General features: G+C 33.5%; 5 protein-coding genes and 1 long non-coding RNA gene across 8 annotated transcripts; 4 read left to right on the plus strand and 2 right to left on the minus strand.

Moving 5' to 3' along the window:
* Positions 1-299: 299 nt before the first annotated feature.
* Positions 300-30,830, plus strand: spidey. The gene is made up of 6 exons (XM_065363523.1): positions 300-873; positions 19,758-19,804; positions 20,062-20,137; positions 25,284-25,621; positions 29,910-30,125; positions 30,204-30,830. Exons 1-6 carry the CDS (start codon positions 732-734, stop codon positions 30,321-30,323), a joined length of 939 nt encoding a protein of 312 aa, XP_065219595.1. The 5' UTR covers positions 300-731; the 3' UTR covers positions 30,324-30,830.
* On the minus strand, positions 30,493-32,705 carry LOC135845059 (mitochondrial GTPase 1). The gene is made up of 8 exons (XM_065363522.1): positions 32,392-32,705; positions 32,251-32,315; positions 31,985-32,185; positions 31,767-31,914; positions 31,513-31,671; positions 31,350-31,431; positions 31,170-31,273; positions 30,493-31,090 (listed from the first exon to the last, which is right to left on the minus strand). Exons 1-8 carry the CDS (start codon positions 32,489-32,491, stop codon positions 30,981-30,983), a joined length of 969 nt encoding a protein of 322 aa, XP_065219594.1. The 5' UTR covers positions 32,492-32,705; the 3' UTR covers positions 30,493-30,980.
* A 235-nt stretch (positions 32,706-32,940) lies between these two features.
* Positions 32,941-34,779, plus strand: Galphai (G protein alpha i subunit). Its single transcript, XM_065363521.1, has 6 exons — positions 32,941-33,214; positions 33,286-33,470; positions 33,547-33,833; positions 33,910-34,004; positions 34,084-34,272; positions 34,348-34,779. The coding sequence occupies exons 1-6, from the start codon at positions 33,097-33,099 to the stop codon at positions 34,536-34,538; spliced, it is 1,065 nt and encodes a 354-aa protein (XP_065219593.1). The 5' UTR covers positions 32,941-33,096; the 3' UTR covers positions 34,539-34,779.
* A 495-nt stretch (positions 34,780-35,274) lies between these two features.
* HisCl1 (Histamine-gated chloride channel subunit 1) lies at positions 35,275-50,557 on the plus strand. 3 transcript variants are annotated; one of them, XM_065363518.1, is made up of 10 exons: positions 35,275-35,607; positions 35,684-35,762; positions 41,301-41,960; positions 42,103-42,325; positions 42,409-42,632; positions 49,387-49,469; positions 49,570-49,704; positions 49,775-49,951; positions 50,036-50,238; positions 50,316-50,557. In XM_065363518.1, exons 2-10 carry the CDS (start codon positions 35,695-35,697, stop codon positions 50,496-50,498), a joined length of 1,956 nt encoding a protein of 651 aa, XP_065219590.1. In that variant the 5' UTR covers positions 35,275-35,607; positions 35,684-35,694; the 3' UTR covers positions 50,499-50,557. The 3 variants fall into 3 exon arrangements, with proteins under 3 accessions (XP_065219590.1, XP_065219591.1, XP_065219592.1); XM_065363519.1 differs by lacking the exon at positions 41,301-41,960; XM_065363520.1 differs by lacking the exons at positions 35,684-35,762; positions 41,301-41,960.
* Positions 50,558-53,393: 2,836 nt separating this feature from the next.
* LOC135844295 (uncharacterized) lies at positions 53,394-58,329 on the plus strand. Its single transcript, XR_010558491.1, has 4 exons — positions 53,394-53,597; positions 54,500-54,567; positions 54,716-54,781; positions 58,173-58,329. It is a non-coding gene; the product is annotated as an uncharacterized LOC135844295 (long non-coding RNA).
* A 5,379-nt stretch (positions 58,330-63,708) lies between these two features.
* Positions 63,709-66,286, minus strand: LOC135843094 (uncharacterized). Its single transcript, XM_065360843.1, has 2 exons — positions 66,010-66,286; positions 63,709-65,915 (listed from the first exon to the last, which is right to left on the minus strand). The coding sequence occupies exon 2, from the start codon at positions 65,864-65,866 to the stop codon at positions 63,770-63,772; it is 2,097 nt and encodes a 698-aa protein (XP_065216915.1). The 5' UTR covers positions 65,867-65,915; positions 66,010-66,286; the 3' UTR covers positions 63,709-63,769.
* Positions 66,287-70,602: the final 4,316 nt, after the last annotated feature.

Below are 70,602 nucleotides of genomic sequence, written 5' to 3' on the forward strand. Positions count from 1 at the left end.
AAAAATTAGTCACACACTGGTGTAAAATTCAACTTGTATAAAATTTAATTTTCAGCCTTGCCAAGCCCCAAGTTGCCAATTTCCACCACATATTAGAATAAAAAAATTTTCCAATCCGACCACGTGACTTTGCCACTATTCCTGAAGTGAAAAGCCGCTACTGCGAGCAATTTTGAAACAAGTGCGCCGGCGTAAGGAACCTAGCACGTGTAAGGCAGAAACGTAAGGGGGAGGATGGCAACCGCGAGAGGCGAGACCCGAATCGTGTGGCTAAGCTCGTAAGCTTCGTAACGTACTCGGTAATAACCATCGTAAAGTTAAACTTGCCATTGTCAAGGCTCAATGTACAATCGGTGTGCGTTTATCAGCATGCGCATTTGAAGACCGTCGATAACGTTATAACGTTTGATAACCTAAATTACTACACGGCACGCCGTTGGCTGCGAACTCTACGCGTATTGTTGAAAATCGTTAACGTTCTCGCAGTCATTTCATTTCGCTAGTCATCCGTCATCGGAGTTTTTCTTTCTCATTATCGAACATTGAATATAGTGAATACACTACTGCGAACGAGCTGAGCGGTCACTGACTGCCATTTCTTCGATATACGACGATTGTTGAATTGAATTGTTATTTCGTATTTCCGATTCCGACTTTCTCCCTTTTGTGTAAATTTTAAATCGTATTGTTTTCCATTTCGGACGTCGTCTCTCTTTCGATCGAGTGTAACCATGTTGGATTTCATAAGCACCGTTTGTACCCTCATCGTTTCCGTCCAGGTGCTGAAAATTGTTTACAATTTTCTCTACAATCAAGTCATAGCACCAGCGATCGCCGGTAATCCTGATTTAAAGAAGATGGGAAAATGGGCCGGTAAGTACCTAACCTACCTAACTTATTCGATCGATACTTTTCTATATAAGTAAGCTGTAAATTTTGACTCGAAATTCGCCGGTGGTGAGACCACGTTGCTTGACGTTGATTTCCGGCGCGATAAGTTGTGTTATTTTTTTTCATCGTGTGTTTTTTCGATGACCAATTTCTTCAGCAGATGAAAATTTCATGGTGTTTTATTCGCGAAAAATTCTGCCCATCGAGCCAAGTTGACGATTTTCTGACCAAAACTTTTTTTTTAATTCTAAAAATTTTTAAACGCCCCCAAATAATAAACTCGTTGCATCAAAAAACATCGTTTTTAGTTCACTCAAAATACAAATCTTCGAAAGTTGTCGCTCTGGCTTCGCTTGGACCTGTCCTTATTTTTTTTTCGAAATCAACTTTCTTTTAAAAAAACATCGTTTTTAGGCCTCTCGAAATCGAGTTTTCATCAACTTTCGCTCTTGCTTCGCTCGGGCCAATTTGTTTCGTGTTTTAAAATTTTTAAAAATTCACAATTGGGTGCCCAAAAATTCAAAACAGAAAATGAAGATTTTCATAATTCATCTCAATAATGATATCGGTCGGTAAAATTTGTATTTTATCCCTACGTATATCGGTCGGAAAATTTTCAGTTGAACCCCCTCCCCCTCCCCTCGCCTTTTCAAAAAACCTCTGTACAGTTTAGTTTCGTTCCTTAGAAATGGGGCCAAATTGTATATGTCTGGACCCACATTGGTTTTCGACGGCCATATTATTAATACCCCCCCCCTCAACACCTCTAATTTCGGGGGGGGCGAGTCGCCAGGTAAATGAGGGAATTTTTTCAGATTTTAATCAATATCTTAACACTTGGTGAGCTTGAAAAATGAAACGAAAGGCCTCAGATAAAGGTAATGAAGTAATGATGAAGAATTTTCTATCACACAAGTCGACTTATACTCGTACAATGTACATTCAAAATTCATTTTTTTTGAGGAGTGAGAGGGAGGCAAATCATGTTTGCTCAGGACCCGTTTAGACTCTAGTCTTCCTCTTCTCTCCCTCCCCTCCCCCTCTAAACATGAAATTTCAAACGAGCAGGACTTTTAGCAGTATTTTTCTTCATCAAATTTTCCTATTTTTGTGAAAATAAGGGTGAGGGGGGGAAGGGTCAAAATTTCAAATCGTTCGAGTCAATATTTGAGTACCTACGTAGTTTTTTTTTGTTCCACGAGAACTAGAAAAATGAGAGAAAATGAAAAATATAAAATTCTAAAAAGATGCATAGAAAATTTCAGTTTGATTTTAAAAATTAAAAATATCAGAATTGTAATTTTGGCAAAAATCAGCACTTTTAGTGGCAGAAAATGTTTCCAAATGTTTCATTTTGAGGAAGGGGAGAACGGAATTAATTATTCAAATCTATTTTTTTTTAATTTTCAAAGATAAGGAACTAGAAAAGGTGAGGAAAACTTTAAACAATTTCAAGACGAAGAGAATAAATGGAAAAATTTGAAATTTGATTGAAAAAATCGAGAACCCAAGAGCTCTGTTACAATTTTGAAAAATGGAAACTTTTTTGCAAGAAATTTTTTCAAATGTTTCAGTCTGGGGAAGGGGGGAGTAGAATTTATTCGAGTTGAAATTTTTCCGAGTACTTATTTTAAAAAATTCAAAATTCTGAAACAATAGAATAACAAATGAAAAATTTTGAAAATTTAAAAAAAAACGAAAGAAGCAGAAGTTTAAGCAGTATTTTTCTTCATCAAATTCTCCTATTTTTGTGAAAATGAGGAGAAGTGGGGAGGAGAGGGGGGGTCAAAATTCCAAGTCATTCATGTCAATATTTGTGTAGATTTTAAAAATTTGAAATAGAACAGTCATCTTTTTGTATTTTTTTTCTGCAAAAAAGCAGACTTTTTTTCATGCAATTAGAATTTTTCAATTTTCAAAGAAAACCAGAAAAAATGCGAGAAAAATTCAAAATTTTGGGAAACTGAAGTTCGAAATTTGGCTGGAAAATTTGAAAAAGTAGAATTATTGTAATTTTGACAAAACCAATATTTTCGGTGGTAGGACATGTTTCCAAATGTTTTATTTTTGGGAAGGGGAGAGAAGACTTTATTCGATTCGATTTTCTTTAATTTTAATTTTCAAAGAGAAGGAACTAGAAAAGGTGAGGAAAAATTTAAACAATTTCAAGATGAAGAGAATTCCGGAGTTTTCCATCACTTGGGAAGAAAGCCATTTGCCTCTGCATAGCACTAAAAAATTTTGAATTCATTTCCAAAGGAAATCCCATTTTCCCAGTTTCGTTTCTCATCAATATAGAGGAAGCCACTTGCCTCTGTTTCAGATTGTCTCAATCAAATGAAGCAATTCGAAGGAGAGAGGGAATCATTTTCCAACAAAAAATTCCACAAACTGTTCAAATCAGTATTTCTTTCTATAATCTCCGAGAAAATGAAAAAATTTGCGAATTTTGCAATTAAAAATATCAATTCTTTCAGTTCGAACTTTATTTTTCTGAAATGCAAATCATCTGAATGCTAGAAATACCTCCACTCCTCAATCCTCATATCTTTTCACCTCTCCCTTTCAGATTAACGAGCTCCAATCATCTCGTATTTTTATACCTATTTACAAACTTTGCAACAATTCAGAAAAAGAATTTCATCAGAATTAAAACCGTAACCTCTTATCAAATATTCGTCATTTTCATTATCAAATGACGCGATTTTGCGATTTCAAAAGAGGGAAATCAGGGAGAAAATTTTTTCAACGACATGAGTTTGTTGATTGCATTTATTCAGTATCTAATCAAAAGTATTTTGATGAGCTCCTTGACCAACAAATTTTTGAAATGCTCTCCCCATAAACATTGGTTTCTCTTATGTACAAAAAAAAACGTTTGAAAAATTGTTGCAGAGAGAAAAACGAACCTAAATTTTGTGTAGCATTAATTGGTAGTTGAGCCCGAACACGGACACGTTCACTTATACGTATTTACGAGTAAATGACAAATTAATGACACTTTCTATTTTTAAATTCAATTATTTGAATAAGTACGACACACAAACGGAACTAAAAAAGCAAAAAATAGGCGAGAGTTTTTTTCAAAAATTTACTCGAATTAACCAATAAAAAACTTCTTATCCTCCTTAGGAAACTTTTAGTAACGAAAAAATTTGCCAAGGAAAATTCCACTCCGCAGCTGTAACTTGTTTATCAACCAACTCCAAGCTCAAAAAAAGATAAAAAGCCTTCGAAATAAAAATGTTTTATTACCTACTTGAAAAAAATAGATTCTCGGGTGAAAAAAAAAACGTTTTCGCAAATGTCGTCACGTTTCACTTTCTAAATTTTTATGTGAAAAGAAGCTTTAAAAAATTGAATTTATCTTACAAAACGAGACAATGTATGTACATGTACAATGTACATTGCTTGTACAATGTACATGGAAGGAAAAGGAAACCATATTTTTATCGTAAATGATTTTTCTTTTCAAAATGCATTGTATGTACAAATTTCTAATCGTGTGGTGATTTCGTTTATGACTCTGCTGTTTGACAAGGTCACAGTTTACCCCATAAAAGTGCAACGATAACGCCTGGGATAATTAGGATAAGGCTTGGGGCGAATATACCAAAAAATATGTAACAAGAAGGAAATTTCAGGTAAAAAAACACACTGATGAGGATATCACAAGGTTTTTAAAACAGAGATTCAGAGATCTGGCAATAAACACTGCGCCCCCCCCCCGCTACAAAAAAATTAAATTTTAATAAAAAACACCATTTTAGAGTAGATTAGATTTGATTTTTCGATTCTAGAGAATTTTTACTCGATTAATAATCACTATTTTCCATCAAAAACGTGAATACATTACTCATTCAGAAAGTCGAAATTTTTTCTCTGAAAGTAATAGAAATGTAATTCCTAAATTATCAACTCCCCCCCCCCCCTCTTCTCATCAAATCAAATCTCACCATTCCCAACCAATGAAGCCTTCAATAAGATTTCTAAATTCACAGCGTACATTTTTGAAATTACTTTGAAGACGTGAAAATTAATTATTCAGGCAGCTGGAAATCAAGTTCGAAAACATTGAAAGAGTAAAAATATCAGTTTCTGTTTCGGTTTCCGTATTTTTTTCCTTCAATTTTTCATTAATTTAATATTGAAAAAAAAAACTTGGACCAAAACTCAGTTTCTTAGTTATTATTTCAGTTCCAGTTACTCGTATAGAGTGCCTTCTATGTCTGATGTTGAGACTGTGTAAATTGAAAACCCAAAAACTGAACCGATGAAACTAAAAACTTTTAAAACTAGAAAAAACTGGTCTAGTTTTGCAAAATGCAATCTAAAAAAAAATGACCAAAAAATGTTGATGAAAAAAATTACGATTTTTGCCATTTTGATAAAAAAGCAAAACTTTTTGGAAAATTGTGACCAAAAAAATTGTTTCCCAAAATTTTGGCAAAAAACAAGACCTTTGGAAATTTTGCTCAAGAAACAGTCGCAATTTCGGCCAAAAAGCCAAATTTTTTGCTTAATTAAGTATGATGAAAAAACTAACAATTTTTGAAATTTTGGCAGAAAAAACAAAACTTTTTAAAAATTGTGGACAAAAACAAATTTTTCTCAAAATTTAGGCACAAAGACTTTTGGAAATTATGCTTAAAAACAGGCTATTGCGAATATACAAATTTTTACAGAAATCGGATTTTTCGCAATTTTGGCTGAAAAACGAAAATTTCCGGCTCAATTTTGACGAAAAAACTGATGATTTTTGCAATTTTGAAAACAACGCTTTATAGAAATTGTGACCAAAAAAAAATGTTTCTCAAAATTTAGTCAAAAAACAAGACTTCTGGAAATTTTGATATTTTGGTAACTTTAATAAAAGACTCGAAAACAGCAGATTTACTTGTCATAAAAAAGCAAGACTTTCAGAAACTTTTGACCAAAATGAAAAGCTTTTTCTGAAATTTTGACAAAAAAAATTATACTCTGGAAATTTCGTCCAAAAATTGGTCTCTATTATACCCACAATTTTTGCCAAAATCGGATTTTTTGCAATTTTACCCTAAAAGCGAAATTTTTTGCTTAATTTTGATTAAAAAACTATCGATTTTTGCAATTTTGACAAAAAAGCAAAACTTTTCTGGAAAATTGTAGCCAAACAAAAATATTTTCCTAAAATGTAGACAAAAAACGAAACTTTTGGAAATTTTGTTCAAGAAACAAGCTTCTTCAGCAATTTTGACAAGACCTAGGTATAGGGATTTTTTGGACCATTTTTTACAAAAAAGTAAAAATATTCGCAATTTTGGCTAAAAAGAAGTAAGATATGTATTGTTTGTAATTCTGATTTTATAAAAAGATTCATTTGTCATAAAAAAGCGAGACTTTCAGGTAAAAATTTTGATTAAAAGAAAATCTTTTTCTGCAATTTTGGCATAAAAAACTAGACTCTGCTTATTTTGACTAACAAAAATTGTTCTCTAATTATACAAAAAAAAAAAAATTATTTTTTGCAATTTTGGCCAAAAAGCGAAATTTGTTGCTCAAATTTGATGAAAAAACTAATGATTTTTTGGAAATTGATTGTGACCAAAAAAAATTTTCTCATCTCGAAATTTTGGCAAAAAACGTGACTTATGGAAATTTTGCTCAAACAGGTTTTTTTGGCAACTTTGACAAAACATAATAGGGTCTTTTCAACAATCGTTTACAAAAAAAAGTAGAATTAGTCGCAATTTTGGCCAAAAAATTAAGATATTTTGGTTTCCTGGGATCATATTTTTTCCCCAAAATTATTGATTTTAAATTTCAAAAAATAGCCATAAAGTATTTTTATTTTTAAAAAATGACAATTTATAAATTTTTAAAAATTTGTCAAAAATCCAAAAATGAAACCCTCATTTTGACTGAAGCTCTTCTGCAGCAGATTTTGAAACGTTTCTCTCTCAAAAAATCGTACTTTCTTTGAAATCGAATCAATGCACAATACACCTCAAATTACATAACGAACAATGCTTCATCGTAAATCTAGGTAGGGACCTAAAATAGCCATCCAATATTACACACGTGATTAAACTTATTATTAATTTATATTCGATGTGCTTGTCACCTGTGATCAATTTCTGCCAAATTACGTTTCAAGTATTCAAGTCTTCTTCTACCTATACGATACTTCGACACGTTTCTATAATGAAAGTGATACAATTTTTAAATGATGAAATCCCTCTCTATAAATATACCTACTATTTTATTGTTCATCATAATTCAAACACAATGCATTTCTCAAAATACGAGTAGCTTCGAAAATCACCTAATTTCCACGACGAACGTCCAACGATACAAATGGAATATTTTTTTTCTCACATATAGTCAATAAACCTAGCACTTATATTAAGAATCGTACACTTATACGAGTATTTTTTCAAAAATAATTATCATCTTCGAATTAGTATGCACACGCAGAAAGGTAGGTAGGCTATTGTTATATTACACCTACCTACACCTTACCTATAAGTAGAGCTACGTAGAATTTTTAACGCTCGCTTTGAAAGAAAAAATACCAGTTTTGTAAAGTGCAAGCGAGTTTATAGTGTTTTTTTTTCTTTCTTTCGTCGATAACAAGCGTTATTAATTGCTTTATTTTTCGTTATAAATTTCAACGAGGATAAATCGATGAAAATAATTATAACAAGGTTATTTCAAAGGCGCTCGAGTTTCACTTCAACTTTGATTTTTGACGCCAGTTTATATACGATCTTGTAGGCAGACTGGCAGACCCATTCAGTTTCCCAAACCCACTTGTCATTTTTGAGAAAAAAATTCCCCTTCAAAAATCAAAATTAAATTTTTTTAATTCGAGAAAAAAAATTTCAAACTCGACAAAAATTACTCCAGCTGAAAAAAATAGTCAAATTTTGAAACAAAATTCGTACGTAAAAAAGATCGATTCGCGTACGTAAAAAAAAACCACTCATCATCGAGTCGAGTGCATTAATCTCTGGAACTCGATTCGTCAGCCAAACACACCGCACGACTGCAGGTATTCCATTCATCGTGGTATTAAAACCGGTTCCAACAAATCAGGAAGGCGCATGTAGTGCAAAAAATTGTATCATCGAATTTACACATTCGGTTGGAAATTTGTCAAGGTCACGTAGTAGTAATTTTTCCCTTCTTTAACACGTTGTTGCAAACGTCATTTTTTAACGGAATTCCGATATAATAAAAACTAGTTTTTCTATTATTTATTTTTTCTCTTTCTCTCTGTCTTTCGTTATGTATTATTTTAATCAACCTAGACTCCTCGGTTTTGCTAGAGACTAGACAATGTTTTCCGCGTTATTTTTAACATTGAATTTATTATACTTTATTCTCTTTCTCTCTCCCATATTATTGTGTTCGTGCTTTTACGTACAATTAGCTCGAGCTAGAACTGTCTAAGTGTATAATACGCGGGTTAGAGTTCAAATGCTAAATACGATACGATGACGTAGTATGAAGTTCACACACAAAAATTACAAGCAAGGTGAGCTACTTTCGGCCGCGATCTACTTGTCGTTCTTATAACGTTGTTTTCCGTTTAATGAGACATTATACGCGACATTAGCCCCACACTCCGGTAAATGACAATCGTCAAATGTTTGGAATTTTAGAATACCATTACCTATACCTATACCTACCTATTTGAGTATTTCCGAAGTCTGAACCTGGTATTTGTTTTGATTTGCTAATATTTACTACGAAAATACCATCAACAGAGACAGACTGCACAGCAGTGAATATTGTTGTTAGTAACTTTCTCATTTCCAATTGTGTATGATCAATTAAAGGCGTTATACTAATTGATTACGTAAAGGATACGATACAGCTATCGAGTAATAGGGCGATGATGGATAAATTTAGATATCCTTAATCGAAAATATTCGCCAAAATTATACTTAAAACCTATTTTTATTTTTAATTACATGTTTTAAATGGGCGTTGTAAGTATGAAAACAGATTTCCAGGAAACTAAAATTCTATCGATTTGGAGCTCGAGCTCGAATCCTCCTATTTAGTTTATTTTTAAGAGTATCATGCGTCAGAGATACTAAGCTAATAGCCCGAGGTATTGAAATTCAGTCTGTACATTACGAATGGGGAAAATTCGTGGTTTCCTGGATAGGTTAGGTACTTTTTCTAGTGGGATGGAATGGAACCTCTGAACAGCAAATAAGTGACCATCTGTGGGATTGGGTAGGATTGACAATGATGATGTAGAATAGAATTCTTCAGAACACGAAGTCATTCTGTATTTCCCAAGATGGTTTCGTTCGGTGAATCACTTCGTACCATCTTTCCTTCTTTATTTTCACGGAAGACCTTTTTTTTCATTTTTTAAAAATCCTTATCTCTTTTACAAATAAAATAATTATAATCATACAGTGAATTTTTCGAACATTGAACTTCAAGATCTGCTTCAAATTACCGAACTCAATACAAACCAGTTCATCTACATATAAACAGAGGAGAGGAGGGATATTTGGAATATTCCTACATTAGGGACCATTTTACCAGAGAACCATTTTCTTCAAATTCTGTTCACTTTTCAGACCAATTTTTCAAAGTTTTCGAAATATCTTTGCATATTATTTAGATGAAAAAAAAAGCTCAGGGAGAGGGGGTGAGATTGCATAATTACATCATTGTTTAGACCCAACAGACCATTTTAACCCCCCCCCCCTTCTCCATCTGTTCGAGGAAAAACATCAAAAAAGTGAAAAGGAGTATTTAGTAGAAATGAATGAATATTCGATAGCTTTCGATTTTTGAAAGAACAGAAGAATTTCAACAAATTTTTGAAAGATACAGATCTACAGCATCAAAAAAAAAAACCTGAAAATTGGATTCAAGAATTTGAAAAACGCGAAGAAAATGATTATAAAAATTGAAACAATCTTGAAAATTAAAAAAATACAGTAAAAATTGAAAATTAGAAAATGAAAAAAATGACATTTTATTTTGTTGTCAGGGCATTTTTATAGCTCTGAAAAAATTGTTTTAAAAAGTGAAAACACGAAAAAAAAGAGGACCGACTTTTCTTTAAATAAAAATCTTTTACAAACAAATTGATTCACTTTTTTTGAAACATTTTGTACAGTAATTATTGATCTGTTTAAGTAGAATCGAATCGAATCATTTACGAACGATGTGCGATTAAATAAATTGATTGATTTCTTGGGGAGTCGATCGCAAACGGATCAATTACCTCATACCTGTAATTATAAACACCCCAAAAAAATTAATTTACGATTGATTCGGTTTTTGTGAAACTATTGCACAGAAATTGATCTCTTTTCAAGCGAAGTGAATCAAATCGAATCGAATCAAATGATTCATAATTCACAACCAATTGGCGATTGAACAAACTGACGGATTTATAAGTGAATCATTCGCGAACGAGTTGATCAATAGTTACTGAATCATTCGCGAACGAATCAATTCATTTACTCAATTTTTGATGAATCATTCGTGAACGGATCGATTCGTATAAGTGACTCGTTCGCGAACGAATCGGTTCATTTACTCAATTTTTGGTGAATCATTCACGAACGAATTGATTAATTTACTCAATTTTCGATGAATCATTCGCGAACGAATCGATTCGTTCAATTGACTTGTTCGCGAACGAATCGATTCATTTACTCAATTTTTAGTGAATCATTCGCGAACGAATTGAATCATTTTTTGTGAATCATTCGCGAACGAATTCATTCGTATAAGTGACTCGTTCGCGAACAAATTGATTCATTTACTCAATTTTTGATGAATCATTTGCGAACGAATCGATTCATTTACTCAATTTTTAGTGAATCATTCGCGAACGAATTGAATCATTTTTTGTGAATCATTCGCAAACGAATTCATTCGTATAAGTGACTCGTTCGCGAACGAATTGATTCATTTACTCAATTTTTGATGAATCATTTGCGAACGAATCGATTCATTTACTCAATTTTTAGTGAATCATTCGCGAACGAATTGAATCATTTTTTGTGAATCATTCGCGAACGAATTCATTCGTATAAGTGACTCGTTCGCGAACGAATTGATTCATTTACTCAATTTTCGATTAAGCATTCGCGAACGAATCGATTCGTATAAGTGACTCGTTCGCGAACAAATCGATACATTTACTCAATTTTTGATCAATCATTCACAAACGAATTGAATCATTTTTTGTAAATCACTCGCGAACGAATCGATTCGTATAAGCGACTCGTTCGCGAACGAATCGATTCATTTACTCAATTTTTGATGAGTCATTCCTCGAACGAATTGAAAAATTTTTAGTGACTCGTTCGCGAACGAATCGATTCGTTTAATTGACTTGTTCGCGAGCGAATCGATTCATTTACTCAATTATTTGTGAATCATTCACGCACGAATTGAATCATTTTTTGTGAATCATTCGCGAACGAATTCATTCGTATTAGGGACTCATTCGCGAACGAATTGATTCGTAAATTAAAGAATTGATCGATTCGTTGGCGAATGGTTCTTTCAAAAAATTGATCAATTTGTTCATGAATGATTCACCAAAAATTATTGAGGGTCGTATTAGTTCTTTGTATGAATCGTGCAATCCTAGAGAGATTTTAAGTTTCATCGAAATCGGTTCAGCCGTTTTCTAGGTAATGAGTTTTAAAAAATGTTGAAAAAAAAATTTGTCGCTCGATAAACTTGGAAGCTTTGAGCTTTTGGAACATCATGATGATGATGATGATGGCGAAAACACGAAAAAAATTATAAAAACAATAAGTAAAGATGTTGAAAAAAATGAAACAAACCACTTTATCCATAAACAGTGGAGAGAGAGGGGATCGTTGTAATATTCGTACTTCGAGGACCATTTTACCAGAGAATCGTTTTCCTCAAGGTTCAAATTCTGTTCACTTTTCAGACCAATTTGTCAAAGTTCTCGAAATATCTTTGCATATTCTTTAGATGAAAAAAAGCAGTGGGGGGAGTGGGGGTGAGATTACATAATTACATCAGTGTTTAGGACCAGGAGGCAATTTTAACCCCCTTCCTCTCCTAAAAATTGAAAAACACAAAATGATCCAAAAAATGAAATTTTTGTTGTCAGGACAATATTTTTATAGCACTGAAAAAATTGTTTTAAAAAATAAAAACACGAAAAAAATTATAAAAACAACGTTTTCTAAAACGGTCTACAAAAGAAGGGGCCTGTGATGAAAGGAACTCCCTTTTTTTTTACTTCTCAAAATACTAATTTTCGAGAGCTTTTGCCCTCGCTGTTTTCTTTTTCAAAATTGAAATTTCTAAAAAAAAATATCACTCAACTTTTAAAGTGAAAAAGTGAACTTCTCGCATAAAAGTATCGTTTTCATGCCTTGTTTTCTTTTCTTTTTCAAAATTAACATCCTAAAAAAAAAAACTTTCAAATTCCGAAATTTCAAAAGCTAAAAAATAAACTCCTTGCGAAAAAAGCATCGTTTTTAGTGCTCTCAAAATACAAATTTTCAAAAATTTTCGTCCTCGCTTTGCTTGGGTCTGTTTCGCCCTTTTTTTTCCAAAATCAACTTCCTAAATTAGTCCTTTCAAAATACAAATTTTTAGATTCTGGTTTTAAAATTAAAAAATTCATATTTGTGCTTTTAAAAATCCAAAGCACAAAATGAAAATAAATTGGCAAAATTGGAATATTTTTCCCTCCCTAACTCGGTAAGTTTTCAGTAAAGCCCTCTACCCCTATCTCTCACAGAAACTTTTCTTTACAGTTTCGTTCCCAGAAATGGGGTCGAATTATATTTGCTCCGAGGCCTCATTGGCTCTTGACGACCCTACATAGCTCCTGGTTCCGCCGTTTAAGGCAAAAAATACAAAAACATTGCTCTAATCATTCGAAAAAAATGTGGAAAATTTCTTGTTTGGAATTGAATAGATTTAAACACTTTTCTAAAATTTAAAAAACAATTGAGAAAATTAAAGCAAATTAACAACAAAAAAAAAAATTTCAGAATTGGAGAAAAAAATTTGAAAAAGTATAAAACAAAATTTTCAGAAAAAAAAACTCAACAAATCGTGCTAAAATAAGTATGTTATCATTTTGAATTTTGATATTTTGTTACGATAAAAATGCCAAATAAAATTTGTCAATCCTTTCGAAATCGAAATTTCAGTTCAATTAACCTCTCACTTACATAAACGAGATCAAGTTAAACAACCATAAAACCAGAATTTTCGAAGAAAAAAAAACACCACGTGTACCTATATTCTTCATTATTCATTACCCAAGTTTCAGTTTCAAAGAAAATCTGCCTGCCACTCGGCGTGGAATCGAATTTAATTAATTAACAGTTACTAAATCAACTCGGTCGAATTTTTCTCATTAATGTAAGTTTATAAACTTGATTTTCCATACAGCTCTGGCTCTCGAATCTACCTACGTATCAAGGTAGCGAACCAGCTACACACACACATTTGAAAGAAATCAAACAACAGGTTTATTAAAAAAAAAAGCACCAAGTTACGTATGGTACGAGTATATTCGGTTATTAAAAATTATAGTGCATCGAATGGTTTTATTACAAAGTTTGGATTATAAAATACGAGTAAAAATTTCCTATGGCTTAATTTGGTGGTAAGCATCAAAATACGATTTTTTTTTAGCCAATAATGACCTTCGTTTATAATTTTTTTTCGCTCGAATTATGAAACTAGGATTATAATACACGAACACAATTAAACCTATTCGCAGGATGTGAAAAAATTAACATGTTTTTTACCAATACGAACCAACCCAGCTAATTATCTAGCATGTTGTAGATATATGTATAGGTGTATTTGAAATTCGTTACTAGGAAAAAATTTGAGCAAAAAATGACTTTAATAATAATTTACATGTGAAGTGATGTGAGTTATTTTGGAAAAGATTGACGTAAAGATAGCAGGTAGGTAGGTAATAGATACGTGGAAGTTACTACAGTCAGCTATAGGTAGGTATATAGTTGTACGAGAACCTACGACTCAAAAAAGGGAATTAGATAATAGTGTAAAAATGACCACGCGGAAATTTCTGCCACATGGTTTCAAAATGATGAATTTTCTTGATAAAACATGTCTTTCACGTGTTAACATCGTACGTGAATTTAAACCGTTATGAACGACCTTCTATGTGGAGTCCAAATCTAACATATTTATTTCAACAGTCAGCTCGACCACTGTTGACATGAGCAAAACCCCAAAAATGAAAACCAAATCCTCATAGCTAAGCATTGAATAATATATACGACACAGGTAGTTGAAATGAAAAATAATAAACCTACGCGACAATATCATACTTATCATTATCAATAAATGAATCATACTCTACAAGTTCACCGAGAGCCAAACAGGTAGACAAAAAAATGAGCGGAAACCGCCAAAGCTGATTAATACTCTAGGTTTTATGGGTATATGTGTAGTAGATGTTGATACATAAAAGTCTGGAAAATTTCTCTCCGTTTTTAATTTTACCCAAGGTGCACACTTTATTTTTTCGTGTGGTTGATATATGTACCTACTACCTACCTACGTTTATTATTGAAATTCCTCCAGTTGTATTGGATAGGTTTAGGTACGTAGGTATCTGGTTTATTTGTTTACCATTTTTAAGTTGTGTTGTTATAAGTATATACGAGGTACCACGACATCCTCATTGTAAACAAAAATCATGGTTGAGATTTTCTCACAATGGAAAAAATCTTTTTCGAGAATGAGTATGTGAACCTACAGTTATATGTACCTAAAGTACTGGGTGGAAATTTTATGGAGAACGTGTAATTAAACTTATTACGTGTGCGAACTGGGAACTGTTCTTTTAGACGTGTATACGAAGGAGGTAGAGGTCCTTATAAGTTGCCCACATGAAATTACAAGTAGATATAATAATTCAGGTATATAGGTATGTTAATCTGAAATGCCATCTTTCTATTATTCTTGAAAATTATTTGCTTTCCTGATACGTAAATACGTTCAGTGATCTTATTTTCGAAATTTTCGCGAGGTCAATGAATTTTTTCCACAAAGTTTTCTCAAGTGTTTTTCTCAAAGTTACTCCGAGACCAGATTTCCACAGAAAAAAAATAATAATCACTGATGAACAAACTTTTTAATTTTTTTCATTCTTTTTGAAAAAACTTTGTCAATACGTATTGAAAAAAAGTTATCAATTTTTTGACATTTTCAACAAAACGAAATACCAAAAAATTCAAAATTATAACCTATTCGTGGTAACTAACTGATTTTTTTTGTTGAAAAAATCACTACTTTTATCATTACCTGTTTTCAACCAAATTTTTAGAAAACTCTTCACTCGACCTAAACCTCCCCCCCCCCCTCCAACACAGAAATGAAAAAATAACAAAATCAAATTTTTCACAGGAGAATTTTCAAGAAAATTGAAATAGGAAACAAATTTGTATCGCGCAAAGTATTTCTTAATTGAGGGGTTCCATGGAAAAGGGGCCTTGGTCAATTATTTTTTGTTTTTTTTTTTAATTTTTACAATTCTGAATGTATTTGAATTTTTTTTTTTTTTATTAATTCCACCATACTCACAATCAGTAATATTAAAGTGATCAGCTTCCATGAAAAAAAAAAAAAAAAAAAAACGAATTGGAAAATGTTTGCTTACCAATAGAAAAAACTTGTCAAGTCCATTTTTGAACTTGTAAAAATTGGAGAAAAAATTGACGAAGGCCCCTTTTCCATGAAGCCCCCCAATTTTAATCAATTTTTTCAATAATTTGACGGTTTTTGTTACGAGTTTAAATTTTTTCACTACCTTTCGGACCACATTTACTACTTTTTCATTACTCTCACTAACCCATTTTAAAAATCACCACTTTTTCACTACTTTCACTACCTGTTAGATACCCTGCATTTTGAAGGGGAAAAAACGACGCTCAAGTTAATTTGGACGGTTTTTAGACCACTTTTTAGGAAATCTGAGGGTCATATCCATGTCAACTCGACCAAAAAAAGGCGATTTTGAAAGTCATGTCTTTCGATTTCGCTCAAATTTTTTTTACAATATCTACCCACTCAGTAAGTAAGAAAGCCGAAATCAGTTTGGTTCCAGCCCCCTCAGGGGGTGGGTGGGGGGGGCTTCCATTATTTTCACATTGTCTCGAGGTACTCAACTTCAGCAGCCCATTCCTCCACAACTATGATACTTTGATCAAAACTGATTTCACAGTTCGAAAGGGCATTGAATTTTGAACTTTTCAAGTATTTTGAAATTTTCAAAATTTGAAAGTTCAAATTTCAAAATGGCGCTGTAAGTGGGAGCTACCATTTAAAATTTTGAAAAAATTTTCATAGATGTACATTTTGATACTTTTTCGAAATATTTAGGTTTCGAGATGGAACTCTTGACGGAGGGGGAGCACCCCCACCCCCAATTTTGGGTGAAACTTTCAAAAAAAAAATCTGGGGCATGTGATATATCGAATTGTATGTTTTCGGCGACGCTGAACACGAATATGACGTCAGATTTTTGATAGGACCCCATCCACGGCCCCCAGCACCTCCTCAAAGGGGGTAAAAGTTCAAAAAAGCAATGAAATAGTAAGTTTTTGGTGACGCTGAACACGAATATGACGTCAGATTTGTGATTGGACCCGTCCACGGCCCCCAGCACCTCTCCAAAAGGGGTGACCCCCCCCAAAATGGTTACATTCGTATGACACATGGAATAGTAGGTTTTCGATATCGCTGAACACGAATATTGCCTTAGTTTTTCGAATCCACCTCACCCATGGCCTCCAGAACCTCCCCCAATGGGTAAAAGTCCAAAAAAATTGTTTGGGGCCGTGGATGGGGTCCAATCACAAATCTGACGTCATATTCGTGTTCAGCGTCACCAAAAACATACTATTCCATGTGTCACACGAACAAAACGCTTTTTTGAACTTTTACCCCCTTTGAGGAGGTGCTGGGGGCCGTGGATGGGGTCCTATCCAAAATCTGACGTCGTATTCGTGTTCAGCGTCGCCGAAAACATAGAATTCGATATATCACATGCCCCACATTTTCTTTTGAAAGTTTCACCCAAAATTGGTGTTGGGGGTGCTCCCCCTCCGTCAAGAGTTCCATCTCGAAACCTAAATATTTCGAAAAAGTATCAAAATGTACATCTATGGAAATTTTTTCAAAATTTTAAATGGTAGCTCCCACTTACAGCGCCATTCTGAAATTTGAACTTTCAAATTGAAAGTTCAACTTTCATGTTTTGAAAATTTCAAAATACTTGAAAAGTTCAAAATTCAATGCCCTTTCGAACTGTGAAATCAGTTTTGATCAAAGTATCATAGTTGTGGAGGAATGGGCTGCTGAAGTTGAGTACCTCGAGACAATGTGAAAATAATGGAAGCACCTCCACCCGCTTCCTGAGGGGGCTGGGACCAAACTGATTGCGGCTTTCTTACTTACTGGGTGGGTAGATATTGTGAAAAAAATTTGAGCGAAATCGAAGGACATGACTCAAAAACGTTGGTTGAGTTGACATGGAATGCCCCTGCAATTTCCGAAATATACCCTAAGGCTTCAGAACAGCCTGAAACCACCTCCAATCAACTCAGCGTATTAAAAATTGGGTACTTAGTAAATTTCATTTTGACATCATAATTGGGTAATTTTCAAAAATCTGCAAGGGTGCTCCAAAACTACCACTCGAAATGATTCGAAACCGTTTCTGATCGATTTGGAAGGTCGAAAACGAGGCACACGTCAAATTTCAGCTTTCTTGGTCTATTTGGTAAAATTTTAATTTTTTCCCCCCATGTTGAACCCAAGTTTGATTCTTCAAAAATCCATTAAAAATAAAAATCGTTTGTGAACTCAAAAATTTAATCTATACTGTTTCCAAATTCGTATTCGAAAAATCATATCACCTCGATTCAAACCGCCGATGGACAATTATTATTTTAGCTAATTTTCAAATTCCGTAATTTTAGAATTTTTTTTTTTTTGATTTGCCATTGAAAATAAAAGTTTACAGGTCTAGAAGTGACTTTTTTTTCATAAGGATTATAAAATTACTTAGGTACTTATTCTCGTACGCGAGTTCATATTCTAGTAACATTTTAGGAAGGAAATTTGTACTCACCTGAAACAAAGAAAAATTATGGTGGATTAGTTAGTTATAAAATTATTGAGCAATCAACAATATTTACGTACAATAATAATGGTCGAAAGCCAAAGTAAAAATTCTGACGATTTCCATATTTAATAAAGAGCCAGAAATGAATATTCACAAAGAAAATATCATAAAAATTGCGTAAAATTTATTGTGAAAATCACTCAAAAGTATCAAATTGATGGACCTCAGAAAACGACCAAAATCTGAGAAAATGTCTCATTTTTAGGTTTGCACAGACTGCTTAGGTCATAGAAAAATATCGAGAATTAATCGGAAATTCTTAAAATTGAATGGTGATTTGGCAAAACTGCAGAAAGTGTTATGAAATTTTTCAAATTAACCCCCTCCCCATCCTTCCCAAACAATTGAAAATCATCACAATTTGATCATGGTATCTATCGGATTTTTTTTTTCGAAAAAATCACTACCTACTTTATTCATTTGGTACCTTTTTTCAACCAAATTTTCAGAAAGCTCTCTACTCGACACCCCCCCCCCCCCACCCTCACCAACATACAAAACATGAACAAAGTGAAAATTTTCAAAAAAATTGAAATTGGTAATGCATTTTTTCATTTTTTTTACTACCTTTTTGACTAAATTCACTACGTTTTCATTACTTTCACTACTTTTTAGATACCCTGCTACTTTAGCATGATTTGTTGAATTTTTTCCCCTTCATTTTCCAATGTTTTTATTTCACCTTGTAATAAATTATAAACAGTAAACACCCTAAAAAAATTTCCTGATAGGTATACCTACCTAAACTCACATTTTTCGTTTTATTCTTTTTCAATTCTCAAAAAAGTACCTAACTCTGTACAAAAAAGGCAAATTTTCAAAAATTTACTGCTAGGGGCCTTCTGCATCTTTTTTTCAACATTTTCCCGCCAAAATGCATGGTTTAGGGAGTACTTTGAAAGCCCCCCCCCCGAAAAAAATCACCATTTCCAATGCACAGTTTGGTAATGAAAAAAAAAGGGTTGCTAAACATTTTAATTAACCAAAGCATCTGTTTAAAAAAGAAAAATTTATGAAACGAGAGAGCCTTCTTGGGCGAATCAAAATAAGCAGAAAATTTTAAACGTCTTTAAATTACCGCCCTCCCCCCATCCCTTTTCTGGAAACTGCATCGAACCATGAAACGTAATTTTCACAAATCAAGTGTCTACTTTAATATTTTGAGAAATAGCTGCATATTGCAAGAACCGTTTTCCAAAATTGAAATTTTGATTTATTACTTAGTCGAGATTTTTTTCATAAGTTTTTCCTTCAAATTTTCAAGGTGATACGAACCGGCGTTTAAGACATACTGAATAGTTGTACGGAAAAATTACGAAAAGCTGCGAGAAAATCAGAAATTGACGAAATTTGTTGTTTTTACGATCCAACGAATTATAATTGCTCGTTAAAAATTTTTACAGGCTTTTGTAAGCATGCATTTTACAACGGAAAAAAATGGTTTATTTGATATAATTTTCCAATAGCTCACGTCCTACATAATTATACCTACTCGTCTCCTAAGTAAATTTTGTGTAATAACGTGAGCAAAAAGATCAACAATTTTATTTCAGTTATTGAAATTTTATTATACCCTACCTTAAGTTACCTATACAATGTGCCAGTAATAATTATCAAAGCAATGTTTATACGTAACATTATTAATAATGATTTTTTTTTTCAGTAATCACTGGTGCCACTGATGGTGTTGGAAAAGCTTACGCCGAAGCTGTAAGTATTCGAATCATTTTTTTAATGTGTAAAGACTATGAAAGTGTGCAATGAGCATACTTAATGATGAATTCATTAATTTTACACCATTTTTAAAAAAATACTTAATTGCAGTAAAATGCAAATAAAAATATGCAGAACTAAAAAATAAAAAAAAAAATACTTAATCATAATCAAAATACTCGTAAAAGACTTGCCCGTGTGATTTTAGCAAAAATTAATTTCAACGTATTTTTTTTTTCTATGTCGCTGTTTAGTTAGCTCAGAAAGGAATGGACATTGTGCTGATTAGCAGATCCGTAGAAAAATTGGAAAATGTGGCGTTAGAATTACGTAAGTATGATTTTCACCGATTATATACACTTCGAGCAATTTGGCAACGTGTAGAAAAGTATATACTCGTAATATTTTCCATTCCCATTGTCTTCACATAATACCTACCTAGACTTAAAGATAGAAGAACAGAAACACCTATTCAGAAATTTTCTTCTTCCAATATAAAACCTATTAGGCATTTTCATTCCTACTCCCACGACACTCGATATGATTGAAAATATAAACTCAAAAACACCACAAAAATCAGATAACATCGATTGGTATTCATTCCCTTGTAAAATTTGCAACTCTTATACCGCAGCAAATTAATACTTATCTCTTCATACCTACATATTTGGCGTATGCGTCTAAAATTACACGTGTTCTCAACGTTTAAATACCCCAATGCAGCGAATAGTAATGTTTTCACGTTTCAAGTTAAATTGAAAAGTCAACAATAATCTATTACGAGGTTGAAATTGCTTCATCAGTTTTATGCAAATAAAAGCTGTATACTTATTGTGTGTATTGAAAAATAATGCTGTTAATTTGGCAACATTACGACTTAAAAAAACTTCGGCAGTTTAGTCTTCAAATAGCGTAAACTGTTAACTCGACTCGTTTTACCAATTTTTTTTTCTTTTTCAATTCATTGTGTGTGGAATGTGGATTAGTTATTTCCTCTTTACTGCGTTAGTTAGATTTACGTTTGTAGGTAGAGAAGTATACGTACAACGTACACAATATACAACATTACTTCTATTGTATTCACGTCGAATCACTCTTTGGGATGTGGATCATAAAAAATAATAAACGATTTTATACGTGAATAGATCGACGTATGTTTCGAAGAAAGACCAATACGAAAAGCTGCAAATTAAATTTAGATAGGTGCAGGTTTGAACAAAACACCTTGACCATGAAAACAAAAATACCTACTCAAATTTTATTCCATCGTAAAGCTTGAGACTTTTATTGTTTTACAATTTTTCACAAGTCTGTTCGAGTTGGGTGTACAAAAATGAATAAGATTTATTTATATTTTTTTTATTACCAATGATGTTGATTGACATTGAACGGGTTTAATGAATTCGGAAGTGATACGTACTACTCGTATTCTTGCGAATACACCATCTAGATGTGATTTCCTTTTCCATATCTAGTTTACCTATCTTGCGATAGTTATTAGATTGCTATACAATTTTACCCTTAAAAGGGAAAAGCTCTTGAATCGAGGCATTGGTATCTTGATACTTCAACACGACAACCAACACAATTTAGGTACCCTCTTTCTTCAAAAATAAATTTCTAAAATATAAATTGAGAATATTTCTCGCTCAAAATTTCTCAAATTTTTTAATCACCGATATCTGGGGGGGGGGGGATATGCTGTGTTTGTGACGTACGTACTATGTTTAAATTCTAAACCAACACGTAAAATGAAAAAAAAAAAGAAAGCAAATTTCAAATCAAAACTCAAAAAAATCACCGAAAACACATCTAAGTATCAAAAAATCAGAAACTAAAAATTATTGAAAAGCTCCAAAACTGAAGTTTCAAGGTGAAATCTCAACTGTTGATAACGACCGAGCTCAAAAGTAGATCACTTCTTGAAAATTTGAAAAAAAATTGCTCAGTAAGTCTGTTTTTCAACTCTATTGTCAACAAACTAATTTTTAAAATGGGACCTCAACACTTCAACACCCCGAGAAAACACAAAAGCATCCAATCATAATGAATTAATGAACATCCAACAAAACAAAAAAAAAACGTTCGAGGATTTAAAAGTTTTTCAAAGTGTTGAAGATCAATCTAATTAATTAAAACAAAAATTGATTTGTTTGGCTAGTATCCTGTTTTTGACCCATCACATCGGAAAGTGAGCTTTTCAAACCATTCTGAAGCTTCAGATAAATTTTTGAATCATTCAGTTTTCAAAAAATTCCATTAAAAGAGCTCTACCCCCCCCCCCTCATTCAATAGATTCAGAAGCAAATTTCCAGAATCTTCAATCGTGTTTTAAAATTTTCGTTTGTCTCCAAATTCAAATTTAAAAAAATAAATAAATACATAAATAAAATCAAAATCACTGAACGAATTCATGAACACAGCAGTTTTAGTTTTTTGGCATTAAAATTTCATTTTGGTTATTTTTTTATAAATTGATTTTTCAAAAACTGAAAACCCCAAAAATTGGCAGAAAGAAAATCTCTACAAAAGTTTGAAGCTTTCAACAATTGATTTGGAAGGCCAAGAATCGATATAATCTCAATTGGATCAAATTTTGAATTTTCAAAAATTTGCCTAATAAATTTGAAAAATGAAAATTCAGTATTAGAAAATTATTATTTTCATCCTTGGGACCGTATTAACTTGTTTAAAAGTCGGATGATGACCCTGAATTTTAGATTGATCCCTCGACGAAGTTATGAAGAGTATCGAAAAATGTCACAAAATTTCATTCAACCCCCCCCCCCTCCTACCCACCTCCCTCGTGTTTTAAAGGTGTACTCGTATTTGAAAAAAAAAAATTGATAACTTTGAAATTTTTCCAACAATATAATTAATTACTAAAATTGGAACCTTCTCAATAGAACTTGAACATTATAAATCCTGATTCAAGAAATCCCTCCTCCCCTCCTCAAGGTTCTGAAAAGAAGCATAATTCTGAATTTTGACAAAAATTGGAGACACCTTGAGTGGAGAAAGACTACCCAGAAAAATTTTGAGCTTACTTGCTATAGAGAAGGCTGAGCCAGAAGATCTCAAAGTGGGGTGCTTTTTTGAAGAAAAAAAAAAGATTTTTCCCACTTTTGGGTTCTAATTTTCATTGTTCTTGACGCCTTCAAACTCCAGTCGAAAATATTTCTCGAGTAATTCTCATCTCAACAGTTGAAAAGCCGTCAATACTTACCAACTTGCTCATCTTTTCATAAGACAGGGTGTTTACCAAATCCAAAAAACAAAATTTCGCACGATAAATCACTTTTTTTTTGGTAGAAAAAGATGGAAGTGCAAAAATCTTTCTAACACAGTTTTTCTTCATTGATTATTTTTTTTTCATTTTAAAATCCTTTCGGAATTTCGTACATTTTTGACAGTTTTTCGTACTTTTGTAAATCTTTCTCCAATTTCGCACTTTTTTTCTTTCGTAAATTTGTAGTTTTTTCGGCCAGTAAGTAGACACCCTGAAAGAAAAGGGGGAGACTGGATTTGAATTTTGATTCAATTTCTATACCTGAACTTTCGTAACTCTCTTTTCTCTCCATTTTCAAATTCGAATAAGAACTTTAAAATTTCAACTTCCAAAAAAAAACTTTTCAAAACCCTAAACTTAGAAAAAATTTGTAAAGCGACAGTGATTTTATTTTTTAAAGACTTCTCTTCATCTATACTCAGTAAAGCCCCAAAACATTAGGATGAGAACCCAACTCGACGTAATTTTGAGACTCCTATCAAGCCATTTTGTCCTTTGCAAGTTCAAGCAATTTGATATTTTGGTACAAATTCGCAATAAATCAAAACCTAAATTTTTCATTCTTCTTTAAATCGTCTTCCGCATCCCAATTTTATCTCATAATTTGAATCCTTTCTTTACAAAATAGGTATCTCAACTCGTAGAAAAATTTTAAAATCGAACAAAGTTAAATTTAAAGACCATGCAAAAAATCATCAACATCCAAAATTTCAGTTTTTGAAGCGCATTTTTCGATTTTTTGGGGAATCTTTGAAAATAAAAAAGTTATGGGCCGAAAATATGACAAAAATCAAAATTTTACTTAACTGACCTAAGAAGCTGAAATTTGGTACTGTATATGCCCTATTTTCAGCCTCCCGAATTGATTGCGAATGGTTTTGAACCGTTTTGGGGAGTTTTGGAGCCTCCAAAAGCAGAGTTTTGAATGTTGGATACCTAAAATTGACTTCATACCTCAATTATTACAACATTCTGAGTGGACTGAAGATGGTTTCAAGTCGTTCTCCAATCATATTTTGGCAAATAATTTCTAAAACTCATCGCTGGAAAAATAATACAGTTTCGAACCGACAGACACCAATTTTGGAAAAATGGTGTTTAGGTCAGGCGCTGAACGTGTCAATGTTAATTTTGGCAATTTTATGGCACTTTTTGAAAATCTGAAATTTTTAAAATATGGCTAGAGGCTCTAGAACGGCTTAAAAACCCTCCTCCAATCGACTCAACATGCTGTAATTGTCGTAAAAAATAAATTTAAATTTTCAAAAATGTACTGGAGGCTCCGGAAGTGTTCAAAATGGTTTGAAATCGTTTACATTCCATTCGTATGGGTCATAAATAGGGTACATACCTACTAAATTTCAGTTTTCTACTTCAAATTGATAAAATTTATCATTTTTTTTTACATTTCTTTTATGGTTCTTCAAAGTTCAATTTTCAAAGTCGCCGAAAATCGAAAAATGATTTTAGCACTTGAAATTTTGGCTAATGATTTATTTTTGCACGTTCTTTCAATTTAGCTTGATCCTATCTTCTTTTTTATAATTTTCATGTAGAGCGTCGAGCTAATCCGAAATTAATAATATCTTCTTACCTACTTATACTGGAAGTCTTCTGCAGTCTCTCATCTGGATACTAAACCATTATGTTCATAACACAAAGGACCTGAAACATATTAAAAACAAATATTTATTTTAAAAAAATATTATGCTAAAATTTAATGAATCACCTGCTGTAAGCTTTCAATGAAAATTGTACGAAAATTTTCCATGGAAATTTATTCTAAAGAGAATGGTATTTCATCAAATCATAATTGATAATTTTTCCCATCTGTTCTTGAACTCGAAATTTGACGTCTCAAGTCATTAAATAATATTAAACATTCAACTCATTAACGTTTCCTTTATACCTACCTATTCTCAAAATTTCGAATAAATCACAGTTTTCCAAATACTTTCACCCAAATTCTAAAACTATAGGTACTTTCGTTTGTCTTCAATAATTTCTCTACCTATATAACTTCGCCAGAAATTCAAAATATCATTTTTTCTCTCAAAAAAGTTGCAATCCTCCTCATCCTCTCCTTCATGGACAACCCCTTGAAACCAAACACATCAAATCAGCCTCCAGAAATCACTACCTTTGTAATTTCACCTTGACTGATGCAATTTTTACAATTTTTTACAGAAGAAAAATACAAAGTCGAAACGAAAATCATCGAAGCCGATTTCTCCGAAGGCAATAAAATCTACTCGAATATCGAAAAAGAACTCTACGGATTAGATATCGGCGTCCTGGTCAACAACGTAGGAGTCAGTTACCCATACCCAGATTACTTTTTGGAACTCAAAGGCAAAGAGAAAATATACTACGATATCATCCAGTGCAATATCGTCTCTGTACTCGCAATGTGCCAAATCGTGATGCCTGGTATGGTCGAGAGGAAGAAAGGCGTCGTTATAAATATATCTTCGGCTACTGCATTGTTCCCGAGTCCACTTTTGGCTGTATATGGATCATCGAAAGTAAGCTTAAGCACCTATTCTACTATACGTAGCTCTACCGAAATAATAATACCTATCGAGTGTTCGATTGTATGTTGTATTGTGTTGCTACCTCTCATCACTCGCACTTTCGTTTTCACTGACTGACACGATTCGGAAAATTTTCTTCGTCTTCGAATACCTACCTACCTACCTAAAAACTAACAACGCTTTAACGTGTCGAAGGACACGGATCGCGATAGACGAAAATTACCATAAAGTGTTCTATACTATTTTATGGCCCGGCGTCGCTGAAAAAGACATGGCTTGATAGATACCAAATCAGTCATGGGATTTGTACAACGCAACGTGTATTGTGTATCTAATTTGTAAACAAAACAATTCGATCATTTTTACACAATTGGCAGCTCGGTTTGGATTCGCTGTTTGGGTAATATCGCGATAATAGTGTACTATTAAACGAGATCATTAAGGTTCGTTTAATTAGTTAGGTAGGTATGGACAAATATAATCAAACTCGTCGATTTTTCGAAACCTTCCACGAGGTTTGAAATTTTCCAGCCTCGATTAAAATACTGACAACGTTAATGAGAAGTAATGCTGGAAACTTTTATACGGAATTTTAGAACTTATCGGCTACCTATTGTACTTTAATGATGGCCAAATGGGTGTTGATGGGATTTTTTAGACGTTCGGATTAATTATGGTGTCGGTTTCTGTGAAGATTTTTTCCCCTAAATGTTTTGATCTGGGTACTCGAAGGTGGAAAACTTGATTCAGGATGAAGAAATGAGGTTTTGAAGTCAAATTAAAAATTTCTCAACACATCTCGAATCACATTGAGTGATTTTTTTTCTCAAAGTTGTGCTCAGAAAGGAACCCCTTGAGCAAAATTTCAGCAGCTTGAATTTGATTTTCCAATTTTTGACGAATTTTTGAAAATTTTAAATTGACTATTTTCGTACTTTTATGCTTTTTTTTTTTTTTTTTTTTTGAAAAATAAATTAGTCTTGAAACTAATGTGTAGGTATCAACTCACTCGAACTGAATTTCAAGACTTTCGGTCATTCTGGAAACTCCAGCGTGATTTTTAATTTCTCCAGAAAGCATGAAAATCAATTTGAGCAGCCCAAAATTGAATTATGGCCTATTCTCAATAAGGAATCGTTTATCCTCATTTGAACCGACCTTCAGCCGGACACCTCGAGCATGTTTTTTGATCAGTATTCTCCAGTTAATTACCTAGATCATCAAAAATATCCTAGTCAAAAAAACGTTCTCGAGATATCCGCTTGGAAATTCGGCCAAATACGGATGAACTCGTTAAATAGGTCGAGAATGAGTCACAACTCGAAATCTATCTGCCTAAACTAATTTCCACCTTTTCTAGACAAATTTTAAAATCCTGGAAAAATCGAAAATCATGCTGGAGGCTCCAGCATGACTCAAAACAGTGAAATTCGGGTTTGAAGGATTGGTTTAAAGAAGAGACCAAGTAATTCGTGCAAATTTCAAGAATTTTACTTTCAAAAAGAGAATTTTTGATTAAGGTGAATTTTTTTCTCAAGTATTTTGCACAAGAGAAAAAAACACACTCGAAGGGTCCGCCTGGAAATTGGGCCTAATGCAGATGAAATCACTAAATAGGTCGAATAAAAGAAACAAAACTATTTTCAGCAATCAAAATTGATTTTCACGTCCTCTGGAGAAATATTAAAATTCTGGAAAAATCGAAAATCATGCTGGAGGCTCCAGAATAATTCAAAATTATAAAATTCAGATTTGAGAAGTTGGTTTCAGACGAGACAAAATCATTCGCGCTAATTTCAAAAAATATTTTTTCCAAAAGAGAATTTCAGATTTTTTGATTTTTTTTTCTCAATGTTCTGGACAGAAAAACACATTTGAGGAGTCCACAACTCAGAAATCGGTCCAAATGTAGACCAACTCGTTAAGTGGGTCCAGAATAAGCCAACGCTAAACTCAGAGTCAATTTACTTACCTTCTGGAAAAAATTAAAAATTCTGGAGAATTTGAAAATCGTGCTGGAGGCTCCAGAATTACTCAAAATAATGAAATTTGAATTTGGGAGATTGGTCATAGATGAGAATAAGATACAACTCAATTTTCAGTAGTCAAAATTAATTTTCACATCTTCTGGAGAAATTTTAAAATTCTGAAAAAATCGAAAATCATGCTGGAGGCTCCAGAATGATTCAAAATTATAAAATTCAGATTTGAGAAGCTGGTATCAGACAAGACAAAATTATTCGTGCTAATTTCAAACATTTTTCTCTCGAACAGAGAATTTCAGATTTTTTGAATTTTTTTCCAACATTTTGGAACAAAACAAATTCCAAGTGTCCACCTGGAAACTGGACCAAATGCAGATGAACTCGTTAAGTGGGTCCAAAATAAGCCACTACTCGATTTTTAGTAACCTAAATTATTTTCACGCCATTCTGGAGAAAATTTAAAATTCTGGTGAAATTGAAAATCGCGCTGGAGGCTCCAGAATGTCTCGAAATGATGAAATTCGGATTTGGGAAGTTGGATTTAGACGAGACTAAGTCATTTGCGTGAATTTAAAAAAATTTTCCTTCGAACAGCGAATTTTTGATTTTTTGAAATTTTTTCCAATATTCTGGATAGAAAAACACACGTCTTGAAGAGTCCACAACTCAGAAATCGGGCCAAATGCACATCAACTCGTTAAGTGAGTCCAGAACAAGACAACGCCAAACTCAGAGTCAATTTCCACACCTTCTGGAAAAATTTAAAATTCTGGAGAATTTGAAAATCGTGCTGGAGGCTCCAGAATTACTCAAAATAATGAAATTTGAATTTGGGAGGTTGGTCTTAGATGAGAATAAGACACAAATCAATTTTCAGTAGTCAAAATCAATTTTCACGTCTTCTGGAGAAATTTTAAAATTCTGGAAAAATTGAAAATCCCGCTGGAGGCTCCAGAATGTCTTGAAATGATGAAATTTGGATTTGGGAAGTTGGATTTAGACGAGACCAACTCAACCAAGTCATCTACGTAAATTGTAAAAATTTTCCTTCAAACGGAGAATTTTTGATTTTTTGAAATTTTTTCCAATATTCTGGACAGAAAAACACGTCTTGAGGAGTCCACAACTCAAAAAATCGGACCAAATGTAGACCAACTCGTTAAGTGGTTCCAGAATAAGCCAAAGCCAAACTCAAGAGTCAATTTCCACACCTTCTGGAAAAAATGTAAAATTCTGAAGAATTTAAAAATCGTGCTGGAGGCTCCAAAATTACTCAAAATAGTGAAATTTGAATTTAGGAGGTTGATTTTAGACAAGACGAAGTCATTCTCGCGAATTTCAAAAATTTTCCTTCGAACAGAGAATTTTTGATAATTTAAAATTTTTTTCAATACTTATTCCGGACAAAAAAACACACCTGAGAGGCCCAACTGGAAATCAGGGCAGACGCAGATAAACTTTTTGAATATGACGAGAGTAAGCATCAACTCGATTTTTAGCTGCCCAAATCAATTTTCACGCCCTCTGGAGAAATTTTAAAATTCTGGAGAAAACGAAAATCGTGCTGGAGGCTCCAGAATGACTAAAAATAGTTAAATTCGGAATTGAAGGAATCATTTTAGACAAGAAAACGTGATTCTTGCAAATTTCAAAAATTTTCTTACGAACAGAAAATTTTTGATTTTCAAAATTTTTCTCTCTTTCTGGTCAAAAAACGCACTCCAGGTGTCCGCTTGGAAATTCGGCCAAATTTGCATCAATTCCTTAAAATAGACCGAGAATAAGCTTATAACCTGAATTTTAGCTGCCAAAATTGATTTTCACACCTTCCGGAGAAATCTAAAATTGCGCTGGAGGCTCCAGTAAAAGAGGAAATGGTGAAATTCGGTTTTTGGGAGTTGATAATTGTTTCCAAAAACAAATTTCCGTTATTTTTACTGAACAAGATACAAATATTTTTGAAAAAGGCATCAATTGCCGAAAATAGACAATTTTTAATTTTCAAAAATTCTCCAAAAAATCAATTTGGACAGTTGAAGTTTGGCTTATGAAGGTTTTAGACTATGCTCTTTCCAAAATTCGGAGTCTCTTTCAAATCAGATGCCAACATCTCGAAAGCTTCCCTCGTCAGATTCAATTTATGAATCAGGCGTTCTCAAAGTTCTACATACATAAAAATTATGCCTAGGTATCTTTATATGAACACATCTCTACATTGAGAACCCCTTGAACTCTTTCCAGCCCAACTCACCCATCTGAAACAGACCCGAATACTCAAAAAAATCATTTTACAGATGTTCGTATCGAAATTCTCCGAAGACTTGGCCACCGAATACGGTAAACGTGGAATCATCGTACAATGCATCTTACCCGGATACGTCGCCACAAAAATGAGTAAAATCAAGAAACCATCGTTGTTCAGCCCTAGCCCAAAAACTTTCGTAGAATCCGCCTTGAAAACTGTCGGCATCGAATCTCACACCGTTGGATACTGGCCTCACAACATCATGGTAAATTCTACAATCCATTTTTCCTAGATCACTAACTCGAACAAGAATGATTTTAACCTTTTATTTTCATCATTTCAGCCCGGTATATTGGCATCTTTATATAGCTTCTCCTCTAAGCTCGTATCGTGGACTGTGATGAACCAAATGTTGCAAATTCGTACCAAGGCTCTCAAACACAGCAAGAAATCATCGGACTAAGTTTTCGATACAACATCAGCGTCGGGCAGAGATTTATTATACACGAACATGCATTTTCTCTCTTTTTTTTCTTCTTATACTTATACGTGTACTAAATACATTCAACGAACGCGTCAACAACTCGAAATTAATCATTCCATATTATTTTTTGAAAAAAAAATTCAAAGAGTCTGATAAAATATATACTTTAAGATTTAAATTCATGTTCCTGGTTAAGTTACGTATGTATTTCGGTTTGTAAAATAATTTTAAATTTTTTCGTTAGCGTTCAAGATCACAACAGTACACGCTAGTCAAGCACAGCTAAATATTTATTATTTTGTTGAATACTGCGAGATGTCGAGTGTAGTGTGATATGATATGTTTTTAATTAATGGTGATATAACGTCGGAGTGTACGTTATAAGAAAATCTGTACAGGATTATAAGTTTCTCGGTGATAATTATAAAAAGTATTTTAAGGTTTTGTTTTGTAAAAATGATGTAATAAAGTTCAGTTTCAGTTCCATATAGTGGAAAAATCATTTTAGAGTAGTTCAAACTTATTATTTCCAGTAACGAATCAACACGCTAAAAACCATTTACGAATTTTTCTCAACTTAAAAATACTGTATCACAGACAGAAGAAGTAAACCAGTTCGAATAATCGAACGTATTCTCAAGGCAGAATATCGGCATCCAATAAAACTGGCCCCAACGTGCCATTTCTAAAAGCAAGAACGAAATCTTTCGCAGCTAAATCCATATCTGGTTTACGTTCCATATTATCTGAAAACGAAACAACCCAACGAATTAATTATTTCAGTCGACATAATCGTTCTTTAAAAAATAAATCGAGGTTTCTTACTGGCAACTTTTCGATTATTGAACATATTTTTTTTAATGGCGTATTGAGCTAGCAGTAGATAAACATCATCGCACGGTTTCTCAATTCCGAAAAAATCCATATAGCTGTGAAATTACGATAAAAATTATCGTTAAAACGAAAATAAAGCGAGATAACTCGCAAAATCGAGCGATAGATTACCTATGATTGTAATTCCTATTCATCCAGTATAAAATATAATCAGCTATGACCATAATTCCAACCATATGATCTTGAAAACAAGCTAAAAAAAACACGACTAAATTAATACCAAAAGAAAGAATATTTTCAAACGTGCAAAATTAAAACACATCTCGATACATACCACACAAAGCTAGTTTCATGCCAACATCAACATTCGGTATCTTCGGAGTCAATATACCAGGTGTATCGTATACGTATACCGGAGGTTCGAAACTAATTTTAATACGAGTTAGAACACTTTTGGTAATACCAGCTCTGGCGCCGACAGGAGTTGCTCCTCCTTGAGACAAAAATTCAAATTCGATTACAAACGATGAAAAAAAATTCATCGTGAGATTGAAATTAATCGACGACGTAAGTACCTATATGTATTACCTTTATTCAACGTAGCTGCTCTTACAGCGTTTATCAACGAAGATTTGCCCACATTCGGTACACCGATTATCATCACACCATATTCTCTATTTTCCGAACGATTGTATCGCATAGATTGCGAAATGACTTTTTTTATTTCAGGTATTACCTAAAAAGATAAATACGTGTGAAAATAAAATATCGCCAATGTTAAGATAAAACACGTCTGTCATTCTTACGTTTTTGATTTCAGCTGATTTATCCCTTTTGCAATTGGTGAATAAGACTTTATCGATTTTCTCAGAAGCATAAATATAATCAGTAATCGGTTGATAGAACTTCGGGTTGACCAAATCCATCTTATTCAATACCAAAATATGAGGTTTGCCTGTTCCTAAAAACTCGAGCTTGAAATTAGGATTCCTTCCGGTGATGGGGATCTGTGAAAATCGTACGATTAGTTGTATTTAGATAGAAGATTGAATTAAGGAATGATTAACAGTACCCGAGCATCGTGAACTTCAATAATGCAGTCAATTCTAGACAGTTTCTGTTGCATTTTTTTCATACCTGAAATATTATGTGGAAAAAATTGTTCAATTTATACCGAGTGATGGAGTTTGAAAGCGATTGAAAATTACTTTACCTCCTGACATGTGTCCTGGGAACCACTGTAATCTTTCTCTATTCGTCATGACGAATTTTTGACGAAATTCTTGCATCAGAGGAAATTTTAATACCGGCATGTTTATCAGTTCAAATTTACTTGCATCAAAAGAAACACTACGTAAAAAACACGTAGAACTGGAGAACCGAATGAAGCAGAAGTGTAAATCTCACTCAACGAAGTAATTTTTTACAAGATCTATCTAAACTTTCGTACAAAATTATTCATTTCATTCAAAAGAAAATAAAAAATTATTTCAAATTTTCAAATTCAAAATTCTTCTTTTCCAAAAAATGATAAAAAACCAACCCAAATTTCTCCTCCAGCCTGGTGAAATTCTATTTTCAGAAAAAATATCGACTACACTAGCGCTCCTAACGAACAAAACGCAAACTAATCCAAAATTTCACCAGGCAGGCAGGCACGTTGCGCTATCCAGTTTTCAAACGAACCATCCACGGTGTTTTATTCGGTAGAAGTTGTTGGGTGTATTTTATTTTTATGATTAGTCCGTTACACTTTTTTTGTTGTAGTTATTTTAGTAGTGTTAGTCCAGTTTTGTAATAATTTTTCAAGTAATTCCGTCAAATAAACTCCAATTCTCATAGCGTAGTGTTCCCAATAGTTAAAATACTTTCGATGCTTAAATAATTCAACCGCGTAGTGCAATAAAACTCCAACAAGATGGGTTGCGCTATAAGTTCAAACGAAAAAGAAGCTGTCGAACGTTCGAAGAAAATAGATAAAGATTTACGCGCCGATGGAGAAAGACAAGCCAGAGAAGTGAAATTACTCCTACTAGGTGAGTTTCCATCCATCCCGAGTGGTATTAAACCCCTACCTAGTACCGGTTACTAAAAATGTGTTTCACAGGGGCTGGAGAATCGGGCAAAAGTACCATCGTAAAACAGATGAAAATCATTCACGAGACGGGATATTCGCGCGAAGAATGCGAAGAATACAAACCAGTCGTTTACAGTAATACTATACAGAGTTTGATGACTATTATTAAAGCTATGGATCAGTTAGGGATCAGTTTCAACGACAGAAATGATATCGTAAGTTGCATCGCGATGGAAACCATAGATACATCTGTACAGACTTTGTAATAATTCGAGTACTTTTTTTACGCAGGAAAAAGTCAAACAATTCTACGAGCTGGCTCGTTACGTCGAAAGAGGAGAAATCAAACGCGAACTGTTCACTTTAATGAAACATTTATGGAATAATCCAGGAGTACAGCATTGTTTCACCCGATCTCGAGAATATCAATTAAACGATTCAGCTGCCTATTATCTAAATGCTCTGGATCGTATATCTCAATCCGATTACATTCCTACTCAACAAGATGTACTGAGAACTCGAGTTAAAACTACAGGCATCATAGAGACAACTTTCACTTTTAGGGGATTACATTTCAAGTAAATTTCACCCCTCCTGATGCATTTTTCATTCCATAAAGTAGGAACGAAATAATAAATCTGTAACTTGTTTCAGAATGTTCGACGTTGGTGGTCAAAGATCGGAAAGAAAAAAATGGATTCATTGTTTCGAAGGTGTAACTGCGATCATATTCTGCGTTGCGTTATCAGGTAGGTACTTGACTACGTGATTCATATTCGAAGAAAAATTCCTCTGAATCAGCATCTTATTTTTATCGTGTAATTACAGGTTACGATTTAGTTCTGGCTGAAGACGAAGAAATGAATCGAATGATCGAATCGATGAAATTATTCGACTCCATTTGTAATAGTAAATGGTTCGTGGAGACATCCATAATACTATTTCTAAACAAGAAAGATCTTTTCGAAGATAAAATCAAAACGAGCCCGTTAACGATCTGTTTCCCAGAATACGCCGGTAATATATTCGTTCACATTTCGATTAAGATTATCGTTTATCTGTATAATAATTGCATTTACGCTTTTTTCAAAGGCTCGAATTCGTACGAAGAATGCGCCGCATACGTTCAAATGAAATTTGAATCGTTGAACCGAAGAAAGGAGCACAAAAGTATTTACACTCATTTCACATGCGCCACAGATACGAACAATATTCAATTCGTATTCGACGCTGTAACCGATGTAATCATCAAAATGAACTTAAAGGACTGCGGGTTATTTTAAAGTTACGATTTTTTCTCTTTTTTTTGTATAATATGCCATAAAGTATACGTAACACCTTAAATGCCATATTATTTATCTTTTCTAAGTTCTTCATTAACGAACAAAAATGTATATTTGTAAACTATTCTTAAGGATAACGAACTGTGTTACGTTGTGGATCTACATCTTATGAGAATCGTTGATCGGTAATTCGCTACTTGTTGACTTTACCATTGTTTTATTGTTTTTTTTTTTCTATAAATCTCAGCACCCTGAACAAATTTCTCCCCACTGACCTCCATTGTGTAATGTTATTGATGTATTTCTCTTTCTGAAAACGCACATATTTTTTTGTGATTTTATCATTTCTCTCGAACCAATGAGTAACTTTTATGTGATTCGTTTCAATTATCTATCGTGCATTTATTTTTTCTACTTAATTTTAATTTTTTTGTTTTTTAAAAATCATTTTTTTCTCCCTTTTTTATTTTACGTATTTATTTCCGAACACTATTATTTCTTCTTCGAAGAATTTTCTCTTTTTTTTACTTTACGACATCTGTAAACAGTATTGTAATTTTTCTTTAGTTTACTTTCTCTCTTTCTCTGTCTCTCTGATCTTTTTTCCTTTATTTCTTTTCATTTTTTTTTTAACTAATAAAAATGTTTCAACGTCGATTTTATTTTAATGTTGCAGTTAGAAATACGTATCGTGAACGCATCAAATATCAATATAGTAATCGAATGTTTCCCTTTTCAAGAATACAGTACGATTGTCAGCGTTTGAAAATTCTCTAATCAGTCTAGAGGTCGCATTACCTCGTACGAGTTGTGCGACTCGTGTGAATGTGAGAGACGAAGAAGGTATTCGATATTGGAATAAAATAATGAAGTTAATCGCGTTACGCAATGCGCTGAGAATAGCTTCTTCGCTCGTATAGTTACGACGCCGGTACGCACATAAAAGGTTATACATGTTAAGTGTCTGTATTGTTTTAAATTCGGTTGATTTTATTTTCGTAAGGATCCCGCCGACGGAGATAATTCCTCCATAAAAATGATTTACAATTGGAGCTCTTCACTTTCAACGGTGAGTAGAAATCAGAAATCGTAACCAGATCATCGTACTTCTCAGATCAACTAAAATAATAATCGATTATGTGTAGGTTTTTAAGATATGGATTGGAAGATTTGGTTTATGATTCTATTCGCCTTTGTACAAATCGAACAGTTATCCTCCTCGAAGTAAGGTTCAACTCAAACCGAACATTTTTTTCACATTAACCAGCTTGAGAGTAAATTAGAAAATGCCTAGTTCACCTCATCGACCTATGTACCTATAAATTAACCTGGTCCTTTTTACTCGTATGGCTAATGCACAAATGATACCTAGGTAACTTTTGCGAAAAATACGAGTATATTCTGCCAAGTAGAGATATCTCTATACGTAACATAAAATTTTTTTTAATAATATCTCGTATATACCTGTATGTATAATCCGCCTAAAATATCATGTTAATAAGATTTTCACTCTTTTTCTCTATAAAGAAGCCATATTAATGCATAGCGTGAGTCATATTTACACCCTTTCGACCAAACGGAATTATCATGTTTAAATAGGCTCGCTTTATTTACATTCGTCGTGTGTATATTAAGATAGAAAATATTATTTTCCATATTGTCGCCGACGACGAGAAACGAGAAATTAATTCAAATAGGGCAACCATGTCTCCTATATTCCAGACGCGACGATGCGATGTACTGCATGTAGAAAATAAAATAGGTAGTTTCATTGTATTTCAACCTACAATTATCCAATTGCATTTATTTTTCAATGGTATATAATTATAACTTTGGATTACCATACGCACCGGGGGTTATTAAGCGCTAAATTGGGTGTTCGAAAGAAGTCATAATTTTTGAGGAAATTTGAATTTAAATGAGTATGGGTGGAATTTGAGAACTGGTAAAATACCTACCTACTTCTCATTTATGAGTTATTACTATTTCAATTTTTTTTATACACTTTGGGAGAGAATTAAGGAGAGGGAGGGGGAGGGGAGGTGAATAAGTAAACGGTTCAAGCATACGAGTAATGACACAAAAAATCGTCTAAAGTGGGTATGGGTATCCCACAACATTAAATGTAAACAAAAAGTACTTCATAAAAAATTTCAGAAATTAGACAAAGTTGAGATGAATAGATTAAAAATTAGAAAAATTTGTTGACTGAACAGCAAAAAAAAACAGCAAAGAACTTGTGAAATGTCAATAAGACAACAACTTTTAAAAATGACCTAAAAATGCACAAAATTTTTTTAAATTGTTGAAAATTTGTAAAAAATTGACCAATCATCACTGAAAAGGATTGCTCAATATAAAAAAAAGTTCGCTAAAATGTTACAAAAAACTATTTTAAAACACAAAAATGGATAAATACTATGAAAAATTGTGTTGAGTAATCAAAACCCGCGTTAAATTGATAGAAAAATCGTTCAAAATGACTTCAAAATTGAAAAACACGATTGTAATTTTCCAAAAACTGAAAAATTGGCTTAAAAAAGCATGAAATTAATTCACGATACAGGAATAGTTTGTTAAAATTACACGAAAGTAGCTGAAAAAAATAGGAAAAGTTTGATAAAATAGTATGAAATTGAGGACCGTCCTGCAAAATTCACTCACGTTTCATGGGAAAATGCCTGAAGTAAACCCAAGTCAAAACATTGCAAAAATTGTATAAAATGCAGAAAAAAATCAGTTGAAATTCAAGACAATATTACTGAATTTGAAGAAAACGAATTAAAAATTCAACAAAAAAGATAAAAAATATCAAATTGCATCAAATTTTGAAAAAATTAAGAAAAACATCCCAAAAGTTGTTCAAGACGCAAAGAAAATTTGTCACGTAGGTATACAAATCGATAAAAAAAATATGGGGAAAATGAAATTAAACTTGCAAAGAAGCACTCAAATTGCACGAATAATTTGTTTTGACTGAATAAAATGCCTGAATCAAAAATGTGATAGGATTTTTTTGATAAACTAATAAAAACAAAAACAAAAAATATATCCAAAATTTAATCAAAAAGCACAAAAAAGTTAGTCAACTCAATATAAAAATTAGCAAGATTTATCCTAGTGAAAATTGATAAATTACCCAATATAACAAAAAAAGGTGGAAAAAAAATTCGTAGGAATTTGCGAAAATTAATACAAAAGTACATAATTAAAATTTCACCAAAATGTCATCAAAATCCAAAAAAATTGACCCAGTGCACAAAAATTTTTACTGTGGCTAAAAAATCGTTCAAAATAAACTGATGTAAAAGTGCCTATATAAAAATTTCTATAAAAAGTTCAAATTAAATTTAAAATTTTAATACTTACATTGCTAAAAGAATTAAACAAAATAAAATAAAAACTGATAAAATTAAGCTAAAATGTCGTTAAGACTAAAATTGCTCAAAATACTTGAAAGTTCATCAAAATTCTGGAAAAAAAAACACTGCAATTCGACAACGAAAATTGCCAGAAATTATGTAAAAATTTCGTGAAATGTTGCTATAAAAGTGTAAGAAGTTGAAAACAGTTATTGAAATCAACATAAAAATAGCTACATTGTTGAAAATTGTTTAAAGAATATGAAAAAATTGTGAAAATAAAACCTCAACGATTTAAAAATTGTTCAGATTTTGCAGAAAATGTGCTCAAAATAGACAACAAAATATGTTTAAAAAAAACATTTTAAAATTGATCAAAATGCCGGAAAACAAGTATTAAAATTAATCGAAAAAATTGCAAAAATAATAATTCAAGTGACACTTTATTGTATACACAAGTATTTTGTCGAAAAATTGTTCAAAATCACATGTCAAAAAATGCTCAAATTTGAGCTAAAATGTGAAAACTTGTGGATATCGCCCAAAATAGGTACATAAAAATTACTTCGACAGTATTTTTTTTTAAATAGCTGAATCGGTGGATATAAAATTCAATGTAAATTTTATGCAAGAATAAAGAAAATATTATTGTACAACTGAAAAAGTGCAAGACAAAGAAAAATTTGTTCATGGGTACCTATTTTCATTTTATTTCAAAGGTACATATTTTAGTCTACCGAGTATTTTTCTCTGAATATTTATTGAAAATTGAGTGAAAAATACTCGTTAGACTAAATTACTTTTGAAATAAAATGAATATAATTATAAAAAATTTGCTCAAAAATTGATAACGTGATCAAAAGATGGTTCGAAAATAAGTTAAAATTGATAAAATATTTAAATTGTCAACAGTTTACTAAAACTGGCTCAAGTTGCTCAAAAAATGTAAAAAAAAACAAAACTTTGAAAAAAAAATTGCGGATAGGTAAGTGGTCACTCGACCTAAAAATTACTCAAAGCGATTTAAAATTGACCAAATTTGGCTAAAATTTAGTTGAAAATTTAAAATATTTTTTTAAAAGGATTGAAATGCATGAAAACTTTACAAAAATTACATATCTAAAGTTGATGAAGTGTGTACCAGTTAAAAAATGACAAAAACACCTCAAATTATTTCATACTAAAAAGCGTTTCAAAAACTACTCAAAATCGATACTCGTATTTATTTTATACATATAAATAGCTGAAACATTTCAATAACAAATGAAAATGCCATGAAATATTTCAAAATCTCTTCAAGTTCAACAAAAGAAGCGACCAAAGAAAATTTAAAATTGTGCAAAAACTGAGAAATATTTTTCGAAAAAGTTATGCTACATTTATCATCAGAATTACTAGAAAAAAATTAAAATGGTTTCAAAAATAAAATGTTGATAATACTGTATCATAAAAAATTGAGTAAAAATCTGAAATATTACTCAAAAGTTGCACAAAAAAATATGTTACTCGACTGTAAATTGTTCAAATTCATAAACTACCTACTCGTAAGTATATGGCTCAAATTTTGTTCTGAACTGGCAATAATTCATCAATACTGTCGAAAAAGTTGATCGAACTCAGAGAAAAAATTTCTGATAGTACTCAAAATTGATAAAATATCGAAAATCTCACAAAAATAACTCACATTGCACTTAAAATTGCTCAAAATAAAAATAAAATATTGGCGAAGTTCAGCTAAAATATTGTAAAAATTTATATTTAAATTCCAAAACATTTGAAAATTGCTTCAAATCCAAAAAATCGCTCAATTAAGTTACATTTCTAAGAGAAAATGATTATTGAATCTGATCAGATCTGTTCGGACCCCGATTTTTCCCATATTCAATTTGATCTGACCGGATCAGATTTTTTTTTGTTAAAATCTTTATTGATTATTTGGGAGCACAAAGTTGGTTAGGGGGGGGGGGGTTCATACCCGATTTGTGCTGTCCTCATAAGACCCGAGTGACGGAGACCTGATAGGATCTGACCAAAAATGGATAGATCTGATAGTTCACCTTTCAAAATTGACAAAAATATCTCAGAATTCTCAAAAATTCTCGTGAAAAATTTGGCAAAATTTGCTCAAGATGCATGAAACTTTCAAAATCGTTGCATAACTCTTTTAAAAAGATATTAATTAAAACTGATAAACTATTATCAAAATTTCAAAAAATTCCGCAAAAATGGCTCAATATGGAAGATAAGTTTGGTCAAAAAACAATGAAAATCGTAAATAACAATTTTAGGAAAATTAGTAAAAAATAACGGATGTTACAAAATTGTAAAAGTGGGCGAAAAAATTTACAAAAATGCATGCTCAGAATGAAAGTTGCAGCAAAATTGCGTAAAAACCGATTTAAAACTCATCAAAATAACTTGCAAAGAACTAGAAAATCATAAAAAATAACAAAATAATTACTCAATTTAGGAATTAGGACATCTTTTCCCTTGAAAATTGGCCACAATTCATGAAAACTGTCGCAAAAGTGAATTTTTTATCATAACATGTCATTTTATAAACTTTGGCTAACTTTCAGTAGGAAAATTTTTTTGGAAATGATTTTTCAGAATTCGAATCCTTTCAACTTTTCAAAAATCTAAAATTGTTCACGAAAGCGTAACTCAGTCCCTTCAAATCTCAGAGCAAGCAAACATGTATACGAGTACTTGTACTCAGGCTGGGTTGCCTAAATTACCAGAGAAATGGGCTTATCTTGTGACGGGACAGGACGGGACGGACACCCTGTATGATTGGCTCTCAAATTATCCACAACCTGAGACACTGAATTGTTTCCAATTCCAACCTCAAAATTGTCAACGATACTCGTCATTATAGGTCTTTTTAAAACTTACAGCTCACCCCTTCAATGAAATGTAGTACTCGAATAGGGGGGGGAGTTGATGAATGATTTATGAAAATGTCTCTCAGAAGTTTTCGCAGAACTAACCCGATCCTACCTACTTACATTATCTTCACTTTACTCATGCACGTATATATTAAATAATGATGTAGGTATATTTTTTTGTATAGTTTTCTTACCACTTCTGAGATTCGTTCACGTAGATAATCTCGACCCATCCGTAATTTCACTCCGACACACGTATACTTCTGCACCATTTGATCCAAAAATTGATCACATAAGTGGAACATTTCACCTACACAAAAATACATCAATCGATATAAGGACAAAAGAATATCAACACATTACACCTACTCGTATAATATGCTTCCTTCGGGGGAATCTTTGTAAAATGCAACAAACCATCACTTATGTACACACGTTACTTATGGTTAATGAGAAACAATACCTAATTCTGCACACACAACCATCAGAATAAAACTACGATATTTTTTTAGGAGCTGTATCGAAAACGTAGGCAAACCTCGTCGATATAAACGAACAAATTTAGTGAAACCTCCATTCATGCGTTATCGGCCACAATTTTCTAAATGCCGAATGTCTTCCGATTGCGATCGTTTTCATAAACATTTACTTTTAGTGACAGATTCGATTTACGAAGATTTACTAAGACAGTGCTCTTTGACGATATTTTTACAAGATGTAATCGATTTAAAAGAACACTTGTCTCGTGTACCGGCCAACACGGCTATAATCATTGTTCACACCAAGCATCGCCATAAAAGCATTTATTTCGATATTATTAACGTAATGATTACACGTTTGGGTAACGTTTCTTTGTACGTCGATAATCAAAGTCAGTTTAACGAGGTGGTCAGCAAATGCGATCGTTTCGAGACCACTTGTACTAATTTGTTAAGTCTCGCTCCCGTCGTCGAACAAAACAAGAACTGGATAAACACTCAGGCTATTTCTTCGTCCGTGCTAGACCTATACGATTCACGGTGGTTACCAATCAATACCATCGCTCCGATAAATAATAAACGTTATTCGACTTCTGGTGACTTTCAAATGCAACTACTTGCATTAACATTGTGCACCCGGAATCGAAGACACAACATATTTTACGAAGTTTCCCCCAAAAGGACGAGTTTCGTGTGAGTAATTCGTTTATTTATACTTATACCTATTTGCACCACATTTAATTTATCAATGTACCTATACTATCGATTTCAAATCGAATTCTTTTCGATCGATTTTATACACCTAATCGGATATCGATTTGCATTTTATTCGCAGTTACGATGAAACTCCTCCAGGTGAATTTGAAAAGGATCACAGTGATATGGACTACGACGGCGATCTGAATCCGAAAGAATCGAGTTTAGCTATCGAAGATATACTGCCTATTAATCCGAAATTTTACGATAAAAATCGACCCCCGAAAAATCGACATCAACCGACAGTCGTTTACTTTCATGTTACTGTTTTATCGTTGGATTCGATTAACGAAGAATCGATGGTAGGTCTAAATACAAAATTATTCTGCTTCTGATAGGCTCCAATTGTCCTCACCTACCTATTTATTGTACTGTTGATTTTCAGACTTATGTCGCGGATATATTTCTTGCTCAAAGCTGGAGAGATCAGCGGCTGAGATTGCCCGAAAGTATGGACGAATATCGCATACTGAATGTGGACTGGCTTCATTACATATGGAAACCGGATTCGTTTTTCAAAAATGCCAAACATGTTACATTTCACGAAATCAGCGTGCCCAATCATTATCTTTGGTTATATCACGACAAAACATTGCTCTATATGTCAAAGTAGGTCTAAGTATAGATGAACTATTTAAAAAAAAAAAATAAGAAATTGAATAATACGTCATGACCTCAAAATATTTCACCTCCAACTCAATTCTTACTTTCAAGTCAAAAAAAAAAAAAAACAACACTAAACAACTCAATTTTTCGAAAAAAAGTAATTTTAGTAAACAAAGCCTCGCGAGGGCATAGGTTGTTGTCGCTAGAGGTAGTCTCTAGGTAGTAGCTCGGATCATCAAGAGGAGCCAGTCCCCGAGGACAGATGAGAAGGCGAAGACAACACCAGGGGTATTCTGCGCGTCCACGTCGTGCGGGGTGGTAACATGTTGCTGTTCGATGGACTCGGAATCGATAAACATGGCCAAAGCAGAATTCTCCAGTTGGTGGAACGACGGGGAGGAGTGGCAAGCTGAAGGCCAAACCTCTACATAAATACCGGATTACAAACAAGAATGCATAACAGCTGCAGAACACCAACAACTCACTTGTTCCAGCCCCAGGGAAGCTCAAGGGCTTCAGAGTGAGAAGGCGAATACCAGCGCCTAAAAACTGGCACATTCAGCTAAGGGAGCAAACCCCAACAGAAAACCATGGTGGAAGGCAACGGGAAACCAACACCATTATATCTCCCTAGAATTATATGGACATCAATTCAGCAATGGCCCTAAGTCTCCGTCAGGCTGATCCTCATCCGCCAAGGCAGCCGGATAGGGTGCTAAGAATACGCGGAGTTAAAACAAGGTGGAACAACATCAACATCGCAACCTGGAACGTACGAACCTTGTATAAAATTGGACAACTTGCCAATGTAATCAAGGAAGCCAGGAGATTAAAAATCGACGTATTAGGAATAAGCGAGACCCGATGGACTGGAAATGGCAGAAACCGGGTAGATAAGGATTACGAAATGATCTACGCTGGAAAAGACACACACGAACTAGGTGTGGGTATATTAATACATACCAGAATCAGCGATAAAATCAGTGCCATAATTCCAAAATCAGAGAGGATAATATTTGTGAAATTGGAGGTCAAGCCAAAACCAATCGTGATAATCCAAGTTTATGCGCCAACAGCAGAAAGCAGTACAGCAGAAATCAATAACTTCTACAATGACCTAGAAGAAGTAATGAATTGCTCAAAAAACAATGATGTTGTGTTTTTGATGGGAGACTTCAATGCCAAAGTCGGGAATGATCATGGTAGCCAAGTGGCAGGGAAGCACGCACTTGGAGAGCAGAATGAAAGAGGAGAAATGCTCGTAGAGCTCGCAGAAAGACACGATCTAATAATATGCAATACCTGGTTCAAACAACATGCAAGAAGATTATACACATGGGTCAGTCCTGGAGATCGAGCCAGAAACCAGATAGACTACATTCTTGTAAAAAGAAGATTCAAGAACATGGTGAAGAACTGTCATACATATCCTGGTGCTGACTGCAACACTGACCATAAGCTACTGGCTGCAAAATGCCAGATAGTCATGAAGAGCCAGAAGAAGAGCAAAGAACAATACCAACAACTTGACATTGCAAAGATCAAATCAAAGCATGTGCAGAAGAAATTCCAAGAAGAACTGGAAAAACAAAAGGAAGACAAGTTGGAAGAAGAACAAGGTATTGAAGAGAAGTGGCAAGAATGGAAGCGAAAGGTTAAAAAAGCAGCAGAAAAGTCTATTCCACTCAAAGATAAAAGAAAACACAAACCATGGATAACTCAAGAGATACTGGATCTGATGGAAGAACGAAGGAATGCAAACAGACCAAGTAGTGAATACACAGAACTAAATCACAAGATCATGGGAATGTGCAGAATGGCCAAAAATGAATGGTATGAGGAGAAGTGTCGAGAAGTAGAAGAACTGGAGAAAAGACACAACTCTAGAGAAATGCATACCAAAGTGAAGCAGATGATGGCTGCCCATAAGAAAAGGAGAAGTGGAATAGCATACATGCGAAGAAAAGACGGAAAGTATTGTGTTAACAATCAAGAAACAGAAGAGGTCTGGATCAGCTACATACAGGAACTGTATGGAGATGACACACGTCCGGCTCAAATGGAAGTTTCATCCACAGAGGAGGCACCACGAATCGAAATGTGGGAGCTGAGAAATGCGGTGAAGAGAGCCAGAAACCACAAAGCAGTGGGGGAAGATCTCATACCAGTAGACTTGATTAAACATCTAACACCTGAGTACGAAAAAGAACTGCTGAAGATGATAAATGAGATATACGATGAAGGTACACTGCCTAAGGACTTCAAAGCAGTAAATTTTGTACCAATACCGAAGAAAAATAACTCGCAAAAATGCTCTGAATATAGAACCATCGCATTAATGAGCCATGCTCTAAAGCTACTACTATCCATCATAAATGCCAGAATTGAAAAGAAGATAGACGAAAATCTAAGCGAAACACAATATGGCTTTGTAGCAAAAAAAGGGACGAGAGATGCAATTGCCCTGCTGAAAGTGATCATCCAAAGAGCACTGAATGCAAACAGGGAAATTATTGCTTGCTTCGTCGACTATGAAAAAGCATTTGATCGTGTCAACCATGAGAGGATGCTGGAGATCCTGAAGAAATACAATATCGATGACAAAGACCTGCGGATAATCAAGAACTTGTACTGGGAGCAGAGCGCAAATATCAAGTTTGGAACTGAGTACTCGGAGAATAGATGTGGTATAAAGAGAGGCGTGAGACAAGGATGCCCCCTCTCACCTAGGCTGTTCAACGTGTACGCAGAAGAAATAATGAGAGAAGCGCGAATCAAACAAATGGGATTCAAGATCAACGGCAAGAGAATAAATGAAATAAGCTACGCAGACGACAAAGTGATCCTTGCTGAAACAGAAGCGCAGATGCAGAAAATGATCAACCAAATCAACAGTGCTGGATTAAAATATGGAATGAAGATAAATGCAGGCAAGACCAAGGTGATGAGATTTACAAAAGGAGACTTCAAGGAGGTCAAAATCAACATCGGAACTCAAGAAATTGAAAATGTAAATCAGTTCAGATACCTTGGAGCACTGATAAATAATGATGGTAGAGATCATAAAGAAATTAAATCACGGATTGGAATGGCAAAAAGCGCCTTTAACAACCTAGCCAATGTGCTGGGAAATCGAACGATGAGTCTAGCTCTGAGAAAGAGAATTATGCGATGCTACGTATGGACCGTTCTGAAGTATTCCTGTGAAACATGGACCATGAGTGCAGAATGCGAGAAGAAAGTATCTGCTTTTGAGATGTGGTGCTATCGAAGGCTACTACGGATCTCATGGAAGGACTTCATCACCAACCAGGAAGTATTAGCAAGAATAGGAGAGGAGCGGAAAGTCGTAGTAGAAGATATAAAGAACAGAAAGCTAAAGTATCTAGCTCATAAAATACGAGAAAACGGTATTTTCATGCTAGCGGTACAGGGGAAAATTCAAGGAAGAACTACAAGAGGGAGGAAACGATCGGAGATGTTAACAACAAACTCACCGGCCAACTCTCCCTGTAAGACCCTGAAAGAAACTATCAGATACGCTAGAAACCGGCTGATATAGATGGAAGTATACGCTATCTCCTGTAAAGGAGCGCGACTACGACGACGACGAGTAAACAAAAAAGCTCAGAAAAGTAACCACAATGTGAGCAAAAAAGTACAAAACGTGAGCAAAACATTAAAAAAAAAACAGAACATCACAAATTAAAATATTCAGGTCTTTAATTTGAAAAGTTGAACTTCGTATTTTGCAACATTTTGATTAAAAAAAAAAAAAACAAGATTTTCTAACACTTTTCATCATAGAAATGAGAGTTTTTGCGATTTCTGTTTTTTTAGTCAATGCTTTCGGGCAAAATGTGGGACTTTGACGATTTTTGCAAAAGGAAGAGGAGCTTTTTTACAATTTCTATAAAAACATCGAGACTACTCAAAAATATTTAAAATTTTGCCAAAAAAGAAAAATTTTTATCAATTTTTTTATTCATTTATTCATTTTATTTCAAGAGCCATTTACAGAAACTTAGGTTAGAAGAAGCAAAAAATTTAAGAACATGTTTGCCTTTCAAGGCTTCGATAATTTTTGCCAAAAAAGGAAGACTTTTGGGTAATTTTTGGAAAAAAATTGAGATTTTTTTGTCAATTTTCGACAAAAAGCAATTTATCTCAAAAAACAGGACTTTTTGGAAATTATTGCTAGAAAATGATTCTCGTAATTTTTTTCAAAAAAGTAATTCGTTTCGGTAATTTTTGGCAAATAACAGAAACATTCGAGCAATTTTTGAGGAAAAAATTCACACTTTGTAATTTTTTGCAAAAAAGCAACTATTTTCAGCGAGAAACGAGACTATTTTTTTTTTAGTATTTTTCACCAAATTATTCACTTATTGATATAATCACAATTTTTTTGAATTGCTTGAAAAGTAATCGATTACGAGCTCTGATTGAATAAAAAAATGATCACTCTAATGAACTACCCATATGCTTTCACCAGTAAAAAAATGTACATCACGTTCACGTCTTTTATTTACAAATACACCCCTTCCCCCCTCCCATTCATCTATTCGAAACCAGTTTGTTCTGTTCGAGGTACCTAATAATTCGCCTTCAAAGTCCACAAGTGTGAATTGATTTGCCGATTATAGAAAATGAAGGGGCAAACAAGCACTGTGCTCATTTTTTAAAAATTTCTTCATTACCTAAGTTCTATAATATTTTGCGTTGAAAAATCTGACTAAGTAATTCTTTCAGATTTTAGGGACGAAAAAAAACGAACACAAAAAGTAAATTGTTTGTTAATAGGTATGTATTGAGACTGTTATCTTTTGAAAAACCGAATACTTTTCACCTTGTGAAGAAAATATTCCAATCCAACTAACAGAAATATTCTTGACACGATCAAATATTAAATTTCAATGTCTGAATTGTTTTTTTTTTTTATTCAAAAAAGGGCCCAAATGGAATTCAATACTCACAGATTCGAAATGATCGTTTTTGAGACCCATCAACTCCTGTGATCAAATAAAGAACAATTTTTCGAAAGATCTACGTATTCAAATCTGTGAGCAATGTATTTTTATATTTCTAAAAAAAAAAAAAAAAAAAAAAAAAAATATTAAAAAGACACTGGAGACACTAGAATATTTTTAACCGCCCAAGTAGATACTAAATAAACCTAATTCAAAATTTCAGCTTTTTCAATTTTTCCAAATTTCGATTGTTTTAATGAAAATGAAGAAATGTGCCCACAAAAAGAAACTAAATTTTCAAAGACTCACCGTAAATCGAAAAATTAAATTAAGCAGCTTTTGTACTCCGGTGATTACTTTTTTTTATATTAGAAAAATAAAAATAAAAAAACACCGTGGGAAGAGAACAGATCTGTAATCAGACTACTGATCTACAAAAAATCTATTTAAAACTGCTAAAAACTTACGAAATATCATAAAAATTCAAAAAATCTCACACAAAACAGCATAAAACGTCATTAAAATTAGTTTAAAAAACATAAAAACACATAAAAAGCGCCAAAATCATTAAAAAATTACCCCAATCTCCCACCCAAAAATAAAATTTCAGAAAAATTTGACAAAATTTAAAGAAAAAATTGTTCTGAATATAATAAAAACATGTTGAAAATTACATAAAACTGGCTACATCGATAATTTTAGCACTTTATGCAAGTTTTATTAAAATTAGCCCAGTTTGATCAGTTTTCAACGATTTTAACGATTTTTAAAAAAATTATTAAGCATGAAAAATTTGCTCAACTTTTATCAGTTATGAAGTTTCTGCAAAATTTGTCAAAATTTTCAGGAAACGCGATAACAACATACTGAAAATAACATAAAAACAATAAATTCGTTTTTGAGACGTTTGTAAGAAAAAAAAACAAATATTTTGTAATTTGTCAGTTTTAAATTCATAGGGCCTTTTTCAACAAAAAAATGTGGATCTGTAGAGCAGTCCAGTTTTCAGGAAAAAAAAATGCTCGCTGGTCTTACAAAAAGCATAAAAGTGGAGATTCTAATGTTTGGGGGGGGGGGGGTGTTACCAATTTCATTTAAAAAAATTCCTCAAAACCTGAAATGTGTGATTGAGAGGGTCGTTTTTGATATTAAATAAATTTTTGGGCCCAAATTTTAAAAAAAAATTGTTTTTTCACCGAAAAAAAAAGGTTTTATTTCGTTTTCACGGTTCTGTTTTGAAATGTGCAATTTTTACTTTTGAGCAGCAACAACTCAGGGAATCTTCAACCTACGTATATCAAATATCATCCTTATCTTTTAACTACCACAGCTTTTTTTTTTTAAATAATACAACTTCTGCAACAATTTTTGAAACCCCCTTCTCATCCCACCCCCTGAATGATCTTTTCACCACTTCCACGAGACTCACGAGACTCACGATTTTCCATTCGGGACGCTAAAATTGTATGAAACAGCTGCTCCATGGATCACCAGCATGCACTGTCAAAAAAAATTCAGCAGAATCGGTGATTAAAGGATCGAGAAGTTTCCTTGTCAGATTCAATCACAGCTTCTTTAATTTAGAATTGGTATACTGAAATCTGAGAAATAATCAACACCTCGAATAGAACAATGTGATGCGCATACGCATGATTTACTACAAATTTTCAACTTTCTATTATATTTTGGATATAATTATTAGGACTAAGTAGTTACTTACTTACATATTTTTTTGGTCTATTAATATTATTAAAATTAATTTTTTTCATTTTGCTTATTTTAATTAGGCTGAGTTTGGTGCTCTCTTGTGCGATGAAATTTGAATCATATCCACACGATACGCAACTTTGCAGCATGATGATAGAAAGTTGTAAGTAACCTACCAATTTTCAACCACATATGTTTCAAATTAGAGCAATTCAATGAATAAGGGATAAAATTCATAAAAATTGACTACTTACATATTTCAGTATCTCATACAACGCAAGATTTAGTATTCAGATGGAACACTACAGATCCTTTAGTAGTGAATCCTTTGATAGAACTACCGCAATTAGATATAGCTCGAAATTACACTGCCGATTGCACCATCGAGTATTCTACAGGTAAAATATTTCCATTTTACACAACCTCACTAAAACAACTTCTTCATTGATGTATTTTATATTTCTGCAGGTAATTTTACATGCTTAGCAGTAGTGTTCAGTTTGAGGAGACGGCTAGGGTATCACTTATTCCATACGTACATACCGTCAGCTCTAATTGTAGTAATGTCTTGGATATCTTTTTGGATAAAGCCGGAAGCTATACCAGCTCGAGTAACATTAGGAGTTACATCTTTACTGACTTTGGGTAGGTACCTTTTGTACATACCTAAAGTAAATATAAATGTGTACCTAGTGAGTAATAAGTATACATTTTTTTTCATTTTTTCAGCCACTCAGAACACCCAATCTCAACAATCTTTGCCGCCAGTATCCTACGTAAAGGCTATTGATATATGGATGTCATCTTGTTCAATATTCGTATTCATGTCCTTGATGGAATTCGCCATAGTAAATAATTACATGGGTCCGGTTGCCACAAAAGTCATGAAAGGATATTCCGACGAAGATATGCGAATCGCAGAAGATATTAAAGTAAACAGATTATATCGCTATTTTTTTTTTCAATTTATCGACCCCCTAGAATTAAAAAAATGTTTTCTTCCAATTAGGGTTTACAGTCGAGAAACGCTAGTCCTACAAGAAGCGCTGCTCCTTCTGCAGCAGCAGGTCCTCAGTACGTGACGTTTTGTCATGGAAAAGCTGTAGCAGTGTGTATAGATAAATTTTCTAGAGTTTTTTTCCCTTTTTCATTTGTTGTATTAAATATAGCGTATTGGACTGCATTTCTATAATGTTGTAATCTCGATCTTATTTTTACGGTATTAAAGTTTTAATTTTTTATCAGCGGTAATTTTTCGTTTATTATTGTATTCGTTAAACTGACGAAGCGATTGCCTTGTAGAATTAAGAATTACATTGTTTCATCCGTAAAACATGCCCAATTTTGGCAATTTTCCCAGATTTTCCCTCTGAAAAAACGTCACCTTTGAATTTTGATATAAGCTCACATCAATAACTTTGCACCACTATTCTGCATGCTCTGCCAGCCATTTTGCCAGTTTATCACATACATCTTGTAGCAGGTGTTTAGTATAGACTTATTCCTCTGTAGTTTTTCAGGTTTGACATATCGCCTTTCTTGAACAAGGGTATTACAATTGCTGTATTGAATTCTTCATGTAGCCTTTCTTCTTGGTACATCCTATTTAGGAACTCCAGCAGCATTCTTTTAAATTCACCACTTGCGTATTTGTACAATTCTGTTGGTACATATATGAGATCTTCTCTTAGAGCTTCAATTTTAAGAGTGAAACATATTGAAAAAATTTTGCCGCCGTTTTAAACAAAAGTAAGAACCTAAAAAATTAATACTTTTGCACTTTTGAAATACATATCACCAAAATGTAGACGGACATGTGAAAAAATTTCCCCTCCGCACCGCTCAGATCTTGCACCAGGTGATCACTGATCAGGTACACTTCATTTCTCATCTGAAAAATGAATTTTCCAGTGAAAAATACCAAAGTAACAAGAATGATGCTGAAAAACAAGTTCAGTCAATATAGCGTTTTTGTTCATTTTTACGCAAATGCCAGGCGTGGGAACCTTACTTTTTGAGCCTCCCTAGAAGCTCCCAAACGACTTGAAATTCATCTGAAGTCCACTTCGTAGCGTATTGAAATTAGTTTGCAGAATGAATTTCGGCTTTCCCACTCCATTTTGATGATATTTTGTGGGAATTTAAGTTTCAAAAATCTACTGATGGCCCCAGAACTACTCAAAAACGGGTTGAAACAGTTTCCATTCGATTTATTGGCAAGTCAATTTCCCAGAGTCAGTCAATTTTGTTAAATTTTGATTTTTCCCCTCATTTTTGGCTTAAATTTAATTTTCAAAAATTCACCTAAAATCGAAAAAGGCACTTTAGCACTTGGAACTTTGACAGGTGATAAATTTTTGCCTGCTTTTTCGATCTACCTTTATACGGCTTGAAAAACTTCTTGCCAAGTCCTACGTTGGAACGCAAAATCTGCAATTTCTGCTAACCTGTCAATCAGAATGGCCGCCATTTTGTAAGTAGGGCCACTTTTTTTGTTTAGACAAGGGCTACAAATGTTCTTTAGAACTCTTCCTTTAAGAAAAAAGTTGTCCCGGACGATCGACGAAAGAGGGTGCAGTAGATCCTTAAACGGGCCCCCTGACTAACTAAGATGATAAAAATAATCTTACCTATTTTTGAATGTAGGTACATTTATTTTTTCAACTTTTGGTGAAAACTTTTTCAGACTTTATGGAATTATATGCTCCGCGAGGGCACAGGTTGTTGTCGCTAGAGGTAGTCTCTAGGTAGTAGCTCGGATCATCAAGAGGAGCCAGTCCCCCAGGACAGATGAGAAGGTGAAGACAACACCAGGGGTATTCTGCGCGTCCACGTCGTGCGGGGTGGTAACATGTTGCTGTTCGATGGATTCGGAATCGATAAACATGGCTAAAACAGAATTCTCCAGTTGGTGGAACGACGGGGAGGAGTGGCAAGTCGAAGGCCAAGCCTCTACATAAATCCGGATTACAAACAAGAATGCATAAGAGCTGCAGAACACCAACAACTCACTCCTTCCAGCCCTAGGGAAGCGCAAGAGCTTCAGAGTGAGTAGGCGAATACCAGCGCCTAAAAACTGGCAAATTCGGCTAAGGGAGTAAACCCCAACAGAAAATCATGGTGGAAGGCAACGGGAAACCAACACCATTATATTTCCCTAGAATTATATGGACATCAATTTAGCAACGGCCCTAAGTCTCCGTCAGGCTGATCCTCATCCGCCAAGGCAGCCGGATAGGGTGCTAAGAATACGCGGAGTTAAAACAAGGTGGAACAACATCAACGTCGCAACCTGGAATGTACGAACTTTGTATAAAATTGGACAACTTGCTAGTGTAATTAAAGAAGCCAGGAGATACGAGAAAACGGTATTTTCATGCTAGCGGTACAAGGGAAAATCCAAGGAAGATCGACGAGAGGGAGGAAACGATCGGAACTGTTAACAACAAACTCACCGGCCAACTCCCTCTGCAAGACCCTGAAAGAAACAATTAGATACGCTAGATACCGGCTAATATAGATGGACATATACGCTATCTCCTGTAAAGGAGCGCGACTACGACGACGACGACGGAATTATGTATTTTGGTTAGAAGTTTTTTAATTCACTTTCCATCGCAATTCAAAATTAAAAATATCACCACACACTCTTCCCATTATAATTTTCAATCAATAGACCCTGCGAATCACCTGCATTCATTTCGGCATCATTCGTGTTAATGAAATTGCATAACCAGTTTGCCGTAAATAGGTACGATATTATATGTAAGTCATTCCATATCGAACAATTCTTGCATCCTTTTTCGCAATTCCTTCTTAACATTCATTGCGTCACTCTCCAGATGGGAAAAAAACTTTCCGTACTAGTGACATCCTTTGCAACTTGAACTGAGTCGTTTTACGCCTACACATACGTAAGGTAGAAAACTTTCCATACTAGTGACTGATGCTGTTCATTCAAATTTTGAATCAGTAACGTATAGATTGATACCAAAAGAAACGGAACTAATGCAACTTATTTGCTTCATTGCATCTGTTACCTTCCTACACACATGATTTTTTCGTCAACCCACGGAATCTACGTCAGTGAAACTGTCATTCAATTTTCTCTTACGTACGTTTTTGAAAAAGAAAACCATTTCTACAACCAATATAAATACAAGCAGACAGAATCACATATTCATTCGTAACTACTTTCCTTTTCGAGTTATTCATCGCGATAGAATTAATTTTATTTTTTGAATTGTTCCAACTTCGGTGCATCGAACATAATCAACAACCAGTACACAAGGTAAGATTACAACAACTCAATTTAAAGATTTTATTTTTAACGGTTTTTTTCCTTCCCATTCTAGAATAAATTCTCAGTTTGCATTTTGAATCCGAAAATGTTCAATAGTTGGACTCTAATTTTGAAGTTTCGCTTTTTTTCGCCCAATTACCAACCCGAAGTTATTGAATTTTATACTAAAGGAAGTTAATAAACCAGTGTCTGATAGTTTCCTCAAGTGATGAAACAAAAATTGAAAAAAAAATCGAATGTGTAAAAATTTACCATTTCTACGCTATAGGGTTTTTCCAGATGTTCCATTTTTCAAAGAAATTCACCCGATCCCTGCTTTAATTTTTCGTCGTTTTTTCTTAATTTTTTTCAATTTTGAGGGGCTCTATTTAAGGAGGGCCTACATTGATTGGGAGATCGATGAAGAGGTTTTCTTTAAAAAGGAGTAATTCAGAATTCCAATACAGAGAGAGACACAGATTTGTGAATTATTTATTTCAATTTTCATTTGTGAACTACTCGTATGTATTTTGCATTGGCAAAATTTGTATTTTCCCCCTACATCAGAGAGCAAATTTTCAATCAAACCCCATCCTCTCACTCTCTCAACAAACCTCTATACATATAGTTTCGTTCTTAGAAATTGGGCCAAATTATATTTGCCTCGGGCCCGCATTGGCTCTCGACGGCTTTGGAAAGAAGTGCGAGGAAAATGGTTTCGTTCAAATTGAATATTGTCAGTTCTGAAAGTTCCCTTGTTACGACCTACATTTATAAAAATGTTGTAGTAAAATTAAGAGACTTCCACGTGTCATTTTTTTTGCTTTAATGATATTTAAATGAGTATATATCTACTTGTTCGCTCGAATCGTAATTCATCCTCATTCATATTTTATCTTTTGCTTTTACAGACAGGATAAAGAAATCACTTTCGAGTTCTTATCAATACTGGAACAAATTGCAGATCCAAGCCTATTCCGTAAGTATTGAACAGAATATTTAAACCTAATCTATTAAGTATGTATGGTAATCAACAGAACAGTTATAATCGTACGTACGTAGAACAAATCTCTAGCCAAAGTGCATTAAATGAAACTTAGTTATACTTACATGAACATTTTGCGCAGGGATGCGAACCGGAATGTTTCACCGTAACCGTAACTGGAATCCGGAAATGGCCCGAACATTTTTGGGTAAGCAAATCATTTTTACTCATCAACCTCTAACCGAAATTGAAAAATTCGGAACCGGAACCCAAATTTGAAATTTTTATTTCCCTAACCAATAATTCCTAAGAACTACTACCGCACAGGTCCTTGGCTAAATTTTTTATGAGGGGGTGAACCCCCCCCCAATGGGTTTTTGCTCGTTTTCTTCACAGGGTATGACTTTATCGAAAAAATAGTTATATACATTTGAAGCATACGTTTCCAAAACGCACTAAGTCCATTTTTTTGATTTTGAGATAAACACAAAAAACTGTGTCAGACTAGTACATCGCGTGGTTTCACATTCTACCCTAGCAAAATTGCTTTGTTTATCCTTTCCAATACTAACTCCATTTTGAAGAAAAAAAAAATCACTTTGGTGTGGCAGTAGAGCTCGTGTTATGTTGCAAACCTGTGGACTTAGTGCCGTTTGGAAACGTAATATATCCCTAGGTGAATGAAAAACGCTGAAAACTATAGTAGTTAGTGCTATTCGGAAAAGTATTATTCTCTTCCTAGAAGAGCGGAGTTGAAACTAATTTTTTTGATAATAATACTTTTTATTCTGATTGATTCATTGATTCGTTTACTCTTAAATTAACGAAAAAGAAAAAAAATCAATAAAGAAAACCATTTAGTTAAAAAATTTTGTTTAAAAAAATCAAAAAAGAAAACTATTCTTCTTTCGTCGACACCAAAATGTAAAATACAAACAAGATCGCATTGAAATAACAAAATTTTTCATCATGAATTTCTTTTTTTATGGACTTGGTGCATTTTGGAAACGTAGAAATGACACACATGGTTTTCAATCCCTCGTTTCTCATGGAAATATTCATTTTTTCTTAAAACGTGATACACCGTTGCATTCGGGAAGCAATTTTCTGATAGATGGCGTTGATATCTCAAAAATCTTAAAAATGGACTTAGTGCGTTTTGGAAACGTATGCTTCATTTAAGTTCTGTATTAAATTATTTAAAACTTCTGTCTGAAGCTTTTTTCATAGGATCAACAGGAGAGGAGATAGGAGAATCCAAGAAATAGCCTAAGAAAATTAGGGTAAAAAAGGGGTGGGGGTCGTAGAAATAGACTCGAGGACAAGCTGAATTTTGTTATACTAGCCTATTTTCATACCCTGCACACGAATCTTTGGTGCCCCCACCTGTTCCGGTGTTCCCAGTGAACTTTCCCCCAATTGTGGATTTTAGCCTGTAGTTTCAACACAAGAATAAGAGTTAGAATGATTTATATTTCTACCAGATTTGCTGACAGGTTCATCGATGTCTTTTCGGTTTTCGGATTTGTCAGAGTTAGATATGCCAGGTGTAATGGTTCTCAGTGCATTCTTATCGCAGTGGATCAAGGTGTTGTGATGGCGACGGCAGATTTTGCATGTGAACTTCTTGCACGATTTGTTGCATTTTTGTCGCATACATTGAAAACAGAGTCGCTGCTTCCTCACAAACGTATTTTGATCAACTGGTTCTAACTTCAGGAAGTCTGGGCATTTGTGCATGCAATGATCAGTGGTGTGTTTGCAATACTGGCAGAACATCGTATTAGATGACTGCGGCACTACGGCTGACATACTGATTCCTCTTTTTGGAAACTGTCCAGATGGTTGCGGATTTGCTCTCATAAGTGCATTTGCTTGAGCTTTCATGTATTCGAGGAACTTGTTGAACTTATAAAATTTGTTTTTTGAAGACAGTTCTTTCTCCCAGTAGGTTCTTACTTCTTTTGACGTTTTTGTGAGAAATAGCGATATCATTACTTGAGATACTGGATCGAGTTCATTCTCTTGTACGATACTTTGGAAAGCCTCAAAGTTCTGTTGGAAGACAGAGATCAATTGATGCAGACTTGCTTTATGTTCCATCGACAGTTGATTGTGTAGTATCGATAAGTGAGAAGCTAGTTGTTGGAACAGATCGTTGTAATGTTTGGTGATGATGCGCCAGGTACTGAGATAATTATTTTCGGCAATGTCGATGTTCTTTATAAGGTCTTTCACATCTCCTTCAAGGCAATTGTGCAGAGAGATATTTTTCTCAAGATTGGTCATATTTTCATTTTTATGCACCATCGTCGTAAAGATGTTTTGGAAGTTAATCCATGTGCCTTGTACACCATTGAATTTTGGTACATCAGATTGTGGTAATCGAATCGACAAAGTCTGCTGGTTTTGAATCTTTTTCAGCGAAGTAGGTACGATGCGCAATTAGACGATTACAAATATACTTATATATCTGCAGAAATTCAGTTTGTTCTTCCAAGTTGACGTTATTATCCAATTCACAGTCGATTGATTTTGTTTGATACTTTTCTTTTAGATTCAGAAGTTCTTTCAGTTCTTCATCAATAATTTCAGGTAGTTTGGAGAGCGGCTCGTTATCGGTTTTGATCTTTTGATCTTTTTCAGCCCGTCAAATATTATCTTACAATGACACCGATTATCATCCAAACTCCTTGTTGAACTGGTATTGGTGTCGTTGCTGTTGTCTTCATTTGTTTGGAGATGGTCTCCATTCTCAGATAATGGAGGCAAAGACATATCCGGCCCGAAGGACCAATTTGGAAATACACAAGAAAACAAAATATATAACTTTTAAGTAGTGGACGGTATTAATTTCAAAAGCATTATAAAGAGATTTTACAAATACATATTATACATTTAATTTTGCCCAGAAATATAATATTTAGGTAGTATTTTACCATAGCCCCTCAGAGGTTTTTCACTCCCCCCCCCCCATCTTTCCAAATTGCGGCCCTAACCAAAAATACGGTCTATGAAAGTTGTTCTACATCCAATTTCTCATCAGATAACCTATGTACCAACTTCATACACCCTTAAATGGTGTGGAGCATACTGTCAATCAGTTGCACATTTGGGGGGCTAAAACCCACAATTGGCGGGAACGTTCACTAGGAACAGGTCGGGACACCAAGAATCGTGTTCAGGGTATAAAAATAGGCCAGTATAACAAAATTCAGCTTGCCTTCCAGCCTTTTTCTATGCCCCCCGCCTTTTCTCCTTATTTTCTTAGGCTATTCGTTGGACTCTCCTGCCTCCTCTTCTGTTGATCCTATGAAAAAAAGCTTTAGACAAAAGTTTCAGATAATTTAATATAGAACTTGAAATGTAAATAATTATTTTTTCAATAAAATCATACCCTGGAGAGAAAACGAACAAACCCTCATTTTTCGGGGTGGGGGGCTTCAACTTCTAATAAAAAATTAGCTAGGGGTCTGTGGGGTGGTTGTTCTCAGGAATTATTTAGGGGACCATCCTTGACAATTTTTCGTCATAAAAGCTTGGGTAGCCAAAAATGTTTTCATTTTCAAAATATGATGCTAATTTACCTCCACTATTAGTATTGAGCGTGATTCTAGCCTCAAAAGTCGAGAAACTGAGTTCGACTAACTTCATTCCCAGCAAAAATGAAGATGCAAGAAAGAAAATTCAGTATGGTGTAGCTAGATTGAAAATTTCCTTAAAATATCTATCTACTGCCAAGGTAAGTTGAATTTACTTTCATAAGATTGGAATACATTATTGGAAAATATCAATTCTATTTCGTTTTACTCTACAGTAATAAAGAGGCCAAGTTGAGTACAACATAAAAATCATTGAACTATATTTTCTTCAATTGTGGTCAAAAAATGTCCACCTGTTCAAAACCTACAGCCATGTGAAACTTACATAGGTATTGACTGGCCCTTGTATGATCAAATGTGTGCCACACATTGGTTCAGATTGAAATTTAGCGCGCCAAAAATCAAAAAATTTAGTCCTTAAATAAAGCTTAAAATCATGCCAAAGTATTAAGGATAGTCTAGAACCTACATATCCAGAGTATTGAGAGTGAAAGTAGCGCTGTTGTTGCCAATGTTGCCTTATCCATGAGATAAAATATCACTACACACATGATAAAAATAGTGGTTACTTGAGCCTATTTTTAAAATGCATGTCTTTTCCAGTCATCATAAATGCAAAAGCAATAACCCAATATATCATTTTAAAGCTCAGTTTCTCTAGTTTCGCATGGTGTATGTGTTTTTTCATTTTCGTTTGATAGATGCTTCGATTTTGCAAAAAAAAGAAGAAGTACATTTTTTGAATTTTTTCTACTGATATTCTATACTGATATTCTAGTGTCAAACTATTTCCGTCCAACAGATACCAAAAAAAACTCATTGACATTTAGATGGCCCAAGTATCAGGTTTAAGACTATGCATACACTTTTTCCACCTTCTTCCACCTTTGGCTCTTTTTACACATTTTAGATTTTACATAATACAGTCTAAATCATCAAAAAATAGGTATATTTTTGACACCCCATTCGAAAAATTCAAAAATATACCACTCAGCATCTCTCTTTGAGGGCTTAATCAAATTTGAAAGGCAAAAATATGTAAAATTTGACACCCTACTCGAAAAATTCAAAAATTCACAACTCAGCATACCCCTTTGAGGGCCCATTTTGATGCTAGGGTAAAAAATGATGTTAAACACGAATTTGGAAGGCAAAAATATGTAGATTTTGACACCCCACTCGTAAAATTCAAAAATTTACCACTCAGCACCCCCTTTTGAGGGCCCATTTTGGGGTTAGGGTAAAAAATAACGTCAAAAATGAACTCAGCGCCTCAAATTACCCCTTATTACACATCTAGAAGTTTATTTGAGGATACATTATGGTAATTTTGTCAGCAAATTAACATTTAAATCTTTTCAAAATTTTGTACATTTTGAGCAGTTTTTCGTACTTTTTTGGGTCATTTTCAAATTTTGTAACTTTTTCGTAAATTTGTACTTTTTTTGTGCTGTAGACACCCTGTTTTTGTATTTTCTATCCAGTAAATTTCCAAAAAATTTACCAAAAATTAATGGTAATTTACCAACAGGTTGCCAGTAATTTACCAAAAATTATCGGTAATTTACTAAAAAAAAAAATACCAAAAATTATATGTAACCAAACAGGTTATTTCCAAAAAATTACAAGTAATTCAGCAAAAATTATTACAAAAAATTATCAGTAATTTACCAAAAATCATAAGCTATTTACCAAAAATTACCAGTGTTGTTTACCAAAAATGATTAATTTGTGATTGGTAATTATAATTTTTTGATTTGTGATCCACAATTTTCTAAATTGAAAAAAATTTATTAAAAATTAATTGGAAGGATTTAATTGTGCCTTTTTATTCTAAAATGACAAAAAATAAATAAAATAAAACAAAAAAGTTGACAAAAAAATTGTGTGTGTCAAATCACGCGGGATTCTAACACCTGACCTCCAGTGTGCTGATTTGCAACCCACATCTCACAAATGGCTGAATCAATCTCAACCAAATAAAAAATTTCTCTACTTCAGTATCACAGCAATATTGTTCCATTATCACCTTTGACTTAAATTTCAGAGCTTTCAAGTTCAGTGTGACACAAATTCATACATAAATTGATATGTAGGTACCTACATAGTACATACGTGTATATATAGTATAACTAGAATTTATTTGCGATGTAAGGATAAGATTTGTAAATATTTCTTTAATAATTGTAATCTATGTTTTCTTGTTATAGATTCTTCTAGAAAAGAAACCAAAACTTCGCTCAATACTACTTCTCAGAAACTTTAAGTAGAATATGCTCCTCATAATGATGCATCCAAACCAACACCTAGATGATGATTCACTTGCTGACATCTTATTATTGCGTGAGAATTTAGGTATGGAATTTGCATGGATTCAAGTTGTTGTTCCACTTGACCTGTGTGATTGTACTGATTGTGCTGAATTATGTTACTTTCAAACATGTCATGTGTCACCCTTGTATTACATAGTTGACTATTGATACTTATATTGTAGTTAGTTATGTGTTATCACACTTATGTGCTTGTAAATATGTTGAATGTTCCTTTGAAAAGAATTTTAAATAAATGTACTTATGACGTTTTCTAAATTTAGGATAAGTACTTCTTTTATTCAGTGAAAGAGGAAAGTTTAATGAAAGCTGACAATACTGAATCAAACTTTAAGTATTTTGAGAAGGAAAACGAGCCGCAATTTTCCAGTATTTATTGCACTAAAGCTAAAATTGATATAGATAAATGAACTATAAGTATAACCAAGATTATCATAATTTTCACGATTTTTCTTTGATGAAGTACTGCGAACATATTCAAAAGTTGGGCAATGAGCATTAAGCAATCCATTTTCATGGTCACATCACCACTGTTCCTTCTGTTTATATGAAATTTTAGACAAATAATATTGTCATTTTCTCATAAATTAATTTGTTTTTTGTTTCAAAATACTGACTCACAGATCACTGAATGAATATACACGAATAAAATGAAGAATTTTTCATATTCTAACCCAATTTGCGCAAGTGTCAATTTATTTTGCAATGACAAAAGGTGAACAAATGGCAAAAAAAATTGCTTATGGAGCTGTTTCTGGCGTTATAACTTAATATAATAGATGACTTTCCTCAGTTCTCAGTTATTACTGTGATATAGAATTTTGAACTTTTTTCAAATTGTATCAGTGTTGCCACTTTCAAAAACCTTGAAATGTTTTTGTGGGTACCATACAACAGTAGAAAGGTGCGTTTTAGTTCGGTTGATAGGCTACCTGTATGTTTTCAAGATTTTATACAAAAACATGGTATGGGCCGAAACTCTCAAAACAAAAATTCCAACTGCAAAAAATTCATTTTTCGATTTTTGGCGAATTTTTGAAAATTTAAGAGGAATCAACAGAATAGGGTTATCTATGATTTTATTAACATTAAATTGAGAACTTATTGAATAAAAAAAATTAATTTAAACAAATTTATAAAATAATTTATTTGACTTAAATTTTATTCTTACTTATGAGCTGCCCTCGTTGATTTATCTAATTGATATCATTTCTCTCAATTGCACTAGATACATCATTCACCAAAAAAAAAATCAGTTACGATATTCTATTAGGTACCTATATTGTTGCACCACCACCACCAATGCGCTTAATCCCAAATCTAGGTATCTTTATTCTCTTGGAATAGCTTTACAATATACACCACATGCTGATTCTGATTTAAACAGCAGCAACCACCATTTTCCTCATTCTCAACATTGCAATTTCCACACTCAGAATCATCATTGACACACTCACGTAAATCTAGATCGGTACAGATTCCAAAACAATCGCGTCCAGCCCGTTCAACAGGTTCTGCTTCAGAAGGACAACAACCTAATTTTTGACATTTTTGAATTACCGGGTCATCAGGCGCACACCGCCCGCGCGCGCATAATATATCACAGTTATTCTCGAAATTAATAGTTTGAAATGCACGACAATCTTGCATCAATAAACACGTGTACATCATTACTTACTAATGACAATTTCATTCTTATTTTTAAATGCGTAGCTATCTGCTATTTAACATTAAATAAAAATAAAATTTTAATGATTTTACAAATTAAGGTTTATAATGCAAAAAAAAAATTTATATTGACCGATGAGAAACGAAGCAATGCGCAAACGAGAAACCTTCGACCATTCACTCACGATGAGTAAAGAGGGACTTGTACAAATAAGTAGCACAATTGTGCATTTACACATACTACATAATTATAGGAAGTTAGGGACACAACCAACAGAGTGGCCACTAGAGCGCGCTACAGCCGCTATTCACGTTAGGTGGGGATTACTTACATCTAGGAGTGCTTTAATCTATGGCCCTATCTTAGGGCTCAAAATTCTTCAAAAATGCTCAAAAAACATTTCCGTTGAAATATTTCAATTTCTCTCATTTGTGTCAAAAATGGGGGAAAAATCAAAACTTCACCAAATTGACCCAAAAATGTAAAATTTGGTAGGTATCTTATTTTAAATCCCTTGAAGGCTGAATGGATCAGCAACGGTTTGAACCGTTTTGAGCAGTCCTAGAGCTTCCAGCAGATTTTTTGAAGTTGAAATTTTCACAAAATCTGCAGAACTGCGATTTTTGGGAAGAACGTGGTCTGGAACACAAAGAATGAAAATTTCAGCTACAAGAAATTGATTTTTCAATTTTTGGCGAATTTTTGAAAATTCAAAATCGACCATTTGTGACAATTTACCGCTTCTTTTTTTGACGCATTATTTAGTAAAAGAGATTCGAACCGAATTTCGCCATTTCTAGCCATTTTGAAGCCTCAAGCGCGATTTTCGATTTCTCCGGAATAGCATGAAAATTGATTTGAGCAGCTCAAAAAGTTACCCATATTTGAGAATATTTCCGCGAGTCGCCAGTATTCTTCATTTATCGTTAAAAATAATTTATGATGGTCATGTCTTTAGGGTATTTTTAAAAAAATACCTAGATGAATTTTCTACAGGTTTACTTTTCTTTCAGTTGTTATATTAGATAATATAGCGTGTTGAACTGTATTTTCATGGTGTTGTAATCTCGATTTATTTTTAAGGTATTAAAGTTTTATTATTTGTTTTTATTTCATTTTTTTTTTTTACCAGAGGTAATTTTTCGTTTATTATTTTATTCGTGATGGGTATAATAATTCATTTTTTGCCATTTGTGCCGGGTAGGTACTGTTGGCATACGTAATACCACGTGTCTTTAGATACCTACGTACTACAAAATATTTTTTTGTAATTTTTATATGTAGTATAGAGGCTCATAAATCAAACATGCAGCAAAATTGATCAATTTTTCATTTTAAAAAAATTACAAATTGTGTATAATTTTCGACACAATGAAACGGTGACATTCGCTTGACATTACGTCTTACATATTCATAAGTGAAAACTTTAGATAAATAAATCCATTCATTCAACTCCGAGAAGATTCGGGTATCATCGATTATTCACAACTTCTAGCAAACGCAATAGTGTGCTATGTACACTAAAAAAATACAATTCCATTAAAAACATATGTAATTTCAACTTCTTACTTCAATTATATAACAATAAATAATAACTATCTCTTAGTATCAAATTCTTTATTAAAAAAATCCGTGACAGACTGTCTATCAATAATGAACACATTTCTCGCTACTTGTTTGAAATTGCAGTGAAATTTCTCGAACCAATCAACCTTTTTTTCAAAGTCTGCCACTTCTTCGAGAGTAGAAAAATACCATTCTAAAAATTGAACGATGGAAGAATACACAACGCCCAAACGTCTCTGTTCCCAAGACCCTCTATCCAGAGCGTGACAAACCTTAGCATCTTTATCGGCGATTAAATTTCGAACAATTTCATCAACAGGTAACGTTTGCTTGAATTTCGCAATTTTCTCGTCACTTCCTAAACACCACCGTATGAAGGATTCAAACGCGTCGTATTCAAACACGAAACGAAGTCTGGTTTCAGTCATCAAAAGATTCACAAGAGCAGGTATAAGATGGTCTTCTTTAACATTAACCGCCACTTGCTCAGATGTCGCAAACGTATCGACAAATTGCATTACTTCCTGCAGTCTGAAGTTGCTAATTACAAATCTGGACAACATTTCGCACGTTCGAGGTGCCAACAGGAGGTGATTTTTGAAATCAGTTGCCAGATTGACTTCGTTAAAACTATCGTCAATAAATGCACTCCAATAATCGCCACTGCTGATAAAATTGTGAATTTCGAAGCATGGAAAATCAAAAGGACTATGGTTTCGGGAAAAATCCAAGTGTTCGTTCAATAACTTCAGCCTTACAGCTGAAATGGTTTCCTCATCCAAACAGCAAAAATTTATAAATTTATTCAACTCCGGAATGCGCGACTGTTTAAGATGTTCTAAGCCATTCGGCCTGATAATTTCATAAGTCAAATGAGTTTTCTTGAACAGAATAATCTCTTCTTCGTTCTCACAGCATAAAATCACAAATTGTTTCAAATCTTCGGTGTTTGTACCGCACAACAAATTACGCCAATTTTCGCGCCAAAAAGATTTTCTGGCTTCGAACGGAGCATCTTCAAGTATACACAATAACAACCAATTATGTCTCTCAAAACAAGGCTCGTCATCATTCTCGAATAAAGATCTGTCAACTAAACAATCCCGGATTGCCAGCTGTTTCAAATGACTCGGAGTATTATCCCATAACTCGCGAGAGAAAAACTGGTTATAATTCGAAGTACAAGTATTACACTGACTCTGATTTTTAAGTATCTCTCGAACAAAGCAAATGAAACCACTATCGCTTATTTTATGTTTAATGTAGTTCCAAGCTGCTAAAACGTAAAGCTCTTCAATCCACATTGAAGGGCATACATCATCGATCCAAACTATCAGTAGAGCTAACATTATATCATCACCCACATCAGCCATCAATATATCGAGTTCTTTCGGGCTCAATCTTGGGAGTATATATCTACAGAATACATGCCCATTTCTTCTATGTAAGTACTTTGCGTTATCTATTCGACTCGAGGCAACTTTCAATCGATTCCAAAAGTATTCTACACAAGACCAATTTCTGGCGTCGAGAATTTCAATCAGTTTTTCATCGATGGCTGCGTAGTCGTGGCCTGACAGAGGTATCTTGTACAATTGATCTCGAAGACGACAAATCCAGTAATACAGTACTGGTTCGAATTCAAAACTGATATCATCCAAGTTGAAGTGTTCAGACACAGATGGCCAAATTCGCATAATATCCTCCTCTAAGCAATATTTACAAGCAGTTTTGAACTTTAATTCATCGCTGATCCCTTCGCAGAGTACCGCTCGTTTCGCAAGCCTATCGTAATTAATACTGCCATTAGAATTGCAAACAATATCATCAATTTCATCAAACACATCCCACATCAAACTATCTCCGCGCAATGCATATTGCATCTTACCGAAATGTTTTTCAACGAGGGAAAAAACTTTCGATGGTAGATCAAGAAGTACGGGTATGCTACACGATCCGAGTTTAGACTCGAATGAGTCCCAGTCCGAGTTGATTAAATCAGTTAAGCGATGCTCGCGTATGTTTTCACGCCATAATTGCAGTGCTACAGCGATGGATGCGAGTTCTTCTAGAGTTGGAGGGCTAGGATAAACGAGATCGTAGACCATGTTCAGGTTTTGAGCCATTTCAAGATTACGAGTAGATTCCCATAGACGTGAATAAAACGAAAACAACCTGAAACAAAGGTGAATTCAGTTGCCGGTATAAGACAAGCAAACGTTATCAAAGATTCAATTTTCATTTGGTAAAAAAAGTAAACTAAACGTACCTGCTTTTTTGTTTCCTGATACCTCATGTCTACAGCTCAACTGTTTGAAACATTGTAATGATAATGACCTACGCCATCAGTAGTCGAATCGTTGACATTTGAAACAAGGAGATTCAGCCCTTTGCCCTTTTTCACAAATTTCATAATTCATTTTCATTTCATCACCTTATCAGTTCAATTTTATGATAATTTACAAGGCGATCGGGACACCAAATGAGCCACCAATGAAAACACTCGATTTTAATGTTGTGAATTCCTGATGAGTGTTTGAAATGTTTATTTCAGTACAAATTTGAACCATGTCCGAAATGAGTTTTTTGAAATTTAACTTCAACTTTATCAGGATACTGTACCACTTTCTAAAAATAAAATACAACAGTGTCAGAGAGTACGAAAGCTAATTGCTAATTATTATTCAATGCAAAAGGTGCAATAAATGAACGTATTGAAATCATATTTTACCATAAACGAGGTGCATATAGAATTTATTTTATTTGTTCCTTGGCTTTTGATTCTACGAATGTTTTTTGATCTACTTGAAAAGAATCCAGAACGATGACAGTCAAGATACATTCGTTTGACACCTTTCATTTCAACAGTGCTTCTCGTATGATAACGACTCAGGGTATCAGATTCAACATCGGTCTTCCATTTTTTAAAATCTGTGTAGTAAAAAAAGCAGAATTACTTCGATGCATTTCAAAATTACTTGAGTGAACTAGTATACCTATACATACCAGTATAAGTTTCAAATGTCAATTCTTCAACGTCCAAATTTAACTCATGTTCGTTTTTAGCGTGATTTACGAATAAATCACGACAACTGAAAACTAGTTGACATTCCGCGCATTTTATTGAAGATTCTCTCTTTCTTTTAGCTTCATCATCCTGAACCTTAGATTTTGAAAGTACACAAGTATTATTACGTTCGTGTCTAACTAAGTTTTTTTTATATGAGAATTGTTTGGAGCATTTTGCGCATGAAAATACTTCGATTGGGGCACTCATTGAAAGAATTATCATCTATCGTTTAACTTACTTTACAATCCAAGTTTACAATCTATTCTACTAGCCAAAATTACAACTATTACAAGAATACCGGCAAAATAGAGACAGAGACAGCTAGAAAAAACAACATGTATTTGATGTATTGTCCGTCTAACATAGCTTGAGCTGAATTGTGTCATTTGCATAAGCCGAATTCCAACAAATTTTTCATGAATTTTTCCAAATTTTTTTGGTTCCCAAAATTTTTTAGAGAGTAAAAATTATTGGCTATGTTTATTTTGCATGTTTATTTATGGCTGATTGGCTGGAAAAAGATTTATTGAAATAAATCAAGATAAACGCTAATCAATTTGGGAAACCCTTCTGTTATTCCTTTTTGGCTTCCATAAAATGCAACTGACACAATTCAGTTCAAGCTATGTTGGACGGACAATATTGATAACAACGTAATGAAACCATGTGATGAAATAGATCGTTTTCATTGGTGGCTCATTTGGTGTCCGTATTACAACAGGTGGTAGCACTGGCCGAGACTAATAAGAAACTAGAAAGGTTCTCGTCATGGGAGCAGGGTTGTCAGCGTAGAATGTAAAACGTAGAATAACATGTAGAATAAATGTAGAATATGTAAAGTAGAATAAATTTTTATTCTACGTAGAATATGTAGAATAAGTAGAATAAGTAGAATAAATTGAAAAAATGCAAAAAATGTTCTAATTTGCTGGAAAATTGTACTTTGCTAAGCTTTTGGATGATTAATTAATTATGTTTTCACCATTGTAATGCTGAAATTCTTCAAAAATGCTGAAAAAAGTTTAGTAGAAGCTGAATTTCTCATGTAATTTCACCTCATTTTGATAGGTCACCTGACACTTTTTCAATTATCCCAAAATCATGATTCATGAGCTCAAAATTTTCCAAATTATGTTCAAATTCAATCAAAACATATTTTCGTCATAATATTCAAATTCAAATTCCTCATGTAATTTTGATCCATTTCAAATTTTCAATAGGCTGTACCTACCTATGACTGTTTAAGTTTTTTTCAATTACCTATCTCTTAAAATCAGGACTCAATTTTGAACTCAAAATTCTCTAAAAATTAAAAAATTTCAAAACATATTTTAATAGAATAAAGAATTCAAAATATTTAAAATAATTGAAAAACTCCTCGCATAATTTCGACCCATTGCAGCCAACAGGTTGCATTGCATGACTTTTTTTCAATTATGAATTATTATCTCAAATTTATAACTCAATTTTGAGCTCAAAATTCTTCAGAAATGCTAAAAAAAAATACATTAAATTTGTTGAAAAATTGGAATTTCTCGTTAATGGTAAAATTTTAACACATTTTGATAGGTTTCAACTTTCAAGGTTACTTTATTCGTTTGTTCATTTTTTCTCATGCATTCAGCTTTCAAGCTCACCAAAAAAAATTGATGAACTTTTGGTCAATTTGTTAAATTTTATTGTAAGTTGTTGTAAGCAGGGTTGTCAGCGTAGAATGTAAAATGTAGAATAACATGTAGAATATGTGTAGAATATGTAAAGTAGAATAAATTTTTATTCTACGTAGAATATGTAGAATAAGTAGAATAAGTAGAATAAATTGAAATAATGCAAAAAATGTTCTAATTTGCTGGAAAATTGAACTTTGCTAAGCTTTTGGATGGGTATTTAATTATGTTTTCACCATTGTAATGCTGAAATTCTTCAAAAATGCTGAAAAAAGTTTAGCAGAAGCTGAATTTTTCATTAACCCCGAACATATTACCCAGGGTTGTTGCGATTCGAATCGCGTAAAGAATCGCTAATAGAACCGCGGAGCCGCGGTTCCGAGCCGCGGCTCTTTCGCGATTCTCCCACTACGAGAATCGCAAAACACAATTTTGCGGTTCTCTGCATTTGCGGCTCCCAAATTTTCAAGATTTTGCCAAATAAATGTGAAATTTCACAGTTGACTTCTTCAATTTTTCCCCTAATAGTCCGACATATGACAATAGGAGTAATTGCACTCCCCCTGCTGATCCTCCGGGACAACTTTTTTCTTACAGGGGACATCCCAAGGAACATTTTAAAGCAAACTTGCTCAAAAAAAAGTTGGCCTTACTTACAAAATGGCGGCCTTTTTGATTGACAGGTCAGCCGAAATCGCAGATTTCGCGTTTCAACATAGGACTTGCACAAAATTTTTCAAACTTTACAAAGGTAGATCGAAAGATCTTGTAAAAATTTCAAGTGCTAAAGTGCGTTTTTCGATTTTTGGTGAATTTTTGAAAATCGAATTTAGGCCAAAAATGAGGGAAAAAATCAAAATTTTACCAAATTGACCAAGAAAGCTGAAATTTGGGATATACTCTATTTTTGACATGCCAAATCGATTGGAAACGGTTTCAACACGTTTTGAGCAGTTCTGGAGCCTCCAGCAGATTTTTGAAACTCGAAATTCTCACAAAACTCCATCAAATTGGAGTTGTAAAGCTAAAATGTATTCTAAAAACTAATTTCAATACGCTACGAAGTACTGCAGGTGAATTTCAAGTCATTTTAGAGCCTCCAACGCATTTTTTGAAAATTATTGGAGCCTCCAGTAGATTTTTGAAACTTGAAATTTTCACGAAATTTCATCAAATGGAGATGGAAAGCTTAAATTTACTGTACACTCCAATTTTAACACCCTCTGAAGACGACTTCAGGTGTGTTCAAGTAATTTTAGGCCCTCCAGCGACTTTTTTTGAAAATTACTGGAGCCTCCAGCAGATTTTTGAAACTTTAAATTTTCACAAAATTTCATCAAATGGAGATGGAAAGCTGCAGTAATTTACTCTACACTCCAATTTTAACACCCTCTGAGCTACTTTTAGGAAATTTCAATTTTCCAAAAAAACGACATACAACCTTTCAATGAGTTGCTGAAGGCTCCAAAACGACTTGAAATTCACCATCAGTCAACTTCGTAGCGTATTGAAATCAGTTTGTAGAATGAATTTCGACTCTCCATCTTGGTTTGATGAAATTTTGGGGAAATTTCAATTTTCAAAAATCTACAGGAGGCTCCAATAATTTTCAAAAAATGCGTTGGAGGCTCTAAAATGACTTGAAATTCACCTGCAGTACTTCGTAGCGTACTCTCTAAATTTGAAACAGTCAATTTCACTGCTTAGCAGTCACGACATTTTGCCTTTTTAAAGCAGTAGTTTTTTTTACTGCAAAACAGTGAAAAATTACTGAATTGGTCAGTAAAAAATCATTTTGACTGACTCATTCAGTAATTTTTCACTGTTTTGCAGTAAAAAAAACTACTGCTTTAAAAAGGCAAAATGTCGTGACTGCTAAGCAGTGAAATTTGACTGCTTTAAATTTAGAGAGTATTGAAATTAGTTTTTAGAATACATTTTAGCTTTACAACTCCAATTTGATGGAATTTTGTGAGAATTTCGAGTTTCAAAAATCTGCTGGAGGCTCCAGAACTGCTCAAAACGTGTTGAAACTGTTTCCAATCGATTTGGCATGTCAAAAATAGGGTATATCCCAAATTTCAGCTTTCTTGGTCAATTTGGTAAAATTTCGATTTTTTCCCTC

This window comes from Planococcus citri, chromosome 4, assembly GCF_950023065.1.
Source record: "Planococcus citri chromosome 4, ihPlaCitr1.1, whole genome shotgun sequence".
Lineage (NCBI taxonomy): Eukaryota > Metazoa > Arthropoda > Insecta > Hemiptera > Pseudococcidae > Planococcus > Planococcus citri.

Excerpts from the sequence above, each read along its gene's own strand:
- spidey (XM_065363523.1), top strand. The coding sequence starts at position 732 with ATGTTGGATTTCATAAGCACCGTTTGTACCCTCATCGTTTCCGTCCAG. Across the intron at positions 20,138-25,283 it reads AAATGTGGCGTTAGAATTAC|AAGAAAAATACAAAGTCGAA; the intron begins GTAAGTATGATT and ends AATTTTTTACAG. Across the intron at positions 30,126-30,203 it reads ACTGGCCTCACAACATCATG|CCCGGTATATTGGCATCTTT; the intron begins GTAAATTCTACA and ends TCATCATTTCAG.
- LOC135845059 (XM_065363522.1), bottom strand. The coding sequence starts at position 32,491 with ATGCCGGTATTAAAATTTCCTCTGATGCAAGAATTTCGTCAAAAATTC. Across the intron at positions 31,915-31,984 it reads AATCAGCTGAAATCAAAAAC|GTAATACCTGAAATAAAAAA; the intron begins GTAAGAATGACA and ends TTATCTTTTTAG. Across the intron at positions 31,274-31,349 it reads AATAGGAATTACAATCATAG|CTATATGGATTTTTTCGGAA; the intron begins GTAATCTATCGC and ends GTAATTTCACAG.
- Galphai (XM_065363521.1), top strand. The coding sequence starts at position 33,097 with ATGGGTTGCGCTATAAGTTCAAACGAAAAAGAAGCTGTCGAACGTTCG. Across the intron at positions 33,215-33,285 it reads AGTGAAATTACTCCTACTAG|GGGCTGGAGAATCGGGCAAA; the intron begins GTGAGTTTCCAT and ends TGTGTTTCACAG. Across the intron at positions 33,471-33,546 it reads TCAACGACAGAAATGATATC|GAAAAAGTCAAACAATTCTA; the intron begins GTAAGTTGCATC and ends TTTTTTACGCAG.
- HisCl1 (XM_065363518.1), top strand. The coding sequence starts at position 35,695 with ATGGATTGGAAGATTTGGTTTATGATTCTATTCGCCTTTGTACAAATC. Across the intron at positions 42,326-42,408 it reads CGATTAACGAAGAATCGATG|ACTTATGTCGCGGATATATT; the intron begins GTAGGTCTAAAT and ends GTTGATTTTCAG. Across the intron at positions 49,470-49,569 it reads CAGCATGATGATAGAAAGTT|TATCTCATACAACGCAAGAT; the intron begins GTAAGTAACCTA and ends TACATATTTCAG.
- LOC135843094 (XM_065360843.1), bottom strand. The coding sequence starts at position 65,866 with ATGGCTCAAAACCTGAACATGGTCTACGATCTCGTTTATCCTAGCCCT.